Source organism: Podarcis cretensis (genome assembly GCF_951804945.1).
Source record: "Podarcis cretensis genome assembly, chromosome: 3".
Classification (NCBI taxonomy): domain Eukaryota; kingdom Metazoa; phylum Chordata; class Lepidosauria; order Squamata; family Lacertidae; genus Podarcis; species Podarcis cretensis.
The window spans coordinates 49,418,338-49,490,426 of NC_137172.1; the positions used below are offsets into that span (position 1 = coordinate 49,418,338).

The 72,089-nt window shown below is 43.1% G+C and overlaps 1 protein-coding gene and 1 long non-coding RNA gene across 2 annotated transcripts; one reads left to right on the forward strand and one right to left on the reverse strand.

Annotated features, from left to right (window-relative positions):
* Window positions 1–25,661: 25,661 nt before the first annotated feature.
* LOC307213423 (uncharacterized protein) lies at window positions 25,662–36,257 on the reverse strand (the record flags this gene model as incomplete). Its single annotated transcript, XM_079971294.1, has 4 exons — window positions 25,662–25,741; window positions 33,425–33,521; window positions 34,757–34,926; window positions 36,206–36,257. The coding sequence occupies 4 exons, from the start codon at window positions 36,255–36,257 to the stop codon at window positions 25,719–25,721; spliced, it is 342 nt and encodes a 113-aa protein (XP_079827420.1). The 3' UTR covers window positions 25,662–25,718.
* Window positions 36,258–41,891: 5,634 nt separating this feature from the next.
* Window positions 41,892–48,315, forward strand: LOC307213733. Its single transcript, XR_013837653.1, has 4 exons — window positions 41,892–42,021; window positions 43,130–43,172; window positions 44,025–44,252; window positions 48,074–48,315. It is a non-coding gene; the product is annotated as an uncharacterized lncRNA (long non-coding RNA).
* Window positions 48,316–72,089: the final 23,774 nt, after the last annotated feature.

A 72,089-nucleotide genomic window follows, 5' to 3' on the forward strand; every position in this document is an offset into this window, starting at 1 on the left:
CCATGCCCTGGGTCTTCTGCAGTGAGCTCTAGATCTCCTGACCTGCCTTCCTTTATGAACAAAACATTTAGCTCTGCTCATAGGGCAGCTGGGTGTACTGCAGAGGCTGGGGAGATCCCAGCCACTTGCAACCTTAACTCCCCAGATACTTCTCTATGCATAAATTAGCATATGCAGATATTATGCAGATTCATGTCATGGGCCTGTGACCCAAGTCCTTTAGGTACCAAGCAACAGCCTTCATCTGGTCATCATAGAATGGACATGATCCAGCCAAGACCTTCCAAGCTCTCTTGATTTCAACGGGAAAGTGAAGCAATGCTAAAAACAGATCACCCTGGAAAAAGCAGGAGCATGTGGTGGACCACTGAGGATTCAGAGCTAAGCAATAGAGATGATCAGACATGATAGTTGAGCAGAACTAACTGTAGGCAGCACTGAAGCTGTAATGGCAACTAAGGAAACTCTCCTCTTCTTGACAGCAAATACCTAAAATCTAAATTGTTATGGGAAGTCCTCCTTTTGCTGCAATATGAATGAAGAAATGTTTTATTCATAAACAAAGATTTGATTGCCCTCTTCCCTTTCATCTCGTTCCCTGCAAAAGCCTCTTCCCTTTAACGGCAACAATTATGATGATCTGGCACCACAATTCAGTTTGCCCGTCCCTCCCAAAGCTTTCCCGCTTTCCCACTGTATTTTTATTTTCTCAGCCAGCTGCTTTGCTTGATTATGTCCTTGATAGCCAATGTGCTAGACAGGTGACAGAGTCTGCCAAAGACTGGTGACTATTTCGGTGTTCACGCTCCCATTTACTTTTGCATCCAGTGTACTCCCTATCACTGCTGGTTTGGGAAGCATTGTACACACAATTTTCACCACAATCCATATCTATCCTGTTACTGTTGTTCCTTACGAAATACTGTGTTTGTTTGTTTTTGAATAACTTTTTATTGGGTTTTTATAAAAGCGGGTCATAGGAATAACACATAATACAAATAAAAAGGCCATGTCTTCCTGTCGTTGTCTCCCACAAAAATAAAATTGCAGTAATCCCCGCGGCGGGGTGAGCTCCCGTCGTTTGGTCCCAGCTCCTGCCCACCTAGCAGTTCGAAATCACTCTTAAGTGCAAGTAGATAAATAGGGACCGCTTTATAGCGGGAAGGTTTCCGTGTGCTGCGCTGGTGCCGGCTCGCCAGCTGCAGCTTCGTCACACTGGCCACATGACCCGGAAGTGTCTTCAGACGGCGCCGGCTCACGGCCTATAGAGCGAGATGAGCACGCAACCCTAGAGTCGGACACGACTGGCCCGTACGGGCAGGGGTACCTTTACCTTTACCTAATGTCTAGAGCATACAGTTCATTATCAGTGGTGGGCACCTGGGCAACCCATCCTTTAAGAGGCTATTGTAGGGATACAAGCTATAAGTGCTTTAACTGGCAGATAAATCCACTGAAATGGACAAATGTGATAATGTGGAACTCATACTTAAGGACATTCCTGTTTATTTCTGAAGTTGACATGGTCCCAGTGTGTCATTATAATGCAGATTACAAGTATTTATTCCCTCCCCCCTTTTGCAGGGACTACTAGAGTGTTCCTTAAGATCATTGACCTTTCCTTCAGGCTCTCAAAATGGTATCTAAACAGAGGCCTGGCACTATGCATATTTGTTTATACCTAGCCCATTAACCACTTAAATGGCAGCCAATCAATTAATTATTACTTTTGCAGCAGGATGCAGCAATTTGGAAGGCAGGCAGAATGTGAGTCTACAAGTTGCTTTGATTCAGACATGGTGCTGGGGGGGGATTAGTTTTAATTGGCTCAGGTGGTAATTTCTTTGCAATTAGAATTGTGTGAGGGAGGGAGGGGTCATTGCTGCCACCCCCCCCCCATCATGTTGCTAGCATTTGACTCTGGAATCCTCCAAGTTTTTTGAACATAGGCTCACTACATGACCCTGATTGCACAGGATTATAAATTGTACAGGGAACCTTCTTAAACAGAGCAGATTCCCAGATGCGTAAATTGTTTAGAGGGTGTTATGTACTGAGCTGAATAGGATCCAAAGGCAGCAGTCCAATTGGTCCTAGAACAATGGGATTCAGAATGCAGCAGTCTGATTGGTCCTAGAACAATAGGGTCCAGAATGCAGCAGTCTGATTGGTCCACAGGAGCCACCCAATCCAGCTCCAGGTGGAAGTGAATCTGCAACCTGATTGGCCTACAGGTGAATCCGGAATTAGCCAATCACGTGGGGCCCATTGTGTAAATAATGTATGTAAAGCAGACATTCTGGGGGACCTTCCATTCCTCCTCACCATTATGAGCTGAATAAAGAGCATGAAATCCACTCTTGACTCCGAGTATATTTCAGAGGGCAAGGGAGACAAGAGCACAACAAAGGGGATTGGGGCCAATGAGCATGCTCCCACTCTCCCCTTCATGCAATTCTAAGTGTATGTGTGGCGAAATAGGACTAAGCCAACTATATTTTCACACACGATATTTATTCATTTTGCACTTCTGCTTTCTGTCATAGAGTTATAAAACCTATGCTAGCTACTGTCAAACAGCCAAGTCGGTCTAAGGCTAGAAAGCCATATGGTTTTAAAGCTTTATTTTTAAACCGAACAAAACTAATGAACCAGGCACACACACAAAAACAGCCAACTCTTTCTCTCACATGCTTCTGCGAAGCTGAAGCCACACTCAACAATAGCTCAGTTTCTGAGAACTTCAGACTGCTGCTCCTTCAACTGCTGAGGAGGCCACCATAGGCAGTTGCGGAGGCCAATGTCTCCTCCACATTCCAGCAATCAATCAGGGATCAGGGAATCTCGACTTTTCATACATAAGCAACAGGCTTCCTACTGTCTGCTCCCATGTTACAGTTCTCAAACAGCATTATAAGAACATGCATGACCCCCAACATAATATGAGCCGATTGAGACTCCTTGTGCAGTATTAGTTGGAATATGGTATTATTCCCCTTCTTGCACTAAGCCCAAGTCAGGTTATAGTACTGCCACTTTTAGCTGTATTCTAAGTGTTGGAGAAAGTGTTCCTTTTATATCAGAGATGGCTGAAAAATACAAGCAGATTAGTAGAAATGCTAGTTTTTGTTTTTCTAAGTGATTTGGGCCATGCTTAGACAAACCATAATTTTAGGGTCAAATCTAGGCTCTTCCTTTTGGCCATCATGAATTTTATATCAGGACATTGGATTCATTCTGGGCAGATAACCGTGTGAGGCGAAACATCAATGGCCTTCAAAGCATCATTGTGACAAAGTTTAGGATATACATGCCAGTTGCCTCCCTATGTATTTCACACTTCATAGCTCCCTGAGTGAGACAAATTTCTAAGGATGTCATCTATAAGGTTGAGGTTTCTTTATGAAAATAAAGTATTATAGACTTATGGTGTTTGGTCTCTTTTGAGCATGGGGAAACAAACAACTGAGGGGAAAGTTGCTAAAGAAGCTGGTAAAATGAAAGTTGTAAAGAAGCTGGTAAAATGCGGACTTGACTATGCTACCACTCAGTGGATTTGTAACTGGCTGTCTGACCGAACCCAAAGGGTGCTCATCAATGGTTCCTCTTCATCCTGGAGAAGAGTGACTAGTGGGGTGCCACAGGGTTCTGTCTTGGGCCCGGTCTTATTCAACATCTTTATCAACGACTTGGATGATGGACTCAAGGGCATCCTGATTAAATTTGCAGATGACACCAAACTGGGAGGGGTGGCTAACACCCCAGAGGACAGAATCACACTTCAAAATGACCTTGACAGATTAGAGAACTGGGCCAAAACAAACAAGATGAATTTTAATAGGGAGAAATGTAAAGTATTGCACCTGGGCAAAAAAAATGAGAGGCACAAATACAAGATGGGTGACACCTGGCTTGAGAGCAGTACATGTGAAAAGGATCTAGGAGTCTTGGTTGACCACAAACTTGACATGAGCCAACACTGTGACGCGGCAGCTAAAAAAGCCAATGCAATTCTGGGCTGCATCAATAGGAGTATTGCATCTAGATCAAGGGAAGTAATAGTGTCACTGTATTCTGCTCTGGTCAGACCTCACCTGGAGTACTGTGTCCAGTTCTGGGCACCACAGCTCAAGAAGGACACTGACAAACTGGAACGTGTCCAGAGGAGGGCAACCCAAATGGTCAAAGGCCTGGAAACGATGCCTTATGAAGAACGGCTAAGGGAGCTGGGCATGTCTAGCCTGGAGAAGAGGAGGTTAAGGGGTGATATGATAGCCATGTTCAAATATATAAAAGGATGTCACATAGAGGAGGGAGAAAGGTTGTTTTCTGCTGCTCCAGAGAAGCGGACACGGAGCAATGGTTCCAAACTACAAGAAAGAAGATTCCACCTAAACATTAGGAAGAACTTCCTGACAGTAAGAGCTGTTTGACAGTGGAATTTGCTGCCAAGGAGTGTAGTGGAGTCTCCTTCTTTGGAGGTCTTTAAGCAGAGGCTTGACAACCATATGTCAGGAGTGCTCTGATGGTGTTTCCTGCTTGGTAGGGGGTTGGACTCGATGGCCCTTGTGGTCTCTTCCAACTCTATGATTCTATGATTCTATGAAATACATTGGGTGGGGTCATAGAACAGGGTCTTCTCTGTAGTGGCACCCCAACTATGGAATGTTCTTTTCTGGAAATATGAGTGGCTCTGATATATTCCTGGAGGTTGGGCAATAGACAATTACTTATCTGTGGCCTAGGAATTTATGGGATGTTAGCTGCTGCTACAGTTTCAGAGTTATAGCCAATTCCATGAGATCTTAGTGTTGTACTCCTTTGAGCTGTTCTTAATCCTCGAGAAATGGTGTTGTGACCTGCCCTGTGATGAAGAGTGGGCTAAAAATATACTTAAACAAATAAACACCCAGATGGATAGTCCAACTAATATGAACAGCATCAGTTCCTTAAAATAAACACTGTCTTTTTGAAATCCCTTCTTAAAGGCTCCAGGACTGTCTCCTTCACTGTCTTATTCAAACTCTCCAACTTGTTTCTCTCTAGTCCTCACCCAAGCAGATGGGGCATATCTAGTAGGTTGCAGCATCACTCATCAGTAGTTATCAATGTTAATGTAACTAAGCATCTTCTGGCTATCGGTACCCATTAAAGAAACATCATTGGCAATTAAGTTGTATTTTTTGGCAGGAGGAAAGGTAATCTGCTCAATTTGCATGGCCATAAAATAATGCTTCAGTTTGCCTCTTTGTGCACCTTCCAGGACCTCAGTTGTAACTTACAATTTTATTCCCTTTAATGGTTAATTTCCAAATAAGGGCAATTCTTACAGAGCGTTTTCCAAGCCTCAAGTATTTAACAACCATTTACTGCTGATCTGTGCCTTGCAACACTAACAGTCCGTTTAAAAATACTGCTGCTGCAAACATTCCCAGCTCTTGCCTTAAGCCAGGTTCCACCCAATCCCTCTATTGGGTGAGATAAAGTGTATTTTCATTGCAAAGCAGCATGAGAGCTGCTTTGGTATTCAGCTATGCTAATGCTTGGGTGGTCCTTGAGTTCCTCACTAGTAAGAGGCTTTCATTTTGGTCCATACCTTCTTTTCTTATTCAAATTGCTGGGTGATACTTTGGATACAAAGGGAGGTCAGATGCAAAGAAGGACTCCTGCACCAACTAGGGAATCTGGCAGGTACAGAGTAGTCCAGCTCCCATTAAATGTTAAGCCAAACAACAGGCTAGCGAGAATAAGTAAGCATGGGCAAAAATGGTGGCTGTTTAGCTCCTCCTCTGGTCCTGCTACTGCCACACTACCCAGAGCTAAGCCAAGGTTTGGCTGGGTGCTACATCCACATCTGCACGTAACCAATGTTCTTAGTTCATGGTAATTCATGGTTTGTTTGTGGGGAGACAAACCACAAGCCTGGTTTGCACATAATACTTAGTGAAACCATGGTTTAGCTCCAGGTAACATGGCAGCAACAGGAGTGGGGGAGGAGTAAAGTGGCTGTGTGAGATACCCTCAGGCTTGCTTGTTCTCACTTGGTATTATGTGCAATTGACACCAGTGTCTCTAACCCATAAGATACTGTGATCTGATGCTTTGCTTCCTGGAATGACCTCTTGTACACAGCCATGACAGGTAAAACAACTTCGTACTCCTTTGAGGTCCCTGCTGAAAATTCCCCTTTGCCCAAGTGAAAGCAGAGTTTTAGAATGAATAATAGGAGAGATAATGACCATACTAAAGAATGCAAGATGTTCCCTACACAATTGGAGAGGCAGAGGAAGGGTCCTTTGCTAAGGAACATTGGAAGCTCTGTTATAACCAAATCAGATCATTTGGCTTTGCATGCCTCCAATATTTAAGATGAGAGTTGTCGTTCCCAGCTTTACCTGGATATGCCAATGATTGAGCATGGAGCCTTTTTTTTTTTGCAGAACACATGCTCTGCTGTGGAGTTGCAGTCATTCTCCAGCTTACCCCTCAACCTCACATTATCTCCCCACCTATCACCTTTAAAGTTAGTTATACAATGTCTGAATGATGAGGATGTCAGAGGGATCCCATAAAGGGAGCCGGTGTGGTGTGGTGTGGTGGACCAGGACCTTGGAAAAGGTAAAGGTAAAGGGACCCCTGACTATTAGGTCCAGTCATGGACAACTCTGGGGATGCGGTGCTCATCTCGCTTTACTGGCTGAGGGAGCTGGCGTACAGCTTCTGGGTCATGTGGCCAGCATGACTAAGCCACTTCTGGCGAACCAGAGCAGCACACGAAAATGCCGTTTACCTTCCCGCCGGAGTGGTACCTATTTATCTACTGGTACTTCCTGCTTTTGAACTGCTAGTTGGGCAGGAGCTGGGACTGAGCAACGGGAGCTCACCCCATCATAGGGATTCGAACTGCCGACCTTCTGATCGGCAAGCCCTAGGCTCTGTGGTTTAGACCACAGCGCCACCCACATCCCAGGACCTTGGAAACCAGGGTTCAAATCCCTGTTTGTGCATGAAACTTACTGGGTGACCTTGGGCCAGTCACAGTCTCTCAGCCTAATCTGCCTCACAAGGTTGTTGTGAGGATAACAACGAGAAGCAAGAGAAGCCTGAACACTGCCTTGAGCTCCTTGCAGCATGGCTGGACTATAAATGGAATAAACAAACAAACAAATAAATAAGCCTACTCCTCTCATCCACTGTGTTCAAGAAGATGCTTGGCAAACTTGCGATTGGACTCCGGTTGGCATCAACCTGTAAACCTAATTGAAAGTTGGTGATACAAGAGTAGATTCAGTATTAGCTAACCCAGCTTTAATATTTACAAGTGGAGACATTCACTCTCTACGAACACTGGGCTTGCTGCCAGCTCCTTCCTTTTTCAATCGACACAAACATAATCTGTAACATTTTTTGTTGCCTGTAATTTATGGAGTATTGTATATGCCTGACAAAAACGAGAGCTTTAAGCTTTAAGGGTTTCCGCTTGGCTTCTTTCCCAGTCTGATGATGATATTGACTGTCTGCCTGAAAGAAAACAACTTCAAATGCCATAAAAAATAATCATACCCTCGTAATGAGCAAATGTTGCTGATTTCGTTTTAGGCGGGTGTTGTGCATGAGGGGAGCACCAGATGGAATATGTCCAATGACTAATCTTTCAGGTTTTCTATCCCCTCCTAGTTTAAACCGTTTCACAACACTGAATGTTTTCTTTTAATTTCCATCAACTCGCTAAACACTCTGTGTCTCCTCTATGTCGTTAAAAAAGAAGAAGAAGGCAAGGCAAGGCAAGATATCCAGGGATCATAAAAGAGATAGCAGAAATTTCTCATGCATGCAGATCATTTCATTTAACTTCCAACAAGTTTGTAAGAAGCAGTAAAAAAAACCCACTCGCAATATGAAATTTGCGATATGAAAACCTCCATTCCAGTGGGAATATAGCAGAACTGTTATCTCCCCAACAACCCACTATTTGCATTTAAACTAAGCCAGGGAAGCAACAGTGAGATAATTGATCTAAGTCAGCTTCAGCCTTCGCTGACCAGGTACCTTCTAGGTGTCCTGGCCTATGGGTGTGCTGACATGAACTGATGGGAGTTGTAGTTCAAACCATGTGGAGGGCACCAGGTTGGCAAAAGCTAATGCAGTAAATTTCCCCACCTACCGGGGGTGGAGGGGACCTGAGGACAGCTTCAGAGATATCCTCTTTATTCCTCTGATGAACACATGGGTTCATCTGTGTGCGCCAGTTCACACAGGTGTGCTCCCTTGGTCAGTTGTGGGACTGCAAGGAGTAAAGTTGCCAAACACATTCACATGTGACCTAGTGATTCCTGAGGATCCTTGGTCCCAGATCGTTTGATCTCCCCTTCTCTATTCTGCACCGACTTCAAGTGCATTTCCTTATAGTTCAGCAACCCAGTTTATCTGTAATTTGCTCACTCTGTGTAATTTGCTCACTCTTAACTCTAAGAGCTGCAGGAGCAGATTTGTCATACGAAGCTCCTATTAGACACAGTTCACATCCTATTCATATACGCAGCTCCTGTTGAAAAATAAGAAGTTCCTATTAAGCACAGTTCATATGACATATTTATGCATGTATGATATCAACAGCCAAATTGTACTTGTGTCCAGCCAATGTGAGTTCAGAAATGGGCCACTGATAATTTCAATAACAACTGGTTACATTATAGGAAGTCTTCTTGAAATTCAAGATCTTTGCAAGTAAGCATGCATCATTTTATTGCTATTTAATTACAAATATCTGCACAACTTTTCAAACAAATAGCTGCTTTTCTTTCAGCAGAAACATGTGGGATGTGGTGTATTATTTCAAGCTTGGCTGCCATTTATTGTTGGTGCGCCTATATTTCTTTTCCTGTATGGAAAAAGAAAATGCTCACTGAAGGATTTGTTTCCAGAAAAGATGCAGAGAGTTACGTGGACTTTGTAAAAAGAGCAAACACAGCAGGCGGGCTGTGTGTGCTTCGAGAAGACAACAAATGGGTGCTTGATTATTGTTCATGTTTTACTAATGCCAGACTAAATCTGGTCCCTGTGCAGTAGTGACTGTCCCTGTTCAGTGATAGCAACATGCCTATCACCAGCCATATTTTAAAACCAATTTGCCAAATTGTTCCGTTCAAATGACTGCAGAAGGACAACACTAGTCATTTTCACTGGGGTTTTCTAGACCAGCCTGATGTCCTCCAGATGTTTTGGCCTACAACTTCCATCAGCCGCATCCCCAACATCTGGAGAATCTCAGGTTGGGGAAGGGTGGGATAGAGCTTCTCTTTGAGGATCTCTTTAAAAAAAAAAAAATTACTAACCAACCAATCAAATCAAATCAAATCACATCACATAAATTCTGAATTACAAAGCCGAATTTTAAATTTTGTTGAGGGGACCCATATTTCAAGATCCGAAGGGGGATTCTGATCATCTTCTTGCTACTGCGTTAATGTCCGAATCAGTCCAAACAAAGTTCATAATTCTATCCAGTCTTATCTTGCTGTTTCCGCATCTCATCTTGTTCATATATTTTCTCTTTTTTCTTTATGATCTCTTCCGATAATCTCCTTAAGCCGATAAACACCAATAATAATCCTGTGTGAATTTTCCGTTCATCCAATCCTCAAATCGAGATGGTTTCCATATATCATCGCATTCATAAATAACATCGCTCTTTCCATCATTAATCACAGAACTGTCGTTCTTAAGTCCCTCTGAGGAGTTTCACCCACAATATAAAAACAGCTCTATTTCTCTATTTCTCCTCCCAGACTTAAGTCCTCCGACAGAACTTCCCAATATGGCGACGGTATTTTTAACTGCGTCATTCCAAAGCCCTTATACATTCCACGCTCTTCTTAAAGCATGCTTTGGTTAGAAAGTTTATCTCCACACAGTCATAAATCCACAGCTTAAGTCCTTCAAACGACATTTCTGACTTGTGGGGGGGGGGATTCTTGTTTAATCACATAGAGGAAAGAAAGGAAAGTTTTTTCCCCTCCCCCATCCAGTCCTTTTGCCATACCGAGTCTTGGTGTGTCTTCATCTGGTTAATTCTTGTTCTTCCGACTCGTCTCATTTATTAGAGATCTCTTCTGTTAGCAGTCTTTACTCCCCCTCCTTCCTTGAAATATGTGCATTCACTTCATTCTAATCGTTTCTTTTGAAGTTCTTGCAGCTAGAGGCGCGGATCAGAGGCAGTGTCCAGGAGCGCCGATATCCACAGAAGGGCATTCTACCTAGTGCCCCCATTCCCTCAAATTCGGGGGTGGTATAGGGCACAGTAGGTAAGGGCAGCCCCCCCCACAATCCTGGGGGGGGGTAGGGAGGCTATTACTCCCATCACAGCCTCCAAATTACCTCGTGTGGGTCGGAGAGATGTTATTGTCAGCCATCTTCTGATGGCCTAGTGGCCCCCTCTCTTTGAGGATCTCATGGGAGAGAGTCTTCCAATCCTATGTCCTTATGTTACGTAGCAGGTCTAATACCTGGTAGGAACGCCACCTTGCATTTCCTTGTGCTCTACTTTTGTACAACTTAGCTTGAGAGATAAGGATTGCTTCAGGGATTTGTTCAGCAATATCACTTAGCAAAGCATTAAAACCTAGTACCCCTCCTCTATGGTGCTGGAGGAGACTCTTGAGAGTCCCATGGACTGCAAGAAGATCCATTCTGAAGGAAATCAGCCCTGAGTGCTCACTGGAAGGACAGATCGTGAAGCTGAGGCTCCAGTACTTTGGCCACCTCATGAGAAGAGAAGATTCCCTGGAAAAGACCCTGATGTTGGGAAAGATGGAGGGCACAAAGGAGAAGGGGACAACAGAGGACGAGATGGTTGGACAGTGTTCTCGAAGCTACCAGCATGAGTCTGACCAAACTGTGGGAGGCAGTGGAAGGCAGGAGTGCCTGGCGTGCTCTGGTCCATGGGGTCACGAAGAGTCAGACACAACTAAATGACTAAACAACAACAACCCCTCCAGAGGTCCTTTTTATTATACATCCATAATAATTTGTGATCACGATTCTTTTGGGACAGTCACACACTTTCAATATGGTTTGTGGCTGCAAAAGGTTTGAGGTGGCCCACACTGCCTCATTTCCATTCAGTGCAGGCTTCCTGCTGAAATCCAGGAACTTTTTATACCATACATGTTCTGGTTTATTTCTGTCCTGCTTCTGTTGCTCTGTGGCTCCTCTGGACAGCAGCAACACTGAAGAATTGGGGAAGCGATGCAGAAGAAACTAAAGCAGGATAAATCCATCCCAGTGCACTATGACTGCACCAAGAATATGTTGCGGAACCCCCCCGCCCCAATAAAACACCAGTCTGGAGGGACTCCTGTTTCCCTGGTTCAGTACCATATCCACTACATCACACTGGCCAATTCGGGATGTTGTCAAATATAAATTTGTACACACATTCCATGTGGGAAGCTGCATGTGTAAAGTGACACTCACCATGCAAGATTATTGTGAGATTACGCTGATTTAAGTTATCCCTGCTTTTAGAGAGATGGATTGGTGTGGTTAAAATCGCCCACAACCACACTTGTAACTATGTGGGCACAGCGTCCCACAATCAGTTTCTCACACGGAATGGTGCCCATATGCTCCTAATTTTCAGTGCAAGTGTACTGTATAAATTGAGCTAAATGAACTGAAGAATCAGAAGAGAGCAGTGATGGCAATATTGGCCATTACTGGATGACCTGTGTACCCCCAAGGGTGGCCCCTGAGCTGAGAAAAGACTAAACAGGTCCGTTTTATTTTCTCATTGAAATGGCTATTTCTTGTATTAGCATAGCAGCTCATTGCTATTGTGTGGCTGTGTCAAAATGATGGATGCGCTGTACCTGATTTGATTTCGGAGTCTTCTGTCCTGCCGATCACATCTGTGTCACCCTGATGGAAGGGCAAGGAGAGAGTCTGCCTTGGGTCCTAAGGGTAGTTCTTTTATGTTCCTCCATTAAACTTGACTTCTGTCAACGCAACAGCAACGAGCCATTCATGAGACTTGAACCAATGTCTTCTTGCATAATTTAGCCCTCCAAGCTGTCATCTCTTCAGGCCCAGCACTTGAAGATCTAAACTCAGCACGCTGGATTTCTTCAAATGGAATAGAAATAAACAGACAATAAAATATGCACATTTCAAATCTACGTTGCCAAAGTTGCCATCTGCATATTTTAAAAATCAGAACAAGGACTAGAAAATGTGGGTACAGAGAGGGCAGGAGGTAGACAATGCAGAGCAAACTAAATAAAAAGCAAAACCAGCAAATAAACCTTGTGGATGAGAACCTATAGGCTCTCCTGCACCAGAAAATTCATATAGGGAAGACCCTGCGTAGGTTTACAGATCATGCTTTAAATTTTCACAGAGCTTTTGAACAGCTTGTTTGGTGCCAAAAAAACAGCAGAAACAGTATAAAAAGCGCAGCAACTTTGGGCGTCCTCTTGAAAGAAGCTCAACAACTTAGGGTTGTCCATCAAAAAGAGGTGGGAGTTTCTGCACCTCTTTTTCTAGAAAAACAACAATACTGCACACAATGTGTAACCACTCACATTTATTCAACCTCTTTATTGATTTCTGAAGCGGAGGAAGAAGTTCAATGACTGGGCAAATGAACACTGCTTGGTACTTGCCCCTCTCAAGCCATTTTCACCAGCATCTAGGGAGGTGGCAAATGCATCATTGTCTCCCAAATTCCTTCCTGCTTGCAGACTCCTCCTTTGCTTTCACAGAAATATAATTCTTTCCCTTAAGACAAATGGAGGGGAGAATGTGTATTTTACACACCCAAGTGGCGGTGCAGTGCTCTTCCAAGTGTGCATAGAGGCCTGAGAGAGTGCAAAAGTCATTGATGCCTCTCTAAAGACGAGTCCTTGGCACTTTGGAAAATTTATCTGATGTCGAGTTCCTTGCTCAGTGCCCAGTCACCCTTGAGACTTGAGGCCCCCTTCTGCGTAATTTCCCACAGATCTCGGTAATGTAATATCTTCCCTGCAGAGATCTCACAGTCAGGGTATTTTGTAGTCATGTTTGTCTCACAGCATGAGAGATGCAGAGGAGGTGAAGGGATACCTTTTATTAACCTGAGCTCATTTAAAAATTCATCTCTGAGCATTTCAACACAAGCAGTCTTCCTTCAGGTATTGGTGTTCTGATCAAACACAAACTGAAATAATGTAAAATGGAATATACTTCAAAGTCTAGGCGAGGCTATTGAGAACAAGTGGAATGCTGGTGCGGTTTAAGTCTTCTGGTATATTATATTATATTATATTATATTATATTATATTATATTATATTATATGCTGTAAACTGCTTTGAGATTTTTCTTAAAAATATAAAGCAGTATAGAAACATAATAATAATAATAATAATAATAATAATAATAATAATAACGACACACTAAAGGCACACTGAAATTTTGACTACGTTCACATTTTGAAGGACTGCTGTTTTAAGCCTTCATTCCCAATAAATCAGTGCTTCCCAATTAGCTAATTACTGAGAACCCCCTATTTTTCAAAAGCCAAGTCACGGACCCCCTACTTTTGAACATTTTGACAATTCTATGGTAGTTTTGTCTGCAAAGCAATTTTTTGAACAAAATGTGGGGTAGCCCCTAATAAGCAAAGTGTTTTAGGTATACTAAAAAAACAGACTAGGGCTGAGCGATATCTGGTTTTCAACACTGCGATATATCAGCAGCTAAGCATCGCGATATTCTGATATGTCATGACGTCTGGAATTGGAAGCCCCTTAATTGGGAACCCTAATTGGGAACCACTGCTATAAATCGTAATGTGATAATATTGCAAACACTGAAATTAATTTTAAAAAACTAGTTAGCCCAGCGTGAAGGACACCAATATCAGTTTCCATGGAAAATCCATGTAAGAGCTGTTCAACAGTGGAGGTGGTAGAATCTCCTTCCTTGGAGGTTTTTAAGCAGAGGTTGGATGGTCATCTACCATGGATGCTTTAGTTGAGGTTCCTGCATTGCAGGAAGTTGGGATCCAATCCATTGGACTCGATGACCCTTGGGGTCCCTTCCAACTCCACAACTATGATTTTATGGTAGCTTTCCCCACAATGGAGATGACCGTTTTAAGGGTTTTTTGTTAATTTGAAGCAGCAGCTTCTGAGGAATGAAAGCCCTCCAGAACTGATCACCGAGTCTTTTGCTGGAACGTCTGAGGGTGGGTTCACAATGCTCCAAGGTCTGCTTCTAGATCCAGAGTGAAGCTTCTATTCCAGTCAATCCGTGTACTTGCTTCTTCCGTGTGGTTTTGCAGCTGGACGCCAAAAGCGGAGCGGGGGGAGCTCATAACATGCCAATTATTCTGGCCTCAAAACCACAAATGATTGTATGCAGCTGTTGGCAAAATGAAACATTGCTCCAAGCATTTAATACCTAATTGAATAAACTTGTGTGGGGATGGTTTGCCGAGCCCTATTTTCTGTTTGTGCTGGATTTCCACTTGATGCCGATTCCAAGGGAAGGATAAAAGCAAGATGGCTTTGAAAAGCCATTGCAGAACAAGCCTCCCTCACCTGCTCCACCTGAGTATTTTCTCAGAGAACCCAGGGAGGGTTAACGGTAAAAGGCAGACACTCTCTTCCATCTTCATCACCACAGATTTGCATTAATGGTCCTATTGGCTTTGGGGGTCCTCTGCAGTTGCAGAAAAAGCAATTTGCTTTACGTGAGTGTGCCTGTGTGCCTGTATGCACACACGCAGACTGGAAATCAAATTTAATGTGAAACGTGAGCAATCCCACTTTCCTTTTTCCGTGCCTTAGAACATATATTTTTTAATACCCTTGTCTGGCATGTAAAAAACTAATCACCACTTCGGATTAAAGAGCTATTTATGAAATATGTTATTGAGCATGACAAAAATGAGAAAGGATGTTCCCAGCAGTAAGGGCACTTCATTTAGATAAGGGGAGAAAGCTGGAGTGGTCTTTTGTGACCAAAGTGCCTTATAGGAAGTGAATCATCTTAATTTCCATCTCTTTCAGACTTTATCTTGCTGGTGTGTTTATATGTTTAAAAGTTTGGTTTGAACTACATCCTTATAATCCATGTTTTGGATAAATGTGATTCTCTCTCTCTCTCTCTCTCTCTCTCTCTCTCTCTCTCTCCCTCCCTCCCTCCCTCTCTCTCTCTCTCTCTCTCTCACACACACACACACACAAACACAATTGTGTGCCACCCCAGTCTCTGAGATTCCAGGAGCGCTTACCCAGATTTCGGTTTCCTTGGAATGAGGAACAGTGGAGACTGTGGTTTCTTTATGATATATGGTTTATTTACACATATATACAAGCTAAGTCTGTGATGTAGGGACTCAAGCATTAGGACTTTAAAGGAGTCTTGCTTCTCTCATAACCCCTGCTTTAATACAACTGAGCATGTGCCCTAACATCAGTACACTGCATATTGCTCCTCTTCTGTCATTGGTTGCTAGTAGCATAGGTTGAGAAACACTCAGCATCATGATATCAGGATATTGTTGGGATTCAGAACTTACAGGGTTAAGTTGTTCTGAGTAGTGCCTCCCATTCTGACGTGTGGAAGGAGGGAGGAGCTCTACTTGTTGTTCTCTCTTTGTCTCTGAAAGAGACGGACGCCATGAATGCTAGCAGTCCAGGAGAATCTGAGAAATGCTGAGCTGTAAATATTTGCTGCAATAAAGAACTGTTAAATTTGGACACACAGGTGCTTGGTGTGTTTGTCTGGATCTGAAGCAAGAAGCAACAGTTTTTGTTCCGCTGTGTTTTTACTCTGCAAGGCGAAACCGGAGAGAAGCAGGTCTGCGCAGCTTGCTCTGCTGGGAAGTGTGCCGGACCGCAATAAACTGAGGCTAATTGGGGCTATAAAGTAATTAGCCAATTAAGATCTCCTCACAGGTTATGGGCCCAGCACGCTTCCGCTGCGCAAGCTGCGCAGACCTGCTTCTCTCCGGTTCAAAGCCCACCGGCAGACTTTCAGCAACAGTTTTATAAGCGGTAATTAAGATCTTATCACAGGTTATGGAGGACCTAATTACCGCTTATAAAACTGTTGCTGAAAGTCTGCCGGTGGGCTTTGAAGTCAGCTTGCTCAGCTGGGAAGACGCTACCGAAGCGGAGGTCTGCGTTCTGTGTTTTGCCTGCTGCTAAGAGGCAAGAGTTGCTGAGAGCTGAGAGCTGAGAAAGCAGCTGAAGAATCGGGTGCCGGAGAGCTGACTGGTTTTACGTGAGTAGCAGCTGGGGCCCCGGGGAAGAGGAGAGAATGGCAGACAGCCAGGTCCTTGAGGACGTTCCGCTTGAAAAGCTCACTTTAAGAAGTTGGGCAACCTGGTCCAGAAGAGTAAGGGGTTGGTTTCTGGTTACTGGGCTTTGGGGTGTAAGCCAGAAAGAGCCACTTCCCCTGAATTCAGGTCCTGAAGGGACAGACTTTGCAGGCTTTGAGGCTGCGTTGCCTGAAGATAGCCAGCAGAGAATGCAAAGAGAGCTTGCTATGCTGAAAGCATGCGTACACGCATCACTCTTGCCCAGTTTGGAGGGCGTAAAGTCAGCAAGGGCTGCCTGGGAGGTGCTGAGAAGTTTGTGTGAAACTTCAGCAGGAGGCCAGGGCCCTGGAGAAGTCATGAAGAGCCTGGAAATGGCTGAAGCCCCAGTCCCTGAGGTGCAAGTCGGGGGGGCTGAGAATTCCAAAGGCAAGTTTCAAAAGTTTTCCACTGTGAGTGCTGAAGTGAAACGCAGTTTCAGCGAGGGCAGGGCTGGCACAGAGGGCTCTTCCGGAAGAAGGGGGGCCAGGCCAGCTGAAAGGAGCCCTGGGCAGTATTTTTCCACTGGTGATCGTCCTCAGCCAAAGTCTGGAAGGCGGCGGAGAGCTAGACGCTTCAAGGTCGGCCACCTGGACAAAGTGAAGATAAGGCCTAAAGAGTCGCGTGGGAACGCAGAGGCCAGGCCGGTCTCCAAGGCAACGGAGGAGGCTACTTCTACGGAAGCTGCCAAGGTCCTGAGCAAGGGGGAGTTGGTTGCCGAGACAACCAGAGAGAACAGCTGCAGAAGCCCAAAGAGAGGGGGCAGCGAGACGTTTGTTGCTATGGCGTTGTTTGAGGACAGCTCTGAGAGAGACACTGACTTACGCTTTATAATCGACTCAGGAGCTAACTGCAACCTGATTCCAGAGACCCCTGCAGTCGAGATGTGGAATTGCACGGCAATTCCGGCTGGGAAAACTGTTCAGTTTACAAATGGGGAAAAGAAAAATGTGACTAACGTTGCAAATATCTTTTTTTCTGTTTTGCAGGAGCAGATGGAAGTTTGCATTGTGCCGGGAGTGCAACACTGTATTTTATCTGTGCCTTATTTGTTGAAAAAGGGGTTTAAGGTTTGCTTTGAACACGATTTTTGTACAATCTCCAAAGGAGGGAAGCAACTGGTCAGAGTTGCAAAGGGGCAGAATGATCTCTTCATTCTTAAAACGTCTCTGGAGGGTGAGGGGAAGGTTGAGAAAGCACAAGCCCTGCGTGCTACAGTTCCCACTCATGTTTCATGTTCTTGTGCGTGGCATAAGAAGACAGCACATGCTTGTCTTGAAGAACTACAGGTGCTACCTGAGGTTAGCAAAGGCTGTAAAATTGAGGAATGTGCAAGAGTCCTAGATTGTCAGGCTTGCAGACAGGCAAAGGTGCAGTTACCCCAGGGTGGAGAGGGTAACCACAAAACCTTTTGATCTTGTGCACATAGATCTGTTGGGTCCCAGGAAGGAACCAAGTTTGGGAGGGGCCAGGTTTCTGCTGACGCTGCAGGATGATTTTTTGCAGAACACCTGGACACATGGTCTCAAATCCAAGGAAGATGCAGCACAGCTGATTAGACGTTGGATTGAGGAGGTGGAACTAAGGTTCTCCACGAAAGTGCAGGAAATTGCTAGTGACAGAGGTTCACAGTTTACTGGGTCTGCTTTGCAGAAGTTCTTTCACAAGAAAGGGATAAGTCACACAGTGACTTCTCCTCAACAGAGGGGGGTGGCAGAGCTAAGAAGTGAGGCTCTGGTTAAAGCTGCACAGGTGATGCTGTCAGATTCTGGGTTATCTCCAAAGTTTTGGATGGAGTCAATTAAATATGTGAGCTTCACCTGGAATCGGTCCTACAATTCAGTGGTAGGAGACACACCGTTTTTCATGCTTCACGGGAGGAAGCCTCAGGTTCACTTCCTCCGTGCGTTTGGATCAACGGCCTCGGTGCCGGTGCCTGAAGCTTTGCGAGGGCCAGGTGAACCCAAGTTCCAGAAAATGATCTTCTGTGGGTATGAGCCAGCGGCTCATGCATGGAGGTTTGCGTACCCGTCAGGTGATCAGAGTAAGCTGCTGATCAGTAAACACGCTGAGTTCTATAAGCAGGATGAAAGGTCAAAGACTCCTGCCAGACGTGATATTCTTTCAGAATGTCTTTCTGATTCAGAGCAGGAAGGTTCTGATGAGGAGGAAGGAGAGCCAGGGGCTGAGTCTGCTGATGACGATCAGCTCACTGACCAAAGTCAGGAGCAGGATGGGGCATCTCCACAAGTTGTAAAAAGAGAGCCCAAGAGTGAGCCTAGTTCTCCTGTGAGGGTAAAGCAAAGGGTTCGAAGACGCGTTAAGTCAGAGGGGGAATCCCGGGATGCAGAGGACACACCTGCTGACCACAGTGAGTCAGAGGCAGTGCATGAGTTTGTGCCCAGGCAGTCCAGTCGCACAACGAAGGGAATTCCACCTGAGAGGTATCAGGCCACAGGTGCGTGGGTAAGTTTCGCACAGTGCGAATCTGAGAGTTGTGAGGATATTCCACAGATGCCTGACAGGAACGCCAGGAGAGGGCGCAAGGCATTGGGGAAGGGATTGATCTCACAGAGGTCTGCAAAGGTACATCCACAGGTCTTGTCAGAATACTCGGCAAGAGGGGGTGTTGGGATTCAGAACTTACAGGGTTAAGTTGTTCTGAGTAGTGCCTCCCATTCTGACGTGTGAAAGGAGGGAGGAGCTCTACTTGTTGTTCTCTCTTTGTCTCTGAAAGAGACGGACGCCATGAATGCTAGCAGTCCAGGAGAATCTGAGAAATGCTGAGCTGTAAATATTTGCTGCAATAAAGAACTGTTAAATTTGGACACACAGGTGCTTGGTGTGTTTGTCTGGATCTGAAGCAAGAAGCAACAGTTTTTGTTCCGCTGTGTTTTTACTCTGCAAGGCGAAACCGGAGAGAAGCAGGTCTGCGCAGCTTGCTCTGCTGGGAAGTGTGCCGGACCGCAATAAACTGAGGCTAATTGGGGCTATAAAGTAATTAGCCAATTAAGATCTCCTCACAGATATGATGTCATACGTTATGGAGGGAAGAGAGAACTTTATATGGGGTTGCCCTTTTCTGTATCAGCCATTTGTTTCTTAGGTCATATGCACACCATAAATTTAAAGCACTCTTATACCACTTTAATTGTAATGGAGTGTCCTGTGAACTATAGTTTGTTAAAGGCACTGGGAATTGTAGGTCTGGGAGGTCAGCACCTTTCACACACTTCAGTCCCTGAATTTAGGAGAGGGGAGCCACGACTTTTAAAGGGGTATGACAGGGCTTTAAATATGGTGTGTTTGTGACTTTAGAATATGCACTTAGTTTTACACTGAGATAATTCGAATTCTCTTTACTTTCAATATTTAACACACTCTCCCCAAATAACAAAGCAGTTCTTTCATGAATAAGCTATTTAACTATTATATGCAACCAAATTATTTTTAAAACATGTTGTGAAAGCGGACCAGATCATTAATATGCATGAAAAACTTGTGGATTATTTATTCTTTCCAAGCCTTAGCAGGTGTGGCTAAGAGAACATTATCTCAGCAGGCTTAGTTTATTTGAAATGTGAAATCTATTGCAATGGGCAGCTGTTTGTAGCAGAAAGCTAAGCATTTCCTACCTAGAAAATTGTTTTCACACATAAATAATGCAACGAACTGCTGGTTTTATATTTAGACGCAAACTACATTACCAAAACAAGTGTGAGTGAAAATATGTTAGCTTAATACTTTAGTCAGAGGGAAAGTGTTTCCTATATAGCAAACTATTTTGACCCATAAATATTGCAAAACGTACAGATTTTTATATTGGCAAGAAATATGCACCCTCAAAGCTAACAATGAGTGCATTTTTGTGGGTTCAGTCCTTAAAAAAAAGAAAAAGATGTGTTCTTGACCTTTTATGTAATTGATGATGCAAAAGCATCACTAAAAATCTCTCCCTAGGTTTTCTTATATTTTCTCACTGCCAGCTGGAGGGCATGTGAATAGAAGGTAGTTTAATTGTACAGTAGTTCAGCTGTCACCTCCCTTGAGAAGCTTTGACACTATAACAAAGCACTTTCTTATGTCACTATTTAACCATCTCTTTACTTCACAAGTGGCAATATTGCCAATATAAATCTCTCTCACCCTCCTTAAGAAGAGTAACCCCCTCGGCTCTTTAGAAGCTGCTACTGACAGCGAAAAGGGATGCAGGTGGCGCTGTGGGTTAAAGCCTCAGCGCCTAGGACTTGCCGATCGAAAGGTCGGCGGTTCGAATCCCTGCGGCGGGGTGCGCTCCCGCTGCTCGGTCCCAGCGCCTGCCAACCTAGCAGTTCGAAAGCACCTCCGGGTGCAAGTAGATAAATAGGGACCGCTTACCAGCGGGAAGGTAAACGGCGTTTCCGTGTGCGGCTCTGGCTCGCCAGAGCAGCGATGTCACGCTGGCCATGTGACCCGGAAGTGTCTCCGGACAGCGCTGGCCCCTGGCCTCTTAAGTGAGATGGGCGCACAACCCCAGAGTCTGTCAAGACTGGCCCGTACGGGCAGGGGTACCTTTACCTTTTACTGACAGCGAAATCCTATGTATGCTTACTGTGTTACTCCTATGTATGCTTACTGTGTTACTCCTAAGTAAAGTTGCGATCCTGACCTCCCCCCCTCTTACCTTAAATAGCACTTACTTCCGAGAAGACATCTTTAGGAGTGCACTGTAAATTACAATCATACCTAATGGAACTTTAGGCTTGTGCAGTGGGTTAAAGGGCTCTGTCACTCAAGTAAAACAAATCCGCTTTTTAAAAGAACTTGAATGTATGACTAACGAGAAGATGTATAAATACCCCACAAGCAAATCAGGATGAATGCAGGAAGAATAGTCATTGTCATGTCAATAACTCAGTCAGTAGAGCATGAGCAGGGATAGGCAACCTAAGGCCCAGGAGCCGAATGCGGCCCAATCACCTTCTCAATCCAGCGGCGGACAGTCCAGGAATCAGCATGTTTTTACATGAGTAGAATGTGTGCTTTTATTTAAAATGCATCTCTGGGTTATTTGTGGGGCATAGGAATTCGTTCATTCCCCCCCCCCAAAAAAATAGTCCAGCCCACCAGGTGGTCTGAGGGACGGTGGACCGGCCCACGGCTGAAAAAGCTTGCTGATCCCTGAGCACGAGACTCTTAATTTCAGGGGCATGGGTTTGAGTTTCATGTTGGGCAAAAGTTTCCTACATTACAAAGGGTTGGACGAGATGACCCTCATGGTACCTTCCAATTTTATGATTCTATGCCCAGAAGGAAGAACAAATGCTCAATAAATACGGGATATAATCTAGCCTTGTAAGCTTTGTGCAAAGCCTTGTAAGCTTTGTGCAAGCAAATCAGGACGAGTGCTCAGTCCACAGGCCATATGGAGGTGCCCATTGAATGCCATTCCACACCTAGCAAACGCCTGATCTTTCCATTCGCCGTTTGTTCCGTTCGCTTCAGTTTCTCCCTTTGCGTAGGCGAGGGTCACACAGAAGTGGGGTTCATTTGGTCATGCAGCTTCATCCTGGCTCCCAGCCTCAGGGTGACTGAAATCTTGAAATGGCTGATTGTGTCAGCTCAGACAAGAGATTCTAATTACACAAATGCTTTTAGATGTGAAGCTGTGAAACATGTTTGCTTTGCATCAGCAAGATCAACACGGTCTGCTTCTACAGGCTTGCATTTTAGGGCGATAGTAACCAAATATTTGAAAAGAGGGTGTGTTGGCAGCAGAGTCTGAAATAACATTCTAAAATCTTTTCTACAGAGCTATGTGTGACTGTCAGCATGGATGCCACTGTTACTCAAAGTAAGGAAGCTGGCTCAGGCAGCAGATACTAGAATTCACTCTGCCATAGAATCATAAAATTGTAGAGTCGGAAGGGACCCCAAGGGTCATCTAGTCCAACCCCCTGCAATGCAGAATCTCAGCTACAGCATCCATGACAGATAAACATCCAGCACCTTAATGAAGGTGCCAGGTGAACCTCCCTGAGGAGTGCTTTCCACAAACGGGGAGCCAGTGCATTTTGTGATGCAGTTTTCCTTAAAACATTAAGGGAAAATTTGCATGAAAATGAATGTATTAATGAAAACATACATACAAGAATTCATTTTATTAGGAGAAAATGCGTAGATTAGTCAAAACCACTTACAAAACATATTTATTAAGGAAATACATACTAAAATGCTGAAGAACTTGTATGAGGATTTTTTTAAAATTACACATTGCTGCAGAAATTAGGAGAATGAATTTCAGATTAGAAAAATGAGAAACTCAGAGAAATGAAATTTACAGATGCTTCCATTCCTGCTGATCCCTACTCTATTGATCTATCACCCTTCACTCCTTACCTGTACCTAAAAAAAGAAATATGCTCCTCCTAAATTATATATTAAATAAATAAATAAATACAGGCAGTCATCGTTTTAGGTGCATCTGATATGTGTCCAACCATGCAAATCAGCCTGTATACCTTAGTAGAATTGTACTGGAAATTATTGTGGAAGCATCTCTCTGGTGATTTTCTGTACTCTTGTGTTGAAAAATAAAAATAAGAAGAAAAACACATGCAAATCAGTTACAGGAAGGTAGCCGTGTTGGTCTGCCGTATCTGAAGAAGTGTGCATGCACACGGAAGCTCATACCAATAACAAACTTAGTTGGTCTCTAGGGTGCTACTGGAAGGAATTTTTTAATTTTGTTTCGACACACAAATCAGCTAGCTTTAAATATGCCACAGGACTTCCCCCATTTTATTGTGCGCTTGTGAGGGGTTCACCTACAGCAACTTCCTGGTGAGGCTTAAAGTACCAGTTAGGAACCATCGGTTTACATCATTTCCTTTTTCCTGTTCAGCCAGTCCTCAAGCAGGATGTTGTGCGTGATAATTGCTGGAACATGTTTGCTTAACACAGCCTCATTAATGTTAATGTTAAATGAATAAATAATGAAACATTTAAGGTGTTAATGGAACATTAATTATTACTGAACTATGGTGCGGTTCCTGTGGAAGGGTGGATGACATCCGCATTAATGCCTAATGACATTTTTTATGACTAGCGTAATTATGGTGAATGTTAAATGAAGTATCTCATGATGGGGGCTGTTAACTTTAATTATCTTATGTGCATAACATGCTTCATTCCTGATATTGTAGCTACACAAGTTAAAAAAAATCACAAGAGATGAATAAGATTTTATGTATTTGTTTATAAAAGTACTTACATGCCGTCTCTTGGGGCATAGCCCACTTAAAGCTACTCACAGTATCATAAAAGCACAATACAGCGCAATGATTCAAAACAATCAAAGTTAACAAAGTTTGCAGCATTAATCATTTTTGAAATAGCTAATTAAATCAGTGACGTAGACTAATAAAATAACCAAGCAGAGTTACCGAGCTTTGTAGAAAAAGCCTTTATGAAAAACAAGGTAGAAAATGGTTTTTTAGAACCTGTTTGAAAATCTGCAGCATGGAAGCCATGAACACCTCTGGTGAGGCATCTGGTTCCTCGTTTTTGTAATTGTAGTCGACGCCCCCAGCTGGACCAAGAGGGAGATCCTGGGAGACTCCTTCCTCCTACTGGGCTCCAGAGCTGGCCGTTTCCTTCGTTCTCTGAGATGCTTGGAGAAATAAGTTATGTAGAGAAAGACATTGTATACAAGGAACAGGCAAAGTGCATTGGCACAAATAAATGTGGACAGCATTCTTTCAGTGGCTAGAACAGGGGTAGCCAACATGGTGCCCTCCAGATGCTGCTGAACTACACCATCCATGAACCCTGATGGCTGGCCATGCAGACAAAGGCTGATGGAGTTGGGAGTCCAGCAACATCTGGAGGGTGGTACCACATTGGCTATCCCTGACCTAGAAGAGAATTCACCTTTTCTGCAGGGTGTTTTCTGCAGGAGTTGTTTCCACTCAATAATGCACCAAAGAAATGAAGGCATCTCTCACCCTGTCTCTTGAAGTGTGAAGGTGATGCACAAAGGAAAGCAATGGTTGGATTTCTGCAAGCCTTTTTTCATCATTCTTATTGTAATGCAAACTTTAAAAGGGGGGGGGGACTACTAAGAGGCGTGATGGAGTAAACCACTTTTAGAGCATCTCATCCTCTGGTCTGAACTGGGGTTTGAATTCAAGCCTCAAAGGTCCAGGCCTTTTGAGTTCCAAGCTAGAAGTAAATGCATTTCAGAAAAGCCATTTTTATTGTCTCATGGAGACTGCATTTATCTTTCACACCAGGGATGTCAAGAGTCCAGAGAAAGACATTTGAGCATGTGCTGTGTTCTGTTCTATAAAAGAGCCACCTGCATATCATTGCCTTGATAGTAATATAGTGTGTGACTTCCTGAATAGAAAAAAGTATGATATTGAACTATGTAGAAGTATGAGCACAATATTTTATTAAGTCTCCATTTGATCATTTCATGTTGACTTAGCCCAGGAAACAATACCCCATGGGAATAGTTATAGCAAACTCTATCCTATTCCAATGCACTTTCTCCACTCACGGACGACGCCATCAACAGATTTTATTCCGTTGATGTTACAGTGAGATGTAAGCATAAATCTTGGACTGCCATTTTTGGCTGCTTTAAAGCAGTTTTTTCAGTACCTCTTTGTGTTGGCTTAGTCTTGTGTTCTTGGTGACTATACAAAATACAGTGGTACTTCTGGTTAAGAACTTAATTCGTTCTGGAGGTCTGTTCTTAACCTGAAACTGTTCTTAACCTGAGGTACCACTTTAGCTAATGGGGTCTCCCGCTGCTGCCGCCACACGATTTCTGTTCTCATCCTGAAGCAAAGTACTTAACCTGAGGTACTATTTCTGGGTCAGCAGAGTCTGTAACCTGAAGCGTCCGTAACCTGAGGTACCACTGTATGTTCAAATGTGGCAGGGAAGTGATGTCCTCAGACCATTGCGTAACAGACAATGGGTATGTATCCTTTCAGTCTCTTAGTAGCCATAAGGGCTCACAAAATCCACCTTTGTTATCCTAGCATTAATCCCCATACTACATGAATGAATGCAATTTATAAGTGCATGAACATTTGCCAATATCAAGGATTTTGACAATACATAATTGATGCCGGAAACATCATACCAAAAATGACTTACTACTAGACACGCCCACATCGTAAGCCACAATGAGGCATTAAAATTCCAGCTACTATCTGTAGCGAACAGTGCCTTCCTATGCAAATTTTTTACAGTCCAATGCACTTTTTCCACAATACATCTGCAATAGTTTTTAAGTTGCAATAGGCTACAACCTCACCTGTTGTGCATTCTTTTTCTCTTGAGTTTTCAGTTTGCTTTTGTTTTCTTTGTCTGTGTTTGAATTTAGATGAAGCTGTATTGTTGTGCTGTTGATGAATAAAAAAAGTTAAAAGCGCAAAAAAATTCAAAGACTGTCACTTGCATCTTTTTATATATGTATAAGCCTTGTCATCCACAACCTTGTGGTAGAAATTTTCTGACAAACTGTCTCCTGGGCTATGTAAAAGAGCTTTCAATATTAATCTCTGATTTATATTTGCTAATTCACCACTAGCATGATACAGGGCTTCTTCGTCTGAAACCTGTCTCTCGCTCTCTGTGATCCTACCTTTGATGTCATAGTCCATGCCTCCAGGAAGCAAGGGCCACTTTTCTAAATGAATATATAACTTCAGGCACATATTGCTCTCAACCTCACCAATTGCAGTGCCCAGAACATCTGCCCATGCAACACCAAACAGATTCAAATCATCCAATGCAATTTCTTGGTACTTTATAAGGAGCTTTATACCAAAGGTGCTGATGCTGAGGAATCTAACCCAGTTAGTCCAAGATGCTGTAGGATAGGGTGCTGCAATCAGCAATGTAGTTTTAAATTTTGAAGTGCAGGAGTAGATCATTCACGACAGTCCCCATAGCCACAATCCCAATAAGAGTTCATAGACATATCCTCAAGTAGAGTCCAAAAATGCAGGCAGCTGTAAAAACGTAAAAGGGTAAATGTTGTGTATATGCACTTCTTTGGCAGACTATGTTTGGGGCACCTTTTCTAGCCCCTCCCCCTTTTTGGGGTGAGCAGAGTGGATCCTAAATAGGACTGGATACAGCTGCCAAGCGCCCAGGTGTCAAAAAAGGTTATTTATGTATGCCACAACTGCAGCCCATGTTTTGTAAAACCAAAAATGGAAAACTAAAGAAGAATGGTAACATAAACTGATGGAATATGCACAGCTTGCAGGTCTAATTTATAGAATAAGAGAACAAGAAGAACATACATTTAAAGAAGATTGGAAAATGTTTATTGAATACATGGAGGAAAATTGTGTATATTTGAAAACGTGGGCAGCATTAAGATAAATTCAACAGTGTAAATAAGTTTTGATGGATGTAACAGTAAATGGAATACTGAATGGTTTAGTTTATATAAAATATGCAGGGATTTATGTTGTGCAAAATGAACCATGGAAAGAGAAGAGGTATTTGATATTTGAAGGTTGCTTAAGTGAATTTTCTAAAATATAATGAAATTTAATAAAAATTATATATAAAAAAGATACAGCTGCCGAGCTACTCAACTCATTCCTTGAGTCAGAATGACTGAATCTGTATAATACCCAATTTATTACAACCCACTGACTTCTGACTGCATAGGCCCAGCTTGTAAAACACACTGAGCTGTAACAAGAGGTCTCCAGCCTGCTGAAATGCAACCTTCCACTTTTGATTAGAAATGCATACGATATTGCAAAGAAATGTTACCATTTAAAGTTCTAGCGTGCAGTCACAACCCCATTCAAAGGAAAGGTGAAGGCCTGTCTCTGACTATTTTCCTCATTCTCCGTCTTCCTCATGCTGCTGCAATCTGTCACAAGCAAACTTGGAAGCCTCATTAACACCTCATTCACTTGCCAGAGTCAGGAAGGTCCATCAGTGACCCTGGTGCTTCCGCAGATGACATCATCGAGGCTGCAGAGCTGCGATCCTTTGTGTTCCCCCTCCACTGCACCATGGATTAGAATTATACGTTCCTCCCCTGGCGTATGGGACGTGGGTGGCACTGTGGGTTAAACCACAGAGCCTAGGACTTGCCAATCGGAAGGTCAGCGGTTCGAATCCCCGAGACGGGGTGAGCTCCTATTGCTCGGTCCCTGCTCCTGCCAACCTAGCAGTTCAAAAGCATGTCAAAGTGCAAGTAGATAAATAGGTACCTGACATATTAGACTGAAGGAGGGTATTTTTTGTTTCAAACAATCAGGTACACAACTGTTTATGTACACAAATGGCCCATGTTCTAGTCTGAATGAACATTTGGCATGCATCTGGCTCTGTCTGAGCGAAAAGCGAGTAAGAAGGGCCCTGTTTGCATAATATGCCATTAACTCAGAGCCATTAGACCTCTGAGAGTGTTCTTGTCTTGGGGAAAGCCAACACTTTGATTGTTCTTCTCCTTCCTAATGGGGAAATCTCCCCCCACCCCTATGATGTAAAGGTAAAGGTACCCCTGCCCGTACGGGCCAGTCTTGACAGACTCTGGGGTTGTGCGCCCATCTCACTTAAGAGGCCAGGGGCCAGCGCTGTCCGGAGACACTTCCGGGTCACGTGGCCAGCGTGACAAAGCTGCATCTGGCGAGCCAGAGCCGCACACGGAAATGCCGTTTACCTTCCCGCTGGTAAGCGGTCCCTATTTATCTACTTGCACCCGGAGGTGCTTTCGAACTGCTAGGTTGGCAGGTGCTGGGACCGAGCAGCGGGAGCGCACCCCGCCGCGGGGATTCGAACCGCCAACCTTTCGATCGGCAAGCCCTAGGCGCTGAGGCTTTTACCCATAGCGCCACCCCTATGATGACCTGGTTCTAAAAACAGATCTTGTGTAAAAGCACAAAGGGATTGTGGTTTTCTTGCCATCTGGACCTTAAAACATATTCTCACCTGGAAACACATAGTAGTTACATGGATGGTTTACAGAAGCATAGCCATGTTAAACTGCTGCAGCAAAAACAATCCATAGACCCGTAGCACAGTGAAGGCTTAACAAACTTTACTGCTTCATAAGGCTTATGCCATATGCTTTCATGGACAATAGAATCACCTGACAAGTGAAGCTTAATCCGCAGGCTTCCACAAAATTTTAGGCCTGATGAGTAGCCAACATGGTGCCCTCAACTTGTTGGGACTAGAACTCCCATCATCCTCCCCCCATAAGCCCCAGTTCTAAACTACATATCTCCTGCCAACCTAGCAGTTTGAAAGCACGTCAAAGTGCAAGTAGATGGCGGGAAGGTAAACGGCGTTTCCGTGCGCTGCTCTGGTTTGCCAGAAGCGGCTTAATCATGCTGGCCACATGACCCGGAAGCTGCACGTCGGCTCCCTCGGCCAGTAAAGCGAGATGAGCGCCGCAACCCCAGAGTTGTCCACGACTGGACCTAATGGTCAGGGGTCCCTTTACCTTTAAACTACTTATAGACTTAAAAATGAATGTTTTGTCATTGTTGTGTCTGCCACCCTGGGCTCCTTCAGGAGGAAGGGCAGGCTAAAAATCCGATACTTCATCACTGGCCAGGCTGACCAGGCCTGATGTGAGCTGGAGTCCAATAACATCCGGAGGCTGCCATGTTAGCTACTCTGGCTTACACCATAATATGATTTGTTAGCCTTTAAGATGAATAGAGGTGGGAAATGTTTTTCCACCCAAGGGTCCCATTCCCATCTGGGCATGAAGTAGGATGGGTGAGGGGAGTGGGGAGAAGGGGTGGCAGCTGTGGAGGGAGTATGGCCTGGGGAGAGTCCCAAAAGCCAGATGGAAAGACTTGGAGGTTGTATTTGCCCCTGTATGTTGTGTTATCTGAATACCTAAGAATACAGTGGTACCTCAGTTCCCGAACACCTCTGTTGTCAAATGTTTCGGTTCTCGAACGCCAAAAACCCAGAAGTAAATGCTTCTGTTTTCGAACATTTTTCCAAATTCAAATGTGCGACGCGGCTTCTGCTGAGTGCAAGAAACTCTTGCAACCAATGAGAAGCTGTGCCTTGGTTTTCGAACATTTCGGAAGCCGGCGGTCTTCTGGAACGGATTACGTTCGAGAACCAAGGTACTACTGTATATTTGTCTGTGTACAATGATTACTTTGGTGCTCAGTTAGTAGCCCTGGGAAAGGCCTCTTCTGCTTATCAGAGAAGATAGTAGTGGGCTGGATGATCTGAATTTGAACAAGGCAGATGCACATCTCGGTTGGGCACATCTTATGGCAATTGAAAAACCCATTTTAAAAAGTGATACATTTCTTGCTGCATGCTTTACATTGTGAATTTACCTTCCATTTCCTGCAGTTGTTTTTTGGGGTTTCTTGGCACATAAAAACAAGAGACACTTGATGTTGACAGTCTTCATGTTGGTTTTACTTGGCACACCAAAGTGACTGAATGGAACAGAGCAGAGAGGATCTGCTAACAGGAGGGGAGGGGAGGGGAAGAGCCCAACAAAGCAATTAGGAAATGGTTGGGCTCTGTGTCACTTTTATGCCGTGCCTTGTACTAATAAACACAGCTGCTGCTTCGGAAGGAGCCTCTGAATTTGTTAGATGTGAGCAGCGACATTCGGCTCTTGCTTTTGCAAAATGAGCAAAAATAAAAGCACGTTAATAAATAAATGGATGTCTGCATCACGCTGCAGCTATGTGCATTTGGCTCGGCTGTGTTTGTGAAGAGTGCTTTACAAGAGTCAGATGTGAGATTATTCTGGGAAATCTGTGGGGCTCATCGTGTCATCCTCCCTAACACGAGCTGCAGCCAGATCAATCCCAGATCCACTGATGTCAATGGGAGGTTTCGCAACTCACTTCAGCTGGATCCAGAACACATTATCTCAAGGACTGTGTGTTCTGATTCATCTGTGGTTTATGGGTTTATCACGGTGATGTGCTTTCAAGCACAATGCTGTAAGGCAGGGATGGGCAAACCGTTTAGGCCCACGGGAGCTTCTGAATTGTTGAGAGGTGCCACCCCCTGCAGTTACTTCTCAGCCCTCTTCCCCAGATCAGTCTCCCCACCTCACTGAGAGACAGAAAGAGTGAGACTTTGCTTTTTCAAAAAGATCTGGGTAAAATTAAGATCCAACAGAATTATTGTGAGCCTTGAAAAGCACCTGGAATTGAAAGAGGAGTTGGGAAAGAGCAATTTTATTAAATTTTCTGTTTTACAATTTTGAATATCCCATTTAAACACTCTTAAAATATTAATGATTTCCCTTCTCCTCTTTCCATAGTTCATTCTGCATACCATAAAGTCCTGCATATTTTACATAAACTAAACCATTCAGTATTCCATTAGTGCATCCATCAAAACTTATTTACACTGTTGAATTTATCTTAATGCTGCCAGCATTTTCAAGTGTACACAATTCCCCCCCCCCCATATATTCAGTAAACATTTTCCAATCTTCTTTAAACACATGTTCTCCTTCAAGCTTCTTCTTTCAGCTCTATGTACATTTCAAGAGAGAAACATGGAATCACCTCATGACCAAGCGGGCACTGAGTGTGTGGCAGGGAGGTTCAGAGGCTTCCTGGGCACCAGGGGAAAATCTCAAGGGTGCCATTACACCTATGGGCACCATGTTGGTGATGACCTCTGCCATAAGGCCAAACTCTCTCTTGCAGAGGTTTTGTGGTGATTTGGATGAGTTGGTGCACTGCTGTGGCTTGGCACATGAGTTATTTCAGCCATAAATTCACTAGGTGGCCTTAGGAAGAAGGGTCAGTCTGCAGGCACCCCGCCTGCCCTGCTACCTCTGCCAGTGCATAGCTGTCAACTTTCAGATTTGAAAATAAGGGATCAGCAGCCTCGAAAATAAGGGATCAACAGCCTTACCTGTCCCGGGGACAGTCTACAGGATATCTAACAATCCGGAATAGCAGTGGGAAACAGAGCTGGAATAAGGAAATTTCCCACAAAAAAAGGGAAGGTTGATAGCTATGTGCCAGTGGCGCCAATTTCAGGCAAGATCTCACAGAAATCGCATGAAATATTGAGGAGCATGTGAGACCTCACCCTCCTAGTTTGGTCAGAATCAAGTATACACTTCCAGAGTTAATGCTAAATACGTTACTTCTGGTAAATGAGCCACATAGCTGTTAGAGGGCCATGAAATTTTGTGTCCCTGGCTGTTTAGACTTGTCCACCCATGTGCTATCTGAAACCAAAGGGGTGCTTTGCTTGCTTGATGTGATTCCACCCCCCCTAGCTCTCCTTCCTATGTCTGCCTTCATATGTCCTTATGTCCTTATGCTGCAAGTTTGCTCCCTCACAGGAGTTCCACATTGCATCTGCTTGTGCTCTGTTTGTATATAAGCTTGTAAATAAAGCAAATAAATATATTTTTTAATGTCCTAAGTCTCAGAGTGCTCTCGTCTAAAGAAAACCAAACCTAATAGTGTTGCCCTGGGATTATTATTTTTTTAACCACCTGAGCAAGCTAGTGGCCTGCAACAAAGCATTATTCCTGCACTGTGCATGACCTTTGTGTTCGAATTGGCTATAACCTGTGCCTGGGGCTTAGTGAAGCAGTTACCCTAATTTGAAAAAAAGGGAGATATTCAGTGCTTTAAACAGAAGAACATGGAGAGTCGGCTTACAGTGTAGAGAACTCCATATTATGTTTTGTCAAAGCAGATTTAAGATTCTAATGAATATGGGTAAGAACATCCCATAGGTCTCCCCGACTTTTTTCTCTGAGAGAAACTGATCCTGCAAGGGCTGCTCTGAACTTCCCACTGTGTGGGGAAAAGGAGAACAAAACATCACTAACTCTGTGGCCTCTTAAATCCCAGCTCCTTCCTTCTATATGTACCTTGCTGCTTTGTGCCTTTGATAGTTGGTTGACACACATAATGCATTTCAGAGCAATCCATGTCCTCTCTTATTTCTCTGTTATTACTTCTGATAAGCCAGAGTCAGGAGAAAGAGACTATATTGTTAAGAAAGGAGAGTGCATTCAGGCAAAATCATCTGGAAATGAATGATAATTATGCTTTGCAGAGTTTTTCCTGTAGGTCTAGGAGAGATAATGAAGGCCTGTGGGAGAAAATTAGCCTTTTCATTCGCCTCAAACAGTGAATTACAGCGTAATGGGCCTCCTGTCTGGCAATTAAGGTAGTTGGAGCAAGAGAGGAAGAAGAGATACAGAGATCCGTCAAGGCGACAAGATGAGTAACTTTTGGGTCTTGGATATTCAAGTGCACCAGAAGTTTTAAATCGGCAGATTTGACAAGCAAGGCATGTGTCAGGAAAAGAGAGCACCAGCCTATGTTAAAAATATTTGAGCTCAGGAAGGCAAGGCTGCAAAGAGGATGAGATTGCTCAGGAAAGATTTTTATTCTCTCTTGAGAGGCTTTCTTTTCCCCATGGAAGCCATTTTACATTCATTTACAAATAAATAGGGAGGCACTTATGCATTGAGGAAAGACATCATCAATAAAGGAGGGCAAAAGAGGATGTGAATTTGCACAAAATTTACAAGTGAAAATGCGTATGTGTTGATGCAAATTTAGAAGCAATTACTACAATTTACAGTACATCTCACCATACTGGGGGAAACTGTGACTAAATCACCTCTGTGTCTGCTTTGTAGGTGCTTTGTGTTGATGGGTCAAGACCCTTAGTTGCCCTTTTTAGGGGGGGGTCTATCTTTAAAGCCGACTTGGGACATGGGTGGTGCTGTAGGTTAAACCACTGAGCCTAGGACTTGCCGATCAGAAGGTCAGTGGTTTGAATCCCCGCGACGGGGTGAGCTCCCATTGTTCAGTCCCAGCTCCTGCCAACCTAGCAGTTCGAAAGCACATCAAAGTGCAAGTAGATAAATAGGTACCGCTCCAGCGGGAAGGTAAACGGCGTTTCCGTGTGCTGCTCTGGTTCGCCAGAAGCGGCTTAGTCATGCTGGCCACATGACCCAGAAGCTGTACGCCGGCTCCCTCAGCCAATAAAGTGAGATGAGCGCTGCAACCCCAGGATCATCCTCGACTGGACCTAATGGTCAGGGGTCCCTTTACCTTTACCTTTATCTTTAAAGCTGACAAACAGAGGTGGTCCCTCTGATAGTCCTCCAAACAGAGAGATCTCCTCTGTAAAGTCAGACAGCTGGGCACTCTTCAGCTAAAAGCCAAACACAAGTACAGGTAGATTATTAGCTAAGCAGCTACTGACATGCTTGTTTTAAAGTGTGTCCCTTGTGGGTTACTTTGTAAGAAAAGCAACTACCGGTAACTAACTAACTAACTAACTAACTAACTAACTAACTAACTAACTAACTAATAATATTAACCACAAAAACAATAATAATCTCTAATAAAAATAACAACAGCCATAACACAATAACCTCATTTTCTATTTATTTACTGAATTTATATCCTGCTCTTTCTCCTGAAGGGGCTCAGGGCAGCAAACGGATACACAATTCCAAATCAAAAACATTCTAAGATGGTTAAACCATTGCATTCTAAAAACAATTACAATTAAAAACATTCTAAAAGCTGTTACAGTTAAAACGTCATTCCATCCAATGATCTCTGGGTTGCCAGGAACAGCATTCTTCAGCCACCAAATGTCTGAGTAAACAAGACTATTTCCAAATTCCTCCTGGAAGTTCGTAATGATGGGCACAGGTGCACTTCCCTAGGGAGGTGAGGGCGTTTGCTGAAGGCATGGCTCTGTTGAAACGGATGAAGCCTCAGCTTCAGGGCCTCTAATCCCAGAGGGTCCCCAGAAATTACTTTAGGCCAGACTGCTTAAACATATTGGGTCTAGTAGCCCTAATTTGAGTCATACGACTCAAATCGATTATTTTTGTTATTGTATATACAGTCAAACCTCGGTTGTCAAACGTAATCCGTTCTGAAATGTTTGACAACCAAGGTGTGGCTTCTGACTGGTTGCAAGAGCTTTCTGCACCCAAGTAGAAGCTGTGTCAGATGTCTGGCTTCCAAAAAACGTTTGAAAACCGGAGCATTTACTTCTGGGTTTTCGGCATTCAGAAGCCGAAACGTTCCAACACAGAGCCATTCAGGAACTGAGGTTTGACTGTATTTTTTGCATTTAGTTGGGAATGATTAAAAACAGCTCCAAGGAATAAATAACAAATAAAAAATGGAAATCTCTCTGAACTCAAAAGACCTTCCTTTTTCACCAAATGAACATTTTGTTTAACAATAGTGCAACAGTTGCAAAAACCGCCTCTGTGTTTTATACAATTGCATTCTGTCCCTCTCTGTCTGAACCAAATTTTCCATCTAGCCTTCAATTCTTGTTTCTTTCACACTGCGGACTGTGCTACCTCTTACTCAGTTTCTCCCCCTCCTTCCCCCCTTTTTCCTTTTTTTTTTTTTTTTTACCATAGTCATTAATCTCCAGCCTGGAATCCTGTCTGATGCTTCTGGGTAATCAAAATATTCTAAATCCACTAAACTCCCCTTATCTGTCAGGGCAGGAGTATCTTCAAAGAATTCCAGCGGCCGGTTAAGCACAACATGACCTTCCCATGCCTTAATGTGTGCTGCTGGCCCTTACCTTTAATCATAGTGAGATTTCCTAGATGGTCCCCCATCATGACTCTTAAAACCCTTTCACAGCAGCCTCTCAGAGCAGATGTCAAGCTCATTGGCTGGCCTTTCCTGGTATATCTTTTTTTAAACTGGAAATAGGAGCAAAAAGCAATGGGGCAGACAAAAGAGATATTTATTATTCCAGTGCATTTCAAACCCTACTGGTCCTTCTTTGAGGAAATTAAAAGACATAAAGATTCAACATTTAGATGTGCTGTGTTCTCTTTGGCGTGAGGGGGTCCCCCTTCTTCTATTTCCCCCTTCTTCATTTCAAGTATTCATGCTTTTCACATTTAAATATCTATTTCATGTATGATGCTGTGGTTTAGATTAGGCAATGGCTTGTTTTAGACTAGTGCATCTTACCTATTTTGCATCTCTTATTCTGGTGGGTTAAGATGCAACAGGGAGCCCAAATCTCAACTTATTCATGAACTCACCATTCTTTTGAAAATAGTCTGCAAAATGAAAGTAACAACACTGACCTACCATACAGGATTGCTAAAAGCTTCTTCAAATAATCTAGGCAAAGTGCATCGAACACTTGAAAATATGTAGGTGCAGATAAATAAATAATCACACTAGCTATCACCACCACCATTATTATACTTTGTTGTTTTTCATACAAGACACCACAATGTGCATCTGTGAAAGCTTCTAATATTGGTCCAAGCAGAAGAGCTATAAACACTCTAGGTTTCCAAACTGGATAGAGTCACTTGATGATTTACCATGTCTCTGATGGTTGTTCTGGTTTTCTTTTACTATAAATCTGGTTTTGAAAGCCACTTTTGTGGTTCAACCACAGTTTACAAATATAGACAATAAATAGTAAATAAGTGAGTGTGTCAAATGCTGTATGGATCCACTCAAGTCTTCTTCTCAATGCTCCTGTTTATTTAGGAAATGGTTACATCAACTATTTTAAATAGAAAAATAGCCTATAAATGTTTAAATACATGGCTAGAGCTGCTGCAGAAAACAGCATCCTAGTGTTCAGATCCTCCTTCACACCTACATGCTTCAGAATTTACCTGAAGTGTCACATTGTGATGTCACAATGCGGTTTTTCCATGTCTGTCAACGGCAGCTAATCACGTCGAGCAGGTATAGAGAAATGTTCCCTGTCATGGTATCATACCTTGGAGTAATGACACTTCCAGATGTCCTTTTTACTGTGCATTCATGATGATTTGTGCTGTTGATGCGACTGGGGCAGTCATACATACACAATCTCACTTTCGATACTACTTGCATCTGCGGAGGTTTTGGGGTGGTCATACTGCTTCATTTCCAAAACACGCACAACAGTGTATATTCTGTAATTTCCTGCTGAAATCCTATAACTTTTCATACCATAAATGTGCTGTGGGTAGGAGGTTGTCCCGCTTTTGTTGTTGTTGTTGCACAATAGTCCCTCCAGGCAGCAATAGTATGGTAGTAACTATAAAGAAGGCTGATTGCCGAAGAATTGATGCTTTTGAATTATGGTGCTGGAGGAGACTCTTGAGAGTCCCATGGACTGCAAGGAGATCAAACGTATCCATTCTTAAAGAAATCAGCCCTGAGTGCTCACTGGAAGGACAGATCGTGAAGCTGAGGCTCCAGTACTTTGGCCACCTCATGAGAAGAGAAGACTCCCTGGAGAAGACCCTGATGTTGGGAAAGATGGAGGGCACAAGGAGAAGGGGACGACAGAGGACGAGATGGTTGGACAGTGTTCTCGAAGCTACCAGCATGAGTTTGACCAAACTGTGGGAGGCAGTGGAAGACAGGAGTGCCTGACGTGCTCTGGTCCATGGGGTCACGAAGAGTCAGACACGACTAAACAACTAAACAACAACAACAAATTGGGGAATGATTGCAACACAACTAATAAGAAAACAAGAAAAACCCACCACCGATGTACCATTATTGTGCTAAGAACATGGTGCAGGGCATGCCTAAGTAATGGTATCTATGTTACAGAGAGAGGTGTTACAAAAACCCGGTGCCTGTCCCTCTCTGCCAAGCCATGGCAAGAGCGCATGGGATCTCAGACACCCCCACAGGTTCTGTGTCCCTTTTGAGAATAGAAGACATGGCGGAGGCTGTCGTGCTTTAAGAAATATTTGCCTATTTACACCCTCGGTCTGCTTAGAGGCACTGGTGGAGGAAGAGGAGTGCAGGGGGAGTGTACCGCCCCTGGCAGCACGATCCCAGTGGGGTGCCATTGCGGCTGCCTCCCTGCCTGCGCTGCGCGCCATACCCCCAGGACACATGCCACGCCCCTATGGGCGGCGCACCACACCCCAAGGACATGCATCACGCCCCTATGGGTGGCGCGTCACGCCCCTGGGATGTGCGCCGCCCCTGCCTGTTCTCCGCCCCCCCCCCCAGTGCCAGAGCATGAAGCTCCGCCACTGCTTGGAGGGGGTCCAAATCTTACAGCATGGTCCAGAGCATTGCAGGCAGTCCTTCCTTCACCCTCGCCAAGGTGGATCTCCCCCTTTCTTTCTCTTTCTTCTTCCCAGAAGCCCCCTGCCCTCCCCCAGAGCAGTTACCCTGGCAACCATCCAAATATCCTGTCTCTGGTCACACCTGGGACAGGGAGTTGTTGATGACCCTCAATGGCTCTCTATTGTAACGCCAACAGCTCTACTCTTCCCTCAGCAAGCCAAACTGGCTTGCGTAAGGCAGCCCAGGAATCCCCTTGCAGCTTATATTCTCTTTTCATATCACAAAGAACACAAAATCCTAGCATTTATTAATTTCCAGGGTTTACCCCAAATCTCTAACAGAGGGAGTAAAATGTCTGTATAGGGATGCAACTCTTGGAGGCAGCCCCATGTCTCCCACGAAATCTAGCTCCTCACTGTCACAGTTCCTCCTATTAAAAGAAAGCAGAAGTTGAGAGTGGAATATAGCGAATTGTGGCGAATTGTGCAGTAACAACACAGAAGGTCATGAAGATCTGGATATAATATAAACTTTCTCAAAGTTGCTTAATTATTTGCCACAGATTGCCTTGGATCCATGGCAGAGTCATCCCAGATTGAAGTGAAACATGTTGCTCCTCAGTTGCTTCAAAATCTTCCCCAACGAACATGGATATTTGATCTCCTCCTGCTCCACTGAATGTTGCACTGAGCCATTTGTTTCCTTCTGGTTACATTTCAATAGGATCAGAAGAATCCCAGCTCCCCGGCAAACAATGTTTCAGCACATTTAAACTATTAGTTGGAGGATCAAGTATGCCATTTTTGACCCAGATTCAAGTGTTAATTAACCCTCTGTATAATATTCTCATATCTATAACTCTTCTGCTTCAGTTTCTCGCCCTAGGAAGGGTTGACCTTGATATAAGCACTTAATATTTAACTGCAGCAAGAAAGCTGGTGTAAAACATTTATGAATTCTGGATAAATGAATGTAAATACAGGCTCTCTGTTTGACTCATGTTTATGCATTATGCTAATAGGGGATTTAGCATGAATCTCTGTGGGGAAAAGCTGAATAGTCAATATCAATATCTAGTCTGACGCTAAGATCCTTGCAGCGGTTCTGGCAGACAGATAGGTACGCTGAGCCACTCAAACCAGGTCGGATTTGTATGTCACCGACAGGTGGCAGATAATCTTCATCTTGTAATTGACTGGGCTGAATAGGTCCAGTACATCAACTTCTGCTCTCCTTTCTCTGGATGTGGAGCAGGCAGGGTCCACGGTCCCCATCTTTTATCTACACTCCAGCATTTTGTATACCCTGGGAGTTTGTGCACTGGGTGCTCACTTTGTATTTCATGCCCAGATCCCGAATACAGCATAATGGGTTCTTCTCCGCTTTTCTCCCAGACAAGGTTGTCCCCTCTTTCCATGGATTTTTTTATCTTTGTTTGGAACCACTGGCAGCTGCCATTGGAAAAACCACACAGATTCACCATTTGTGGTACAGGCCAACTCCCCATTTACGTGCATTCAAGGCATGCATGACTACGCGCACACAAATCACCACAAACCTAGAAGTGGCACGAAAAGGTAAAAATGGCCCTAAAATAGCAGAAAAATGGCGAAAACGGTGCGAAAACAGACCTAGTAAGCCCACCTGAAGCACTAAGTGCCTCAGAAATATTTTCATTGATGCATGATGTAAAAGCTTCTGAGCAACATCCTCAGGCAGATGGGTGGGGTATAAATAATAAATTATTATTATTATTATCCTACACCACTGAGACATTGTTACCAAACCCTAACAAATAAGCCAACATGAGATTGATTTCCTAATGTCTGGCAATACTTGTGGAGTAAGCTGCATGGCACACCAAGCTCTGCCCTCCCGGGGCGTAGGGAGGGGGGCGGGGGGGCGGTTGGCCCCAGGTGTCATCCATGGGGGGGTGACAAAAAGGCACACCGCGGGGGGGGGGGGGGCTCGCCCTGCCGGCACCACCATGTGTGGCGGATGGTCCCACTGCCACCACTGCACGTGACAGATCACCCCCCCCCACGCAGCTTGCCCCACCCCCCAGGTGCATGGCATTGGTCACCGCTTCGGGCACCCATGCAGCTAACTCCACCACTGCTGCCCTCAAGCAGCTCACCACTGCTCTCTACCCACCAGCGCCTGCAGCCTGAAGCAGCTGTGTCACTCTGCCTAATAGTAGGGCTGGCCTGATTCAGTCCATGGAGAACTCTAGATTGATGACAAAGTCCTGACTCTTCACTTCCCTTTCTTCTAAACATCAGTGAATACAAGAGATCTAGTTGTTAATGATATGAACAGATGCCATTATTTTCTATGGGGAATGTAAATAACCCTTTCATGCTGATGGATGCTTTGCTAATCTAAGTGGGAAGTAAACAGTGTAGTAAAGCTTGGGAATGGTTTGCTGGTAAGCTTCAATGTACAAAAGAGCTAGTTTTGGCAGAGCCAACAGGCTGAATGCTTGCATTCCAGAAATTTTAGTTTCTATTGTCACTGTGGGTCTTTGGGTTTTTGGAGCTGTTGCCACATCATATGCATCTGCCATATTCTTTAATGCCATGTGAAAAGAACCAGTGCAAAAATCAATGTTTCCTTCCTCAAAGTGGCTTAGATCACTGCACATGAGGTTCCTTGTACAATTACTATATTTCAACCACCCACTTCCTTGTTACATGTAAAGTCATGGTGCTTATTTGGGTAGTTGGATTGCTTGTACCGAAACCATTGAAGAACCACGAAAACGCAAATTTTCATATTTAATAACTGAATATCAGTCCCACCTCAGTCTTGTTTGGATTTAATAAAAATTCCTTGCAACATCTTTTCCTTTGCATTCATAAACTTTTATGAGATTTAATCTAGGTTGTGATTGCTTTCATCCTTTCACCACTTTTAAAGAATATTAATGGCAGAGCTATGATTTACTGCTATTACAAAGGCATAATCTAGCAAAAGTTGCCCTCTGGTTTTAAACCATTATGTGGAGCTGTTTCTATGGTTGGTCTCATTAAGGTTACAGTTTGGCAGCCTTTCATTATAAATTACCAATTTATAATTTCAATTAGATATGTAATATGCAGATGCAGTTTAGTAATTACTATGAGTTTGTGCCTCCCCCCTCCCCATTCCCAATGGCATGCCTAATCTCATATTCCATGGGTATTGTCACACATTAGGAACTCAATCGCATGTTGGCGCACACATCAGGGCTTCAGGGAATGAATTAAATGCAATATTTTGTGTGTAGGAATTTTGTTTTAAAATTGTTGCCTTGGCCCTTTGGTGTGTTGCTTGGCTAGCTTGCTCAAGCCACCTTAAACTATAGATGTACGGTACAATTGTCTTCTGATGATGGCACATGAAACCAGATTGTGTAGTCCGATCAGAAGGTGAGAAGGCTGCTGGTGGATGGTCTTGGGTTTGGGACAGGAGGTGTCAGGGTTGGGCCAGGGGCATTAGTCTGGGCTGTTAGAGAAGCTGAGAAGCAGTCAGAACTAAAGTATAAGTAAGACTGAAGGAGAAAACAGAAGCCAAATATCAGGAGCATGCCATGAATAACCAAGGTACAGGAACACGCCTGAGCTCAGAAAGAACTTGCTGCTCAAGCTAAGCTCAACTACAACAGGAAAAAGCCATTTTATACACCTTCCTGCCTAGGAAGATCTAACAGGCTGCCTGATAGGCAGTCTGGGGTCTGAAGGTAGCAGCACATGGGCCCAGAGGTTTCTGACAGACAAGCTAGAACTGTGAGATCTCATGTTTCTGAAATAGTGAAGACAAGGAGGCACAACAGAGCCAGACCCTCATAGGATTTGAACGCTCTGCAATCCCTCCATCTAGGTGCAGGTTGTATATATGCATAAATAAAACCTTATATCATAAAGACACCACAGTCTCTGCTGTGCCTCATTGTCCCAAAAGGGAACACAAACCCTGGTCAACTGCCTACAACCCCTGGAATCTTGCACTGCTCATGGAGATTGGAGTAGCATGTAATAATATTAAAAGCTCGTATTTCCCACCCCCCCCTTTCAATCTCTCCCCTGCTTGCATTCTCTCTCCCTGCCCCCATGTAATGAGTGTGATACACTAACACAAAATCCCACACTGTTTTCACTCCTGTTCCGGCCCTTTCCTTGGAATGCTGGGTGAGGGTTGCACATGTCTTTGGGACCAGAGGTCTGTGAGGTCCAGAGATATGGCTTACTTCAGAGGCCACCTCAAGGCCACATCTTCTTTGTCCTCTCCTTCCCAGATGCTCTTGTGCCTGTTCTGAGGTGAAAGCAGGCAGGGGAACGGCAAATGACTGCCATTCTGCTTTTTACCTGCTCTGGAGCAATTGGAAGCTTTCTCGTTATGGGACAATAATTTCATCTGCTCTTAGGGTTGCACTTTTAAATATATGAACAAACTTCCTCTCTGCAACTAGATTCATGATCAAACAAAACTTTTAAATTAATCTCCTAGATTTCCCCTGCATTCTGGAATCGTCTTTCCTCTGACAACACCAGGATGCTGAAAAAACAGGGACTTGAATGTTCACAGAAAAGAGAGACAGAGCAGAGGCCTTGGCGGCTCTGTAGTGCCTTTCTCAGGTTTCTGTTTCCTTTTTAATGGCTCTCACACCCCCCCCTCTCAAGGCCTGTCTCTGATTTTCAGGGCACGACCTTGATTTTACATCAAACATTCTCCTCATCCTGCTGTTGTCTGGCCAGATTACGGATGTTAAAGCTGATCTTTCATTAAAACATTTTGGGTTTTATTGTTTTCCTAAACTAAGACTCATCTAAAACTTTAAAACCCCTATGTTCATCCTTTCCAAAATCTCCCAGACTTTGATTCTTTGTCTCTGACTTAATTATCAGACAGCTGCAAGGTATGATGGTGAAGAGAGAATTTAACTCGGGGAAGAAGCATCCGGTTTAAATCTATCTGAGGAACTACAGCAAATTAATAGCTTTTTAAAAAATATATGCCCGTCATTTCGTTCATAAGCTAACAGAAACTATTCTAGTTTTCTCTGAAATGATCTGGTTTATTATGACTGAAGCAGCATTTGTGCCGCTATTTATTTGATCTGTCTACTTACTAGGCCATTTGCTAGGCCAATTCTTGCACATCTATCCACAACTTTATTAAGACAGAGTCTTGTTGAGGCCGGATTCTTAAGCCCCCTCCACTCAGGATTGGTTTGGGCTGGGCAGCCCTCCTAGCAGTTTTTTGGATTACATGGAGCTCATCCCAAAGAACAACATTGTAAACAGACACTGAACTGTTGGCACACATAATCCACTCTATTTTATCTTGCTCTCAACACTTCAGCCTGAAATAAAAGAGGCTTGCATTGCTTAAGAGCATTTTCTATGTTAACTGGGTAGCGCTTGTTCCTTAAAGCACAACAAACAATATGACAATTATGACAATGACAACAGCTTCTTCCCTTAATGCCCTCCCAGATGACCTGCTTATTGAACGTTAATCCTGACTTGCTGGCACAAACTTTATATGGAGCTTATTATATAGCATCACTACTTTCCTCCTAGACTTAACTAGGTCAGGCCCCCTCAAGTTGGAAGGAAGTTAAGTTTCTCCACCACATGAACCCAACCAGACACCTGAGCTTGATTGCTTCAAGCTCAGACCATGTGCTTGAAAACATTTTACCATATTTTGTAACCCAAAATTTCTGCCTGTGTTTTCTAGCTGCTGCATGGAAAAACACATGAATCTGACATTTGGAAAGTTTGTAAGTAAAAAACCCCCACCATGTTAACTTGCCAAACTGTGTTGTCTATTCTAGGGTAGAAAGGGGAAGCACTGTAAGCAAACTAAAATAGGATATTTTAAAGGTCTAACAGCCTTTATTCCCATGCTTTGCTGCATGTTTTGTGTTTAAAACCTCTGTTAGGGCTCTCTCTTACTGGAGAGTATTCTGCCCCATGTTTGTATCTAGGGATCCAGCAAATTCTTCTTTATTTAACCAGTAATAACTGACACATTTTAGTACCAAGAGCTTGTAAAAAGAAAACCTGTACCCATTGGCTGTCTGTTCCCTGCCAAGTGTGCTTCAAAGGGAAGTCAAAGGTGATGTAAGAGGAGTGAATCACATGACAGAGTAACAGAGACAACATTCAGTATCAGTAACCTGGTTGGTTTGAATATGCTAGTAAGAAGTGAGCACGGGACTTTTACACATGCAACCAATAGGGATGGGGGAGACATTTGATGCAACACACTTTTAAAGGCAAGCCTGCCTAACTCATGCTTTATGAAACTATATGCAGACCAAAACAGAGTTATCCTTCAAGATTCACATCTCTCTGAATTTTGAAGTGCAGTTCTCCAGCCAAGTGCCAATGGAGTTACTATGTCAGACTGAATTACTTCTAGGTAGAAAATGGACTTTATTAATAAAACTGAGGAAAGGTAGTTGTTAATGAAGTTGATGCCAAAGTAAAATTATGACCACTTTTGCCTGAGCTCAGTGGGATTTGCATCTGAGTAGACATTATGTTTGCATTGTAGAACTCCGACGTATCACCTCGCAGTGATTCACGCAGCCTCTTCTTGGGGTTCTCTCCCCCTCTCTCGACTCCAGGCTTCAACATGCTGTCACAGCCCCCTGCTAATTGGATACATCTGACATGCGTCGGCTTCTTTGAAAGTTCTCCAAAGGCACCGTTGCAAGGAGCCCATTTGTTTCACACTGAATTTACAGAGTGAAAGTTTTACCAGCTGGAAATCTCTGAACCAAAGCTGTTCTTCCATAAAGAACAAACAAATAGATTGGATCCAGACCATGGAGACTTTCAACTTTTGCGTTAAGGTATCACACTCATTGCAGTGGGGGGTGGGGAGACAGAATGCAGGCCGGACTTGTTGATTTTCAGTAGCAGATTTAAAAGCTGGGACCATACAAGCTTTTAATATTATTACGTTTTCAGCTGTACTTTTCGCTTAGCTTCCAAAATTGGTTCACATTTTCCCAAGGCTTTGCCTTCTGAAAGGGAGGGACTGGAGTTCAATGGCAGAGTATGTTTCACCAAGAAAAGGTTCCAGGTTCAGTCCAGACAAGGCTAGGAAAAACTCCTGACTGAAACCCTGGAGAATCACAGCCATTCAGTATTAGGGATCATTGAATCATTGAATCGTAGAGTTGGAAGGGACCCTGAGGATCATCTAGTCTAAGTGCCTGCAATGCAGGAATATGCAGCTGTCCCATACGAGGATCGAACCTGCAACCTTGGCATTATCAGCACCACACTCTGACCAACTGAGCTGTCCAGGCACACACAGAGGAGACATTCATTTCAGTTCGGATTTATCATTATTATCTTGATTTATTATCTGTCTTTCACCATAAGATAATCTGCCCTTCAACAAACATAGTCAATGTGCATTTTCCGAAACAATACTCAAAGCGAAACATAGCCACCCATCAAAATTCACACTTCTCGTTGAATTTTTCAATGCAGTTCTCTAGTCATTCAGTGTAGTTCCACACGCCACCAACTTCATTTATTTATTGCTGCTCCAGATGATCAATTTATTGAGCATTTGTCCTGATTCGCTTGCACAAAGTATACACAGAGGTAAGAATGTATCCCATTTTTATGGAGCACTTGTTGTTATTTGTTGGTGGTGCAGTTCTGCAACGATTAGCATTTGTCCTGATTTGCTTGCAGGGTGTTAAATCGTTCATTCCTCCCACACTGTTTGTTACATTTCCTGCAAAGTCCTGCAAAGTCTGTTTCTTTTTTTACAGTGGATTTGTTGCACTAATCCGCTTGAATTGCGCAAACCTAAATTTCTGGTATGTGCTTGAAGCTCTCCTGCAAAATACTGGAGGCACTTTTTGTTCTCTCTCAGACCTTCAGCAATCATTCATTTTAAGGTGGCTCAAATTGTGTTTCCCTGCACCTGGCCACTGTCAGTATAGCTGCCTGCCACTTAACTGATTCAGTACCAACTCATAAAAGATGCATGAACTTTACAAAATTTAGACCGCCTATCATTTATTCCCAGCTACAAAAGACAGACAGTGATAGTTTTGTAACTCTCCTAGGATGGGAAAAAGCAACCTCAGCTTCAAATACATTGGTAGCATATTCAATACAGTACTAAAGTACCTGCTACCTACCAGCAGACAGTGTTGAATGGTGAGTGGAGCAGCACATTTTAGCAACTGGGAACAAGATCAGAAAAATCAAATCCCTCTCCAAAAAGTTCATTTGGCTCAGCGCCTCACTGTCTCATGATCTTTTTAAATTACATGATTTTTTGCAGTCGAGCCTGTAAAAAGTGTAGTGAATTCATTACCATCTACAATCAACAGTGCCCACTAGGAGTTAATTTTTCATGAAGATATAGTACACAGCACACCAAAGTTTCAGAGAAGTGGCAGTTGCACCCAGTCCATATTGTTTTGTTTTATTACTCACCCCACATATTGGAAATGCCAAATGTGTGTTCATTCCCCTTGGGTAAAAAAGGAAAGTGTCATGGAGCCCACCAACCCTCTGAAGGCTCTGACCTTTAGGGATTTTTGCCACTGCCTTCCTAGCTAGTGAGATGCAGGGAAGTTCACAGCCTCTTAGGAGATTAATTGGAAACTGGAAAACTGCCAGCTTACTCTCTGGACATTGCTGGAAGAAAGACTCAGCTCATCTTGCCTTGATCTCTTGCTTGCCAAACCCTTGTAATGTACAACCTGAAGAGCCTGGCTCTTGGGATATGTTCCTGAGGGTGTTCTGGAACCATCTTCTAGGGTCTGAATTAGAAAGGTTTTCTTTTATTTTTTTAAGCGAGGAAGGAAGGTATGGGGTGGGGGAACAAACAAAAAAGTGCCTAAATGAGGGGCTAAACCATGGGTAGGCAACCTAAGGCCCGGGGGCCAGATCCGGCCCAATCGCCTTCTAAATCCGGCCCACGGATAGTCCAGGAATCAGCGTGTTTTTACATGAGTAGAATGTGTGCTTTTATTTAAAATGCATCTCTGGGTTATTTGTGGGGTGTAGGAATTTGTTCATCCCCCCCCCAAAAAAAAAATAGTCCGGCCCACCACAAGGTCCGAGGGACAGTGGACCGGCCCCCTGCTGAAAAAGTTTGCTGACCCCTGGGCTAAACTTTCCACACATGGTGGACCTGAAGGGTCTTAAAGAGGTTTAGCTGCAGACAAAGCTATTATACATCATTCTATCCTTATCTTGTGTAGCAGGAGGGCAGATGACCGACAGCTTGAGAGAGCCCAACCAATGGGAAGGCGACATGAGAGACTAGGCGTGTCCTGTGCACAAAAAATGGGAGCTTATGGGGTGTTATTGTTCTGACTAAGCAGGAAGGAGGGGTGAGAATCAGCCCTTTTGCCAGACCTAGTCTTTGTCTTTGTGGATTTGGAGGAAAAAATAAATGCTGCACAAGTCTTATGGAAATTTAGTCCTTGGTCTATGGAGGTTGGCAGGGTCTGTGCAGAAATGTTTTCGCATGAGGTTACTGACATCTATGTAGGTGACCAGAAGTGAACTCAGAGCATAGACAGGTCCTATTTTTGCTTTTGTCATCAATGGAAGTCTTTAAATTCCAGGCACTATCTTGCCTGTGTTTATTTGAGTCAAAACACTTTTATTTTGATCTATTATTTAGAGGCAATCATGTTTATTAATATTTTGAAGTTGTACAAAGCCCCAGATGCCTCATTACACAGTCAAACAATAAACAAGTGCACGTTTAGTACATTTGACATAATCCATAAAGAAACCAGTTTATTGTATTAAAAGATTAGATACGCACACTGCCTCTGGCTGAGCTCACGGCCTAACAATATCAACTACTTGCCAAAGACCCCTGAGATGAGCAGGATCTTATTAGGAAGCCAAGTTTGGCAGATAAACTCATGCTGGGAAATCAGTATAAAACAGCATCTGAGCATGGAAGGGGGGGAAAGAACAAATTTAAGTATTCATTGCACATATTAAAATATGTGGATTTACATAATCAGCACATTTCACCTGCCCCAGCACCCCACAGATCTTATTTAGAGTGAGGCAACACCCCTAAGGCATTGTGTATCCTAACTCCAGGGATAACCCTGCTTTATAAGCAAACACCTGCTTCTCCTTTGGTTCAGGTCCAGCCAACAACACAACCTAGAAAATGGTCTAGAAAATAGAAATGAGGTAACTGTGAAATGAGAAAAAGTAGAATGAAAGCAAAGGGATTCTCTGTAGCGCTAATGTACATACACAACAGGGGTATCAGGTCCATTAATTTACTGGTTGATTAAAAAAACACTTATATCCTGCAATGTCATAAAAAATATCAAAGCTGTTTACTATACAATTTTTTAAAATCACATAAAAACTAAAAACCACGGATCACTGGCTAGCTAATACAGAAATATTTTCCTTCTGATTTGAGTCTGAACATCTGTGGGTGAGAGACCCAGGTTCAAATCCTGGCCAAGCAATGACACCCTGGCCATCTCCCTCGCACCATTTTTCTTGACCTGATCTATGCAAGCCAGTGGGAATTTGCTTCCAGGCTCCATAAGCAGGGGGAAAATGTTGCTTGTCTAAGCATTCTGTATTATTGCAAATGCTTTTTGAATTTATCTATGCCCGGGGCATAAATAGTTCTTCATTTCTGCAGGGTACGTAATAACTCTGGAATGTAAAAGGGAGGGACGGCGAGTCTTGTCAGGAGGAGAAACATTCATTGTGTGCACGCGCATGTGTATATGGACAAGGTTAATACCTCAATGGAATCATCTTTACTTTTATTCCTCTGCTAGCATCTTTCATTCTCCAGTAGTTTCAAGCAGAGTCAAACTCCCACTTTGGGTTTAGATGCAATCATCTTTCTATTATAGGAAGGCTTCATTGTGTTTCCAAAGACCTAGCCAACAGCATCACTTCGAGACCTTGGATTGCTGTAAATTCTGATGTGAACTGACATGATCCACACCTCCTGGACTAAGGTGTGGATTGAGACCAAATTGCCCTTCAAATTTCACACTTCCCTGATTTTTGCAATATAGATCTTGGCTAAAAAAAAGCACCAAAGTGCCTTAAAATGTGTATTTTAGGATAAAATATTGTTTAGAGATGTGAACATTGAGATAAAATGCAGCCTTAAATGTGTTCTGTAAATGAAAATATGAATTTTCTTGTGGCATTAAAAAAAAAAATATTCCAGTGAATTATGTGGAAACCCAGACAAAATGGACTTGTGAATGAACAGGTATGAAATGGACACAGATCAGAAATGGACTGATACGTTTCACCTTTCCTCCCAGGTAGAATCTACACACACATAAAAAACATTTTGAAAAATACATCAAATTTTGCATAGCTCACTGTTGCCATCTATTGTCACATTTGTATACTGCGCTTTACAATACATTTAAAATGTTTTATTTGTGGCTGTATAGCTGAGTCCCCAGCTACTGCATTTAGATGCACTTTTGATGCAGCAGAAATGCAGTTGGATAAAATAAGATCAGATTGGTAAAACCACTTAAGAAATGATGAATAACAGAATATTCACAGTGATAATACTGCTAGTTGCAAGTGAGATAAATTGGTTATCATTCACAGCCTTGCACTCATGCCTCATGGGCTGAGGCATAGTAACCAAGAGCATTTTCACATGTGACTCTCAAAAAGTATGTGAGTCTGGAATGCAGTTCATGTGAAAGTTCCTGCAGATGAAGCAAATTGACTATTGGTTCAAAGCAATGTAACTTGTTTTGTTTTATTTATTGGCACAGGACATTGTAAAAACCTACTTGAACATTACTTCTGAATATAACCTCTGAGTCAGTTCATTTAGCTAACCCAGAACCTCACTGTTGTGGTGGCCTGAACTGCGAAGGGCTTATTTACATGTTGAAAATCTCACATGTGATGCACATGAGATGATAACATGCGAAATTTGACTGGTTTAGTCCAGAGGTGTGTCTTGCTGGATGACAAAGATCTGTGGATTTGTATGTGCTACAGAGGCGTCACTCAATAGAGGGAGAAACCACATAGTGAGTGACTATGTAATCGGCACTGAGCATGTTTTTGGGTTTCATTCAGTGTTTGCTGCTGATTTCAGATAGCGGTGCCCCCAAGAGATCACTGAGTTTCTTGGCAAGTAAATTTGCACGATGAGCTGGAAAATACTGCTGTTTCTGCCAAAATCCACACAAAGGGCTAAGACTTAACAATGCTGCATCAGCAGCTCATAATCAAGTGAATGCGCAGTTGATTGTTTATTGAAATGGGGTTGGGGAGGAGTTCAGCTCAAATGCATAACTAGCTGATCACTGAGAGGTGAAAACTTGATTTTTAACCTGGACAGTAAATCTTTCAATTAAACCTTAAATGTGATCATGTGCCCCCTTCGAGTTACAAAATTGCATGTGCGTAACTTGCAGAGCAAAGCAAAATTCTATTAAATGATAGAAGGCAGCATAAGGGAATTATGTGAAATTTATCTCACAAACTATCCATCACACACACATTATCTATCCACACACACAGCAAGTGTGAGAGAAAGTCTCTAAATATTTGCGTGCACCTACACACAAATGTTAACATGAATGGAGTAGAAGATCATCAAGATTCTGCCATCGCATACGATGAGATATATGAAAATGTACACTGCATGCTTCTTAGAAATCTTGATGCCATGGGTCTCTCTTCCATGCAAAATCTATCTGTGCCTGGGTTTGCCACATTCTAGAAACCGTTCGTTTCAAAATGCAGCTGTATATTCTAAGTAAAACTGAGCAGTGTACAAAATATAAAAGAAAAAAATTAAGAGCCAGAGTCCAAGAAGGCTTTGGTAAACATATACTGTATATTTTAAAGAAGTGTTTAAAGGTCATTCCTGTCTCTGCCTCACAAATCACCTGAGGGAGGGCATTCCAGAGGGTGGATGCTATCACTGGGAAGGCCCACTTTGGAATTATGAATTTATGAAACTCTCCAAGATTGCAAAGTTGCTGAAGAGTCAAAACATGTCTGGCAATTTTAAAATTATTAATGTTTCTGAAACATTTGTTTAACTATAGACCTGGATGAATTTTAGATTCATAACATTTTTTGCATATTTAAGCTCCTCCCAATCATATCAAATCAGAACAGCAATTTCCCGATTTTGGAAACCTGATCTTGAAACACTGGAAAAATAAATACAGTCCAATAATCCGCCAAGGGGCCGGAGACATGCCCTATCCCGCCATGTCTGAACTGGCTATGTGACTGAACCAGCTAGAGGCAGGAATGATGGTGGTTGTTTGGTTTCTACCTTCTTGAAGGGCACCAGAAACTCTCCTCCAGAATTCCTTGCTGTCCTTTGCTTGAATTGCCCTGAGCAGATGATGCCAATGGCCTTCATAGAAAGATTACTTTTTCTTATGGAAGAGCTCTGAAAGATGTTTTTTCATGTTTAGATATTATTTTAAGTGGCTTGGGTTCTTCCTGGATTGAAATAGCTGAAATGCTTGTCTCAGAAGAGATTTCTCATGATGGCATTCTTTGTCAAACCATGAGACAGCTTGATGTGTTTGCCTGCTCATGGGTCTCGTACTGCCTGTGTATTATAGACTGCAGAAGCAAGATGTTTACCGAAGCTATCTTGACACTCAGTGCTTAGCTGACAAAAGGTGCGGTCTTTTACCACCTACTCTGTTTCAAGCACTGTATGAGGTCAGGAGACAATCTGCTCCTATTTCCACACACACACACACACACACACACACACACACACACACACACATATCATTTCCAACAATAATTTAACATATGAAGATTTTTATGAAGATTTTTCAATCTTTATCACTTAGTTTACATTTCCTAATTTCTCTATTACAGTGGTACCTCGGGTTTACATACACTTCAGGTTACAGACTCCGCTAACCCAGAAATAGTGCTTCAGGTTAAGAACTTTGCTTCAGGATGAGAACAGAAATTGTGCTCCGGCGGCGCGGCGGCAGCAGGAGGCCCCATTAGCTAAAGTGGTGCTTCAGGTTAAGAACAGTTTCAAGTTAAGTACGGACCTCCGGAACGTATTAAGTACTTAACCCGAGGTACCACTGTACTTTTAATCATCCTTAACTAATAACTCTCATCATAGTCTTCATTGCAATATTTTGTACAAAACTTCTTGCAGTCCTACTAACATAATCTGTTTATTACAATTGCTTTTCAAATAGTTCAAATATTTACTCCAGTCCTCTAAGAATCTCTGGTCCCGCAGGTTTTGGGTCCTTCCTGTCATCTTATCTAATTCTGCATAGTCCATTAATTTCATTTGCCACTCTTCTTTCGTCGGTAATTCTTCTTGCTTCCATTTCTGTGCCAATAATATTCTTGCTGCCATTGTTGCGTATAAAAACAATTTGCTGTCCTGAAAATCTGCTCCTATTTCCAACTCTGAGTTTGGAGTTGGAAACAGGGGCACAACACAGGTCCCCCCACTTTTAGCAGCTCAGAGCTGGAGGAGGGCAGAAGCTTGAAATGGCTCCATCTCCCACTTTCATCTTGGAGCTGACAAGAGGAAATGGAAGCTTGTTAGCTTGCACCACACGTGCACCTGAAGGGCACTTTGAGCTGAAGAGGGAAGTAGAGACGTGGTGCTCTTACCACTTCTAAACTTTTGTACAAAGGTTTTTGATAGTTTTGTATATTTTCTTCTTTTTATCAGTCTTGGAAGTGAGCGAGATAAACAGATCCAGCAGATCAATTTATCTTCCTGATATGCAGACAAAAAAGAGAGAGTGAAAAATATTCTGTTCCTTGTTTCGAGGCCTGTGCCAAGCTTATGTCCAAAGGAGGAGTACTTTTATATCTTATCTGCATATTGTTAGTACGTGGGGTTCTGACTGCTCTGCCAAACCCTGGGGGTTCCATGGAGCCTTATCAAGGGTTACATCAGCCTTCACCAAGCTTGTGCCCTCCAGGTGCTTGCTAATTAATTAATTATCTGCCTTTTGCTCCTATGGAACTCAAGGTGGCTTATAAATTACCTCTCCCATCAGCCCCAGACAGTACCTGAAAACCAGCTTGTCTACAGTTACTACTCTTTCCGCACAATGGCAGCCACAGACTATAGCACATGCCTTTGTTTGTGTGGAGTAATGGCTATGTGTGTCCTAGAATTTATTTATAAGAACATTTATAGGAACATGCCTATTTTGGTACAGTAGTAGCTCGTGTTACATACGCTTCAGGTTACAGACGCTTCAGGTTACAGACTCCGCTAACCCAGAAATATTACCTTGGGTTAAGAACTTTGCTTCAGGATGAGAACAGAAATCGTGCAGTGGTGGCGTAGCGGCAGCAGGAGGCCCCATTAGCTAAAGTGGTGCTTCAGGTTAAGAACAGTTTCAGGTTAAGAACGGACCTCCAGAACGAATTAAGTACTTAACCCGAGGTACCACTGTATTATAACTTCTGTATGTTTTAAAGTAGGGTTGTAAATCTTTATTTTGTAAATTATCTTTTGTAAACCCTTTTGAGGTGTCATTTTGTTTTGACAATCAAGCGGCGTATAAATTTTATGAAATAAAAAAATAAAATCTCTACACTACTTTTCAGCCCAAGGCCCCCCCCCCCCCCCCCGGTTTCCAAACAATACACAAAAACAATAATGTCATTAACGTTGCAATCCTAAAGTGCTTGGGAGAGTGGAGAAGAAGGTGGCTCGCTCTGGTGTCTAAAGCCTTCCTGTTCCACTGACATGACCTTGGAATGGCGGGAAGGAGAATGCCAGCCCTGTATCTCATGTGCTTCCCCCTGCTTCCATTGCTCCCAATTCCCAGAGTTCCCTGTGAAGAGGGACTGGTTGTTAAACCACTCTGGGAATGTTCACATTAAATGTATGGCCTGAATGTGGCCTAAATCTCAGTCAGCTGGGAGTTGCATAGGCTTGGGCCCACAACACTGACTAAAGGAATCTTCCTTCTCCCCAACTCAGTGTGTTCCTGGGCCTTATGGGGAACGGAACGTCTGCACAGGCCTCCTTCAGGCATCCCCTTCCCTCTCTCCTTCTCTGTGCACCACAACTTGCTAGCAGAGATCCAGATGCTGATCAGCACATCTGGAGGGCTGGATGGATGTGTGGAAGATGCATATAGACCTCCCCATTCCTTTTGTCAGTACATGCAAACTGAAAAGTACATGGGGTGGAGAGCTGTTTCGAGTCCTCTCCTTCACCCAGGGGAAAAAATAATACCTTAAACAGAAACAGAAAAAGAGAGTAACTGAAAAATACATCAAACGACCATGAGGTCCGAGAAAGAAAAGGGAAGAAAAGACATTTAAAATAGAGCAAGTTCTTCAAAGTACAGAAGCAACAGTGTCGAAAAGCATTTAGCCCTCCACGTCCAAAGCCCTCAGAGCAGGAAGGTTTGACCACATTGTCAATTGCTGACAGTCAGCAAGCCTGAGAGGGCTCCCTGAGAAGGGATTTCGGTAATGAGGAGGAACTCCACTAGTAGAAAACGCTCCTTGTGGCTGACAATACAAAGAGAGCTAGTTTCATTTGATAGCTTTAGAGGTGATCAGTGAGGTTCACAGGGGACCAGGCACTCCTTGACATATCCTGGGGCTAGATCCTTTAGACTGAACTCTTATGCATAGTTATCTGAGCAAGCCCCACTGAATGACATAGGGCTTATTTCTTAATAGACTTATTTAGGATTGCACTATTAGAAATTTAATGTTTTTATATGTGATCCTCAGAGGAAAACTGGTATAGAAATTTCATTAACAATAACAATAACAATAACAACAATAATAATAAACAACAGGTTGGCTAAATTACTGCTTAAACAACTATGCCTAAATGTACAGAACTGGAAAACTTGATGTGAATGTGTCTATGAATTTTTGAAATTTTTGTTTCATATTTGTTTACATGAGCAAGTGAAGGTTGGTATGGGCAGAAGGATATCAAACGTTTTCATTTGCATATCAGCTTTCTCTGTTTGTTTGAAAGGAATCTTTAAGGACAAGTAAACACTTAACCTTTGTAAAACAGGGGAAGAAATTGTTTTCAAATTTTATCTGAAGCTGTGATCAAAACATACCTCATAATATTTGTATGTGGTGAAACCATGTGAAAATGAAAGTCTCTTGGGCAGAGTTAATAATAATTACAAAGGAAATTACAGTGTTATCTTCTAGCATTACAACCGTGGAGTATTATTTGGTTTTGTGGTGGTGGTTTTTAAGTAGGTGAAACTCAGAGATATGTAAATCCTTGTGTACCCATTTGCTAACACTTGCCTTTCTGGAAATAACTAATAAAAGGAAATCTAAAGATTTTTCTGTTTGATAATAACTGCATTTTTAAAGCAAGTATTATTTCTTTAATTAATAAAAGCCAAGTTCCCCCAAAGCGGTGAGGCATTTCTAGAAGACTAAGCTCCTCCTCCCATATCCTGTAGCTGCTCGACAGCTTCTCTTCACCATGTTATTGGTTCTGGAGTAATACAAAGTAATACAGCTGATCAAAATTGAATTACATGTCAACTATATCATCATCATCATCATCATCATCATCATCACCTTTTTACCCTAACAGGGACTCAAGGTGACTTATATAGAACTCAGGAAAAAACCAGAATCAATTGTTTCAAGTTATTCAGAGGAAAGCCAAGCTATAAAGGGCTTCTTAGCTAGTATTTAAGGCTCTGTACACATTGCCAATTACCGTGGCTGGCTTTTGAATCTGTGTACAAATGCTGTTACCCAGAATGCTGAAATATCCTGTGTTTTCTTGAGAAATAGTGCTGTTTTATAGGGCTGCCAAAGCTCAACAATTTTCAGCGTGTCCTGATTTTCACTCTTTGAAAAATGGGCAGCCCTATGTTTTATGCATTTGCCCTCAAAGCAGCTTCACTCTGAAAGGAAAAAGTTAAGCCACATTCACTTTGCAGTTAAGCTGAGGCGTGTACACTTGAGGCAGCCATGTGCAGGTGACAACACATGCACAGATAACAACTTCATGTGCAGGAGTTTGGGGGTGGGTTGTAGGGGGAGGGAAACCAAGTAGGTAACACACATAAAAGGCATTCCTGCCCGCTCTCTGGTGTGTACAGCAACATGCAAATACAATGTGAAACTCAGCAGGCGGCAAACCACCTCGCTGCGTTTTTAAGCCATTAATGTGCACCTAGACTAAGTGACCACTTTAAATGAGATGCAGTTGGGACTGGTTCCTTCCTCCCAGCCCTCTTCATTCATAAACACTCATTCAAGAAAGCCAAGCTAACCCCCAGCTGTGGCCTCTTTCTGTTGGCTCTCTGAGCAGAGAACTTCTTTGCAGCTTGGCTCTGGTTATAGAAGTCACAGCTTACAACTGTTGTTTTGACGTATTTCACTGGTTTAACCAGTATATGCAAAGAAAAGAAAAAGTAAAGCACAAAACAAACATGAAGAAAGTAAGAAATCTAAAAGAAAACGCATCATTTCATTTTATAACAATATTCTCTGCTCACAGAAGTTACAAACAGAACCATTTTCTTTTAAGTGAATCACAACAGTCTCTACTTTTTCTGCTATGCAAACCAAATAGGCTGCTTTGAAGCCCCAACTATCAGCTGATTGTCAGTGCTTCAAATCACAGCCCTGACAATCAGCTGGGATACATTAGGTAGAGCCCTATTGAGACTACATCAAGAGTGCAGGTGGTATCCAATGTTAGTACAAGAAATGTACATTTGCAGCATGAAATTCCCCCCTCTCCCGTCCACTGCAGCCTCCTGCATGCTCTCAAAAACAGCTCTCGGAGGTTTGGGGACCAACCGGAGCAGAACTGGGGGACATGTGATGGAAGGAGAGGAAGGTGAAATCCCATTGTGCTAGCAGAGTTCCACTTACAGAGCATTGGCTACAACCCTCTCCCCTGACTTCTGAATTTACTGTTATTCACATTTTATACTGTATTTTATGCTGTTTTTTGTTGCATCAATTAAGTGTTTTAAATTTGTTGTTAGCTGCCCTGAGCCTGGTTTTCTGAACCAAGAAGGGCGGGGTATAAATAAATTATTATTATTATTATTATTATTATTATTATTATTATTATTAGGTTTTTTGCACCAAATAGAGACTGCCCCATTGTTGCCATGAAGTCTCAAGCCAGACCAATAGCAGCCTCTGCATGAATGGTGTTGGTGCAATAGTTAGAGGGTTGAAATAGGACCTGGGAGACCAGGGTTTGAATCCCCACTCAGCCATGAAGCATGGGCCAGTCATTACCTCTCAGCCTAACCTACCTCACGGGGTTCTTGTGGGGATTAAATGAGGAACAGGAGAACTATGTAAGCCACCTTGAGCTCCATGGAAAGAAAGGTGGGGTATAAATGCAACAAACAAACAGCATTAAAGGCCCCCAGAACTATTGTTCTGGCGTCCTCCAACACCACACCAGAGACCACTAAATTTGCCCCAAGATCAAAAGGTTTCCTGGTAAATTAGATGGAACTCCTATGGAAAATGACACCCCCCCTCCTTGGGAAACGGGGGTGGGGGTGGGGCACCGGAGGGATCTTTGCACCATGGCACCGGATAAGGGCTTAAGACGGCCCTGCATCCATGATCACAGATGCTGACTTGGCACTGACCTTGCTCCCTGATAAGGTAGCAGAGGGCTTCCTTTATTCTGTAGAGCCAATTCATGTCTTCCTTTCCCTTTAAAGAAGGTATCCTAGACTACCTGTCTATGAAGTTGTCACATCTACTTTTTATGATCTTACGTCTGACCACATAAAAAAATCGAGAAGGCAAAGGCCCAGGTGACCTTTTCATTTGGGTATGTGAAATAGTTATCTTCAGTGCTTTTTTTCTAGAAAAAGAGGTGCCAGTACTCACCATTAAGCTGTCACAGTAAGTGCCACACTTTTTAACAACAACAGAAAGAGGTGCTGGCACTGCGTACCCTTGAGTACCCCCTGGGGGGAAGCACTGGCTTATACACATTTATTTCTACTGCAGACTCCATATATAAATTGACTTCCAATGGAAGCAGGCATATTATATGTTTTATGGCGGCGGAGGATAATTGCGAATATTGCAGAATAAAATAATATTGGAAATTCACTTGGGAAACTTCAAGGTTTCCTCACACGCCAGCTGGTTCTTGTGTAGTGCCGTGTAAATAATAATGAAAAGAAACAACCCCAAACTGCCATTGCCAACTTGATGTCAGTGTTTTATTAGCAGCTTCTCTATGTGACAATGTGCCCAGCACAGCTTGTATATGTCTGTCATCCTCCCTCGGTGCTTGTTTTGCATACCTTAGGGGTGCCAGTCAGAAATGAGAAGACTACGTCAAAGAACACACATATTTTTGAGAGCTGTGGTTGTTATGGTTCACACATGTACAGAAGACTCTGGAAAAGGACATTGTAGAACTTTGTTTTTCTTTTGGTATCACACATTGTGCTAAATACTGACCTTAAGCAAATCCATAAATTGTTAAAAATGATACTTAGGGTATGTACACATTAGCTTAAATCACAGCAAGGTTGTTTTTCTCCACTGTGCTTCAAGCCACATTTGCACAATGTCATGCACATCAGGGATGAGCTAAGGATGTCTTCACCTCACACGCATGAACTTTTTGGTTTCTCTGTCCCCTAACTCCTATTCATGAAGCCGTAATCTGCATCTGTGCATGTGTGACAGCTTTCTCAAATGGCTTAAGTACGAAGTGAATGTGGCTTCAGTTTTCTAGTTAGTTTGAAGCTGGTTTGAGAAAAATAACCACCTCAAACCATAGTCTTTCTCAAGAAACTATAGGATCGCTACAGATTGTGGCTGATGTCATGTGTATTCAGCTTCAAAAACTAGCAGTGGGAGCGCACTGGATGTGGAGTAAGTGGTAATGTGTACATAACTTCTCCTAACATACGAAGCAGATTCCTGTACACACTATACATCTCTGAAGGATATTCGTATCACATTTCTGCCCTCAAAGAATTCCAGGCACTGTAGGTTACCCCTCACAGTTGCAATTCCCAGCACCCTTTACAAACCACAGAATTCTCTGAGGTGCTTTGAATGTGCTTTAAATGTATTGTGCGTATGGAGACTATTGCATGGGATATTATTTGCAAGTGCCATCAAAATGCAGGATGAGAATGTTTGAAAATAGAAACAAAGAAAAACAGATAGAAAATAGAAACATACTGTATAGATATAAATATAGATATAAGTATTGCAGGGGAATGAAAGCTTTTCCTCAGACTCAAGAATTACCGTAAAAGTTAGTATTAGATCGGAATGTATTTTTTCTCGTTTCTTTGCTTTTGCATGAGATGTTACAACAATGTTCTGTTGCATATTTTTTCATTCTAGTATGTTGGTTGGAACCTAACTTTTGGTTCTTGTAAAAAATTCTATTTAAAAAAACGCTTCCAATAAACATCAAGTTTAAAGAGGAGGCTGCCATTTGTCTGTAGCACTTCATCACGCTGGTTGTGTCACTCCCTTCTTTGTGCTTAACTACAAATTGCTTTCATAAAATGGGAATACTCTTACATTTTTTTCAGAAAGACACTCTGATCTAGGTGCCTTTGAACCTCCAACACTGAGGAGTGAACCCCAAGAACGGGTGATTTTGAGCCTTCTAATAGAAGGAAGCTCCAAAGCTGAGGAATAAAGGATAAGTCTTGACAAACTTCTGCTATTTCATTTGGCACATGGAGTTCAGCAAGAGCCTCTTCTGATTTATTTCTCTGTGTTGTGAACATGCAACCAACATGTTGGCCGTAGAAGTTTGTAAGTCTCAAGTATGTCAGAATTGTGCCCTAGAATGCTCAAGAAAGAAAAAGTAAAAACAAAGCAAACACTAGAGAAGATATGGAATTTTGAGAAGGTGCCAAGGGCTGCCAAGGGAAGGAGGAACCCCAGGGATCCCTACTGTCCAGTGTCCAAACTTTCACAACTCTGACTTCATTCAGTGGCTAAGAGCACTGGAGCAGACAGGTTAGCTCATTTCACAGAGAACCTGCACATTTTGCTCCATAACTTTCTTTCTAGGAGAGCTTGAGATTTATTTAAAAAAGAAAAGAAAGAAAGCTCAGCTTCTAGGTCCCTCCTGGAGACACCGATGAAGGTTTTTGTGGGCACCATGACACCACAGGCCCTAGGTTAGCGATCTCCACACTAGAATACTGGCACAGCATATCTCAACAACATGTCCTTTTAAACATTTTGCATTATCTCATTTCTCTGTGCGTTTTTCCAGAACATCCCCATGTATCACATTTCAGTTGTTGCTTTTATGGCTGCAAGGTATGTATGTAACACACGTATTTATATCATTTTATGACTCTTTGGAAAACTAGAGGGTAAAAAAATGTCACATGAAAAGTTACGATATCTGCGAGTTTGAAGCATCTCGGGCTGCATCAAAAGCCTTTATTAGTACTCGGGAAAGCAGAGCTAAGATTAGGAATGGAATAGGCCAAGCCCACGAAACCAGACAAGCATGTTTTCAAAACTCAGTCGAGGAGAGTGCTGAAGAAATGCACGTAACAGCCAGGAGAGCAACAGTTCATGCAGGCAGTATTTCATGCGAATTCCTCCTTTATATCTTAGAAGGCTGGAAGGGGCTTGGCTGCCTACTTAGCATCTGTCATCCAGAGGATAGTATGCTAAGAGTAGAGGAAGTTAAGTGTGCATCATGCCAGAAACGCAGCCTGTAGATCTTGAAAAGGATTTGGCAAAACATACCCCTTTGGCTCAACCATGGCACCTTCATGGAAATGGCCATAAAGAGCTGCCGGCTCTGAATTACAGTAGCAATAAAGGCAGGGTGTGCATATTCGGGATTTCAGCAAGCTGGTCACGTTCCCCTCAGAATACTCCATTCTATGAACCTCCCCTCCATTCTGTCCTCTCTCCCTGTCAGTCGGCATCTTGTCCCGCTGGGGATGCTCAGTCCTCATTAAGTTGTTTGCATGTTGCTGCCCAGCAGGGCTGCCTTTCTTAAGAACAGACTCCAGGCAAATCAGGTAAGCTCAAACAGAAGAAGAAGGAGGAGGAGGAAGAGGAGGAGGAGGAGGAGGAGGAGGAGGAGAAGTTTATATTTGATATCTTGCCTTATCACTACCTGAAGGAGTCTCAAAGCAGCTAACATTCTCCTTTCCCTTCCTCCCCCACAACAAACACTCTGTGAGGTGAGTGGGGCTGAGAGACTTCAGAGAAGTGTGACTAGCCCAAGATCACCCAGCAGCTGCATGTGGAGGAGCTGAGACGCGAACCCGGTTCCCCAGATTACAAGACTACCGCTCTTAACCACTACACCACACTGGCTCTCAGGAACAGCTTTATGTAAGTACAGAAGACAGGAAGCCATGCTTACTCCTAGGCCTCCAGGCCCACACTAGCTTCCTCTCTCCTCTCACATCCACAATAAGTTTCCTTTGCAAGAACAGGCAACAACAGTTTTGTGCAGGGGTTGCATTCCTCACCCCCAAGCGTGTCAACGGAGCACATGTAAGACCATTCCACCCCTGCCCCACTCCTTTTCCAGCCACCTCTGGGGTCATTGTGATGCACACATTCATGGCCATGCTTCAATTAGTCACGTCTACTTTCTCTTGACCAGGGAACTAACTATATTCACAGTCTGGGGAAGTTTCCTCCATCCTCTGGGACTCGCTTTCTCAAGATTTTTTTTTTTGCACTTCCTCCTAGTGTGTGAGTAGTGTTGTTTTGGCTAACTAAGGATGCACATTCAGAAGATGAGTATGCTAAAAGTACATACAATAGGATGTGCTTTTGGTGGGCAAGAGAATGATATTCACTCATATGATGATGGCCTCAGTGCTCAAATTTCTGATTTGTTGAAAGGGATGTAAGATTTGCTTGATTTTGATATTACAGTATGTGGTTTCATTTGGATATTTGTGCTTCGTTTTATGTTATTGTTGTAGCCTTTGGCTGCATTTATGAATAAATATTTCATTTCCAATTATCTCTGCCACATGGAAACAGTGTGTCAGTGTGTGTGTGTGTGTGTGTGTGTGTGTGTGTGTGTGTAACCTGGCCCTGTGTCAATGCTGATCTTCAGATACAGAACTAATCCTGCTTAAATGAGTTAAAGTAGCTCAGTATGCACATTTCTATGCAAATAAATCAGAGTCACAGACAATGCAGAATACAAAATAGATATATTAGATTATATCTTCTTAACAAGTACAGTAAACACATCAGTGGCGTATACAGCAATTTGCAATTTTTAGAAAGGCGATAAAACTTGGAATATTGTGGTAATTTCATAAGAACTGGCTGCAGATTTAGGGCCTAACTGCATGCGACACTAAATGCATCCCTGACAAACATACCATGGGAAGTTTTAACTGTGATTGCAAAGAAAATCCTCCCCACCCCAGTACAGTGGTACCTTGGGTTAAGAACTTAATTTGTTCTGGAGGTCTGTTCTTAACCTGAAACTGTTCTTAACCTGAAGCACCACTTTAGCTAATGGGGCCTCCTGCTGCCGCCGCGCCGCCGGAGCACGATTTCTGTTCTCATCCTGAAGCAAAGTTCTTAACCTGAGGTAATATTTCTGGGTTAGCAGAGTCTGTAACCTGAAGCGTATGTAACCCGAGGTACCACTGTACTGTGCTTCAAGTGCTGTATTTGGTCCTTGCTCCACAATTCAGTGTTAGTACTTGCTCAGAGGTTCTGTGCTCCACTGTTTCAAGCCACTGGCATTGCAATCCTAACACCATTTACCTGGAACTAAGGCTGGCTGAATCCAGTAGAACTTACATCTCAGTAGACGTGGTTAGGATTGGGCTGTAAACAGTCTCTATTGTGGCAATCTACATGCAGCCAGCCCACTCAAACCTATTTCAGAGAAGCCTTTGCCATCATAAACTCTATATTAAAAACAAAGGGATTTCCTAAACAAATGCAGAAGCTAGGTGGATACTTGGCATTGTGCAGAGCCTGAGAGTGAATCCAATATGATACTCTCGGGAAAGGAATCCTTACACGTGGAAGTAGGAAAGTGTTCATCTCTGGATCCACGGAGACACTCCTTGGGGCTTTTCCAATCATAAAAAGATAAACCAGTTTTTATCACTGTACCTGTACTAGCCTCAGTCCAGCAGAGCAGTAGCATAGCAACAATAACACAGCAATTATATTGCATGTTTTACAACATGGCCAAAGTACGCTCCATGCATTTGATGGTTTTCATATGTCAGCTGAAGACAGTCCTGTTTGCACACGCTTTTAAGAGGCTTTAGTGCAGCTACTCTTTAAAAAATAGTTTTTCAAGCAGATTAAAAATTTCCTCTTTGTCATCTTTTGTTGTTGTTGTTCCACTTTGCTTTTAATTGCCTTTTTGTTGTATTTTGTCATTTTATATACTTTGGGTTTCCCTTCTATGCCTGATTCAGAAATTACAATACCTTTTGCAGCTCAGACAAGGCAGCCCAGGATTATTATTATTCCCATATTACAAATGGAAAACCAAGGCTGAGGGATGGTGGCTTTTGTGAGACTGCCTTCCGTGGCCATAGTTGTCACCCGAGCAATTCCAATCCTTAATATATGGCAGGGGCAATCAACATGTGCCTTCCAGATGTTTTGGGATGGACTCCAGCTCCTATCAGCCCTAACTGGCATGACTAAAGTTCAAGGGCAATGGGAGTTGTGGTCCTCAACATCTGCATGGCCCTACATTGCCTACCCCTTGTGTATGGGCAGTGCTGTACACTCTTAGATGGAAAGCCACTGATTCTAATATGACACCACTTATGGACCATTGTAAAAAAGACCAGGGTCATAAAACAGCAAGGAATTCTCCTGCATAAATTCCTTTCAAATGAACAGGAGCTGTACTAGAGAGAGCCAGTGTGGTGCAGTGGTTAAGAGCGATAGACTCGGGGAACCGGGTTCTCGTCTCCGCTCCTCCACATGCAGCTGCTGGGTGACCTTGGGCTAGTCACACTTCTTTGAAGTCTCTCAGCCCCACTCACCTCACAGAGTGTTTGTTGTGGGGGAGGAAGGGAAAGGAGAATGTTAGCCGCTTTGAGACTCCCTAGGGTAGTGATAAAGCGGGATATCAAATCCAAACTCTAGGATGCTGTTGTCTCCTTAATTTCAGCGGGGATTGCACAGAAAACCTAGATCATGGATTGTGCCCCAAAAGGACATTGGTCCCATTGACACTCTACATTCAAAGCACACTTACACCACTGGCTTCCTCCACATAATCCTGGGAACTGTCATTTACCCCTCAGAGAGCTATAATTCCCAGCACCATTAATAAACTATAGTTCTGAGGATTCTTTGGGGGAAGTAACATGCTTTAAATATGCTTTAAATATATGGTGTGAACGGGACCATCTTTAAGTGAATATTTTTTTAAAAAAAAAAAATCTGGACAACTTTTCCCCTGTAAGCAAAATCTCAGTAAAACACTGGCAATGAATCACGCTATTCTTTGGAACTGATAAGAACATAAACAGCTGAAATTTATGATGCAGAGAGTGAAAGATTTATGGAGCTGTTAACTATTTTCCTTGCATTTAATCTCTTGCTTTAAAAAAATAAATAAAAGAGCATACTATAGACATTGGTGTTACATAGTGACAATGTGTGTTTGTGTTTAAAAAAAGCATTTTATTGTTTATGGAAAAGAACTGTCAATGATTGTAGATCATTTGTAACTGGGTGGGAAAGAGGGTCAGGAAGAGAAAGGTGAGTACCTTTAAAATACCCTGTGAAAGCTGTCATAGTTGTCTGTATGCACACATAAAGAAATGCTTTGCAAATAAATAAAATTAACAGGAAATCTGCTGCAAAATCCATCTTGTGGAAGAGAGGTATTGATAATAAATTTATATTTTGAAAATATACAGGGCATGATCCGATGAAAACTGTGTGATTCCATGATGTATTTACAATAAACGCCAGTATATGTGAGACTGCATTAATTCTGTTATTGCTAGACCTTCCTGTGTCATCCTAAACACATATACTCAAAAGTAAATTAAACTGATGTAGGGATGGGGGAGAAGACCAATCCAGTTTGCATTCAAAAGTGAGCCTACCTAATTCACACTTTCCAAAGGAATGTGACAACTGAAATATCCTCCAAAATTTGCAGTTCTCTGAATTTTGTAACGCTGTTCTCCAGCCAAGTAATGTGTTTAAAAAATGCATATATGAAAGGCAAGATATGCATAAAGATGCATATATAACTGAAAACAACATACAAAAATGCATCATATTAAGGGAAATATGCATGTATTAAGAGGAATTTGCACTAAAACACTGACAAATTTTCATGAGGTTTTTCCCCCCATTTTTTAAAAAATTGCAAACTGATGCAGAAATATGGAGAACTGAAGATTGGAAAAACAAGAAACTGAGAAAATCCAACCTTTACGGATTTGCCCATCCCTACATTGATTTCAGTGGGGCTTACTTCCTAGCAAGAGTGATTAGAATTGCAGCCTTATTCTTGAATCTAAAGCCAAGCATGACTATTGATCATGCTTTTGATTGAAAAATCAGACTATTGATTTTTTAAAAATAAACCCCTTAATCATAGATCATAGAATTGTAGGGTTGGAAGGGACCACACCTCACTCCCAAGTGTATATTTCAAGTATATTCATCACCTGTTAACCTGGCCTCATTTTCTCCTCTTTTCTCTGTGCTATCTTCTCCATCAATCACTTAAAATGGTGTGTAGCCTTCCTCACTTTGTTATATAAGAGACTTGGATGCTGCCATACTTTTCATACATTTGGCCTTTACCTGCTCTCAAACAGAGCAGTAAGACAGTAACAAACTGCTTGGTGTTTATTATTTGTTTTATTTGATAAATAAATTTACACCCAGCTCCCTTCCTCCCAAAGGAGCCTGTGGCAGCAAACAGCAAGTGATAAAAAATGTTTTTCAAAACAATTCCATTACAGATGCAGATTTGAAAAAGATCTCAGCTTAGAGGTTCACTGAAAGAGGAAGGTATAAAATGGAAGCCTCGAATTCCAGCATGCGCCAGCACTCTCACGACATTGACTCTAATTGCATTAATAGAAGGAGGGACGTTGGACCTGTCATGGGCTACTAATTGCGAGCTTTTGTTTCTTCTGTTTCCTCAAACTTTCACGGATGTCAAGGTTTCCTCTGGAGCTGTCGGTTCCATTTATCATCTCTTGGTTTTCCCACATAACTCTGAGGTAGCAGGTGGGGGGCCTCATTAATGCCTCACTTTTTCTTTGCATGACTGGAAACTGGGCTCGCCTACAATTTGGGGTGGTTTTGTTTGTTTGTTCCAAGATGAAGCATGTGTGAAGGATCTAGTCATTTTTCTCCCATTAGTAGCCCCAGCATCCTTAGGCTATTGACAGAGCCCCTGAAGCCCAAGCAGTGCCCACTGCTGTCACTTTCCCTGGGCCTCCCATTAAACAAAATGTGCTGGGTGACTGGAAGCCGCCATTTTAACTTTCCACAATGTCCCAGAGCAACACCACATCACAGCCACTGTGGCCACATCTGAAGCACATGGCTCCTCCCCCCCCGCAAGAATCCTGGGAATTGTCATTTACCCCTCACAGAGCTACAATTGCCAGCACCCTTAAACTACAATTCCCAGAGTTTCCCTGTTGCTCTTTCCTGTCCCCTAAGGAAATCAGCAGGGTAAAGACAGAGCAAAACATGGAGCATGCCATCCAGGAAGGAGCACAGGGTGCCCATGGCATCTAGAGCACAGTCTTTGCCTCTCACACGGCAGCCATCTTTACAGCTGAACAAACACAGTGGATACCGTAGCTGCAGTGCAAAAGGAATTAGTCTTAACACTGACACAACTATATGTTTTTACACCACAGCTTCAGATAAGCAGTTGCCTTAACTGGGCAGCGGTCCAAAGCTGGAGAGGAAAATGTTTTGGTTGTTCCCTTCCCAAGTTAGTGCTGTGGGTGTACGTCACTTAAGGGCCTGACTCAAAGGTTTCATGCACATCTCATGACAATACAGTACAGCTTCTTTAATCAGAACAGCCTGGAAGAAGATATCCTTAATAATCCTTAATCAGACATTTGGAAGTGGTATTTCCATAGGGCTGAACTGACATGGTGGTCTGGTGGAGAATGCCTTAAGTTGAGGATGTTTTCTCACAATGAAACTTAAGTCAGTTTTTGTATTTCCCATGTCTATAACTTAAATCTGAAGTTTACATTTGATACACACACTCTCAGTGGCTTATTTCCACAGTCCTGTATTTGCAGCCTCTGAATGCACAAGTACCACAAAACATTATTTATTTGTTTAACAATATTTAAATACTGCTTGATTACAGTAAAACTTCCATTTTACAAGTAAACTGGCCCCAGGCCACTAAGGGCTTTATACACCAATAGTAACACCTTGAACATGGCCTGGTAACAAATCAACAACCAGTGCAGTTCTCTGAGCACAGGTGTTATATGCTGACAGAGTTTTGTACTCTGTCATAGAAACCATCCTAAGTGCTAACTCCCTGAGGCACCCACAAAATTTCCCATGAAGGAGCCAGGCACCCACAAATTTTGGTGCCATGACCATGCACACTGCATGGCACCCACAACCCCAGGCACCCATGGTCGCAGGGCCAAGTTGGCATTCCTGGCAACCATCCGACAGCATTCTGTACAAATTGCAGCTTCAGGATCAAGCAGAAAGGAAACCTTGGGCAGAGAGCATTGCTGTAATCATCCAACAATGAATTCCCAATGCCTGAACTGCTGTGGTCAAGCTCAACTGTGTGAAACCTCAGATTCCTGGTCATTAATGAATTTTGCGGCACCACATCTGAGCTTCAGTTTCGTTACCATGGTCTACAAAATGTGCATAATAGTGACCTACCCCAGAGGTTGGAAGTGAAGGCAGGTGCTGGAGAAAACAAGGAATCTTGATGTGCTATGGATCATGTAAGTAATAATGGGAAGTAAAACCACCACCAACAACAACAACAACCCAAAGGATCTTCCATTGTGGGCATGTATACTAAGATCACAGTCATAAACACCTTCCAGACTGTCACTAGTTTTTGGGCAGGGAACTTAAACTGGATGGGGGCCATTGACCACAATCCAAACTGAATCTGGCATCCTTAAGCTAACTGAAATTAATTGCCTGAGGCACACCTGTGTTGGATTATGGCTTTTAAAATTAGTATTACAAAAACTAAGGAGTGAGATAAAGCGGGTGCTTCCAAATTTATGCAGTGACTGAAGCTTGTTTCTCATTTCCTCAAAATCCTGCCTTTGCAAAGCCGCCTGCCAACCTTGTGTACACTGTGCCTTTCTCCACACATGTGTAAGCACTTTTAAGCCATGGCCCCATTAGGAAAAGTGAAGTTTGTTGTGGTGAAACTGTTGCCTTTAAAATCACTTTGTTCTCCTAACCGCAGGAGCACCGAGACTTCTTTGCCACATTGGCCTGGACAGGCTTGATTTATAACAATTTAATTGGTTCACTCAACACATGTGGGCTCTACATGGGTCACACAGGTTTATGAGAGTGCACTGGTGGTTTATAGGCACCTTGTGCTAAACCAGGGCTGGTACATGAATTCTATGAGCTAAATAATGCCTTGTTTCCTACCTAATGGCATCTGTTTGTTATTTCTAAGCCGTTTCCCAGCTTCTTTTGATTATTCCGAAATGGCTTCCTCGCTTCCTCCCCAAGCCTTTCATGGTGCTGCGATTTATTAGTATGGTTCGCCCCACCCCTCAGGAACATTTTAATGCTTTTTACATTGATCTTTTTTAGCCAGCTTGCCCTTTGAGATTTATAATACACCAACAAGAATGCCACCTATTCAGAACACAGAAAGGGGGTGCATAAAGAACTACACTCAGCACTGTGACTGAAAGAGTAAAGTTCTACTTGAAGCCTCCCTAGCATGGTAACTCAAGAAAGCTGCCATTTTGCTCAGAAGAGTGAGATAATACAGAACTCGCCTCACAGGACAAGTCAGCATGTAAATATACACACATTTTTTCATCATTACTCTGGTGGGGAACCTATGACCATCCAGATGTTGTTGGACTCCAGCTCCCATCAGCCCCAGCCAGCATGGCCAATGATCAGGGATGATGGGAGTTGTAGTTTGACAACATCTGGAGGACCACAGGTTCCCTATCCCTACTCTGCTGACAGAAATATTATTCCTGCGCAGAACACTCTTTGGCAAAACCTTTCAGATGCTTTTGATGCTTTTGGGTAGTTTTTCCTATCCATTTGGTTTTCTTTTGTATCCATTTTGTGATGGTTCCACCACTGTAGCCTTATTTCCATAGAATTCTGTGCCATAAAGGATTTAAGAAGAATTCAAGGACTTAACTAGGCCCGTGTTCCTGCATCACAGCCTTTTATCAGAATGCTCGCAGGCCATTAGTACCAGGGAAGATTCTGGAGCAGATCATTAAGCAAACAGTCTGTGAGCACCTAGAAAGGAATGCTGTGATCACCAATAGTCAGCATGGATTTCTGAAAAATAAGTCATGTCAGACTAACCTGATCTTGTTTTTTGACAGAATTACAACCCTGGTAGATGAAGGGAACACAGTGGATGTAGCCTACCTTGATTTCAGCAAGGCATTTGACAAGGTGCCCATGATATTCTTGTAAAGAAGCTGGTAAAATGTGGTCTTGACTATGCTACCACTCAGTGGATTTGTAACTGGCTGACTGACCGAACCCAAAGGGTGCTCATCAATGGTTCCTCTTCATCCTGGAGAAGAGTGACTAGTGGGGTGCCACAGGGTTCTGTCTTGGGCCTGGTCTTATTCAACATCTTTATCAACGACTTGGATGATGGACTCAAGGGCATCCTGCTCAAATTTGCAGATGACACCAAACTGGGAGGGGTGGCTAACACCCCAGAGGACAGGATTACACTTCAAAACGACCTTGACAGATTAGAGAACTGGGCCAAAACAAACAAGATGAATTTTAACAGGGAGAAATGTAAAGTATTGCACTTGGGCAAAAAAAATGAGAGGCACAAATACAAGATGGGTGACACCTGGCTTGAGAGCAGTACATGTGAAAAGGATCTAGGAGTCTTGGTTGACCACAAACTTGACATGAGCCAACACTGTGACGCGGCAGCTAAAAAAGCCAATGCAATTCTGGGCTGCATCAATAGGAGTATAGCATCTAGATCAAGGGAAGTAATAGTGCCACTGTATTCTGCTCTGGTCAGACCTCACCTGGAGTACTGTGTCCAGTTCTGGGCACCACAGTTCAAGAAGGACACTGACAAACTGGAACGTGTCCAGAGGAGGGCAACCAAAATGGTCAAAGGCCTGGAAACGATGCCTTATGAGGAACGTCTAAGGGAGCTGGGCATGTTTAGCCTGGAGAAGAGGAGGTTAAGGGGTGATATGATAGCCATGTTCAAATATATAAAAGGATGTCACATAGAGGAGGGAGAAAGGTTGTTTTCTGCTGCTCCAGAGAAGCGGACACGGAGCAATGGATCCAAACTACAAGAAAGAAGATTCCACCTAAACATTAGGAAGAACTTCCTGACAGTAAGAGCTGTTTGACAGTGGAATTTGCTGCCAAGGAGTGTGGTGGAGTCTCCTTCTTTGGAGGTCTTTAAGCAGAGGCTTGACAACCATATGTCAGGAGTGCTCTGATGGTGTTTCCTGCTTGACAGGGGGTTGGACTCGATGGCCCTTGTGGTCTCTTCCAACTCTATGATTCTATGATTCTATGGATGTCGATGGATTTCAAATTTTCTGACTTGTCTGATTCTTAGGACCATTGATGATTCCTTCACATCACTGCTGAGAAAATAAAAAGGACAGCACCCTGATTCACAGTGAACAACTGAAGGGAGAAGACCTTCACACAGCCATCAACCTGGGGCTGTTCCAGATAACCTGTTTATTGAACATTTACCCTGAATTGTTTGCAGAGAGATTAAGGTTTAATGATTATTCATTCGGATTCGTTTACGGGGACATTAGCTGATGTTGTGTCAAAGCAAGTATTCTCCCAGTGGGGTGATACTTACATTTTGGCTCCTTTCTTCAATCTAGCTCTTGTCCATCTCACTTCTTTCCTCTCTCTTCTTCTTTATTTTGCAATACTTATATCTTCTTATCGGGTCTCCCTAGAGCCTCTGCCTGTCCTTTCTCTCCTCTCTCATCCAGTCTTCTCAATGCCTGCCTTCACATGGATGGAATTCAATGTTGCACTATGACAAGCAAGCATTTCAGTTGGCTGGGTGAAACAATCCCTCTTCTCCTTCCCCGGCATCTCCCTTGGAATACACCTCCAACAGAAAAGGCTGTTGAAAAAGGTCAGCTTTAGTCTACTACTCCCATCAGCCCTAGCAAGCATGGCTGTCCAAAACATCTGAAGAGCACCAGGTTGGGGAAAGCTGAACTGGAGGTTCAGTAGAAGATCTTGTTGAAGTCAGAGTAGCAAAATCATAGCTAAAAAACTTAAGACTAACACCCTTATTTGGAAATTAAACCAACGTCCAGACTTTAACATTCAAAAACTTTACTTGCAGGGAATCAAAACACAATATTTACAATCATATGCTTCTCCAAGCATGGGCTTACTGTTTCTCCTTCTAACTTCCAAACAATTGTATTTTCCTCTCTTTCCAGAGCTCAGCATTTTCAGCCTTCTGTGCCTCAGTTAGGCCATGCCTTGCAACTCCTATGAAAAATTTCCACTTTTACCTTCTCCTGCAGCTTTGGCCTCTTTCATTCAAGCAGAGAAGCAGCACTCCAACACTCTATTCAACTTTGCAGTGGATTCTAAACACACTCATCTTGCTTCACATAAAATGGAGTCTCTCCTTCACTAGATACCGCCTATGTGACCAAGGTTAGCTAATCACATTACAGTGGTACCTCAGTTTATGAACTTAATCCGTTCCAGAAGTCCTTAAACCAAAAATGTTCTGGAACCCTAACCCTAATGAGGCCTCCCACCGCCGGTGCCCTTCCACCGTTCGGCTTCCGTTCTTAGACCAAGGTAAAGTTCACAAACCAGGACACTACTTCCGGTTTTGCGGAGTTGGTAAACCAAATAGTTTGTAAACAGGGCTGTTCGTAAACTGAGGTACCACTGTAGAACTACTAGAGAACTCTCTAGAATTCAGACACCAACCAATCAAATTTAACCACATAGAAATGCATACAAGCATTAATGGTGAAATATGAATGAACTTGGCTATAACCATCAGAATGTTACAGAGGTGGAATTAGGAGAGCACAACCAGTTGGGTCACACTGGGTGCTGAACCTCTGGGGTGCCATAGGGGATGCAACAACTATAGATTTATAGTATAATTTAGGATGGAGCATGAAAAGTGGGGGAAATTTTGGCACCACACAGGCAGTGGTGGAGCTTCATGCTCCGACACCGGGGGTCGGAGAGCAGGTGGGGAGGGGCTAGCATGCATCCTGGGGGCATGGCACGCCTCCTGCAGGTGCGTGGCGTGCATCCTGGGGGCATGGTGTGCCGCCCACAGGGGTGTGGTACATGTCCTGAAGGCGTGGCACGCCGCCTGCGGGGGCATGGCACCCAGTGTGGGCACCCCACCGGGATTGCGCTGCCAGGGCAGTGCACTCCTCCCGCATTCCTCTTCCTCTGCCAGTGCACACAGGGTGCTGCTG